The sequence below is a fragment of the Triticum aestivum genome, chromosome 6B, assembly GCF_018294505.1.
Source record: "Triticum aestivum cultivar Chinese Spring chromosome 6B, IWGSC CS RefSeq v2.1, whole genome shotgun sequence".
Taxonomy (NCBI): Eukaryota; Viridiplantae; Streptophyta; class Magnoliopsida; order Poales; family Poaceae; genus Triticum; species Triticum aestivum.
Window position 1 is genome coordinate 698,185,048 of NC_057810.1, and position 72,089 is coordinate 698,257,136.

The following is a 72,089-nucleotide window of genomic DNA, read 5'->3' on the forward strand; positions in this document are numbered from 1 at the left end:
GGTTCGACACTCCATACTTATCACTTCCACCTTTGGGAATTGCTACGATGATTCCTTGCACTTGGGGATGATCAGCCTCCTACGGATTGATACCTTAGGTCATCCACTTGAGGGAAATTTGCTACTGTCCTACAAACCTGTGCACTTGTAGGCCCAACAACGTCTACAAGAAGAAGGTTGTGTAGTAGACATCATGTCTCCTTTGTTGTTCAACATTGCTGCTGAATGCCTATGTAATGCCTCCGGGGGGGGGGGGTGGACTGGGATTTCCTTGAGGCTAAATATGTTAAGAGATGTGAGTCTGGTCTTGGGAGTAATGCCTCCGGGGGGGGGGGGTAGATTGACTCTGTTGAATGCTAACATTTCCAGCATAGCCTACTATTACATGTCCATGTTTCTTTTGTCTAAGACTATCGTAGAGAGGCTGGATAAACATAGGAGGAGATTCTTTTCGAAAGTTTCTAAAAAAGGAAACGATACTACTTGGTTAGGTGGTCCGGGATTTGTAGATCCAGAGAAAAAGGGGGACCAGGGGTGAAAGACCTTCATAGGCAGAATATATGCCTTCTTGTAAAATGGTGGTGGAAACTTGAGACGAAAAAGGGTCTCTGGCAAGATATTATCAAGGCTAAGTATTTCAGTAGGGATACTGTAGCTTCTATCAAAGGGAAAATAAATGATTCTCCCTGCTGGAAGACCATTATGAAAGTGAAAGATCTGTATATGGCTGGTAGGAGGGTGGTCGTCCAATCTGGTGACATAGCAAGGTTGTGGACAAACCCAGTTGGCGACCAAACACCATTTGCTGTTCAATTTCCCCGGTTGCTTGCCATTTGCAACTATCCTAATTGTGTTGCGAAGGAATGTTTGGAGGCTGATCCTATTTCCTTCTTTCGAAGGAGACTGAATTGTGAGCTTAATGAGCAATGGCAAAAAATGGTCTCGATTGTTAAAAAACTCCGTGTCTCTACAAAGAGTGATAGTACCAAATGGGGAATGGGCCCTAAACCATATTCTACAACCAAAGCAATGTATTCCTATCTTGAAAGGAACATCTCAGGATGTAATTATCGGTGGATATGGAAAGCTCGTATGCCTTTGAAAATTCAAATTTTCATGTGGCAGTTATCGCAGGATGCGGTGCTGACCAGGGATGTGATGATACATCGTGGGTGAAACGGGGAGCCCAAGTGCTTGTTTTGTGGGGAAAGGGAAACTTCTCAGCATCTCTTTTTCACATGTCCCGTTGCTAGGGTTACCAGGAGAGTTGTGGGGTGCATGTTTGGCACCGAGCTATGCCCTGACAATTTGTGGCACACATATGTGTGGTGTTATGTGTTTTTTCCCTGGTGGAGATATCTTTTATACAGTCGGCATTGCGGCTATCTGCTAGGCTATATGGGCTTGTCATAATAGAGCTACTTATGAGCATATTCCACTCAAAACTCCGTTTGAATGCATCTTCTCTGCATGTGCTCTTCTTTGTTACTGGGCAGGTATGATGAAGCAGGAGGATGCGGCGGCCCTAAGATCTGGAGGAGCTCTACTGAAGGACAATGCGTCTCGTCTGATGAGGATCTGCGCTACGGCATACCAGGACGAGGGAGCCTACTGAAGGGAGAGGGCTTGATGCGTAAAGCCTTCGATATTTTGGATAGATACCTCCTGCATGAGGATGATTGAGCCATGCTGCTCTGTTCTGAGCAGTGTTTCTTAGTGATCTGGCTTTAGACAATGATTTTTCTCTTTTGGGTCATGGATTTATGGTGTCGTCGGGTTTTCGTCCCATAGTGACTAATCTCGATGGCGAGTGCTCATGGTGGGTTTCCTGGCGATGCTTGAACCCGCTTTCCTCTTTCCCGTTTCATTCTCTGGACATGGTTGTATTTTCGTTATGTCACAGTAATGGAAAGGGGCAATGCCCGGTTCAAAAACAATCATGGAGCCGCTACAGAGAATGTTCCAATTGGCAGCTCAGAGAGGCATACTTTCACTGCTTGCACAGAGAGGGATGGCGTAAAGGGTATCAATGTTCACAGATGATGTTATGGTCTTCCTAAAATCGACGACAGTGGACCTACATGCATGTGTTTCCATCCTACAGCTCTTTAGGGATGCCTCTGGTTTGCGGGTCAATCTCGCCAAATGCGCAGCGCTACTGATTACATGCAACGCGCGATAGATGAAGCGGGTCACCCAAATCCTGGGATGCCCAATCGGTACTTTCCCGTGCAAATACATGGGCCTTCCCCTCACTGTGAGAAAACAAATGGCGACGCAATTATCAAGGCTGGTAGATCAATTGGCAACCTGTTTACCAAGTTGGAAGGCCGCCAATATGCCGAAAAGCGGAAGAATGTTCTTGTTAAGTCAGTGTTATGTGCAATACGAATTCACGTGATGATGGCACTGGACATCCCAAACAAGACAATTGCAGCAATGGTCAAGATATGTAGAGGCTTCTTATGGAGTGGAAAAGCTCAGGCGAGCGGTGGACAGTGTGCAGTGGCCTAGGTAGAGGTTTGCACGCCAAGATGGGCAGGTGGACTAGGCCTTCCAAATCTACAACGGCTAAATGTTGCCACGCAGGCGCGATGTCCGTGACTCAAGCGGTCGGACCCCTCGAGGCCCTAGAGTGAGTTTGACATACAAATACAGGTACCCAAAGAATCCATGGACCTATTCAGAACAGCCATCCACTCGACCGTGGGCAACGGAAACACAACTCTCTTCTGGGAGGACAGATGGGTTCAGGGCCACAGGATGGAGGAGTTAGCGCCTAGCCTCTATGGCCATGTGAGGCAAGCCACGCGAGCCACTAGAATGGTTTCCCAAAGAATGATGAATGGCGTTTGGGCCATGGAAATTGGACCAGAGCTCTTGTCGGGGATATACCCCGCAGTATGACCCGGCCGGAAGTATGACCCGACCGGACTTGGCGCTTCACCGATGACCCGCCGGAGGACTGGCGACTCACGGGTCTGGCGGCTCACTGGTCAGACGACTCACGGATGACCCCGACAGCGGGTCACATAGAAGACTAGGCCCAAGGCCCAGTAGGCCGGCTCATATTAGGGTGGGCCGGCTTAAGACAGAAGGCATGAGGAATATTTCCTTTACGGGGAAGCAAAACCCGTACTTGTATCCGACTTGGAATAGAGAATAAGTTAGTTCTAATCCTAATAGGACTCTACATGTAAGCCGCCCCTCTAACTTATATAAGGAGGGGCAGGGCTCCCCAAGAGGGGCAAGCAGCAAGAAACAATATCTAGGGCTAGACACAAAGGGGGAGCCGGCTTATGCGGCGACTCCCTCATGAGCATAATGAGACCTAGCCTCAAACAGCATGTAGGGCTATTACCGGATGATGTTTCCCGGGGCCCGAAGCTGTCTAAATCTTCGTCTTGTGTGTTGCGTCTCTCGATTCCGCCCAACCCCTCTCAAGCTACCACATAGATGCGTTGGCCTCACGACTAAGTCCTCACACTAGGACATCTGCCGTGACAATTCCACCACAGCTCTCATCACAAATGCTTTAGGAATACCTGCTACTGTGGGAGCGGATGGAGACAATACAACTCGACCAAGACAAAGATGACTCGGTGCACTGGGCATGTGAGGCAAATGGAACTTTCTCAACGCAATCAACATACAACACAAGGTTTTGGGGCCGTAAGATCGCACCGGCGGCAAAGTTCACTTGGAAGTCAAGGGCGCCGCTGAGATGCAGGTTCTTTGCATGGCTTGCCCTGCGAAACAGATGTTGGACCTCAGACAGACTAGCACGACGTGGACTAGACCACCAAGAAGCCTTCCTGCTCCGCGACCAAGTGGAGGAAAGCATTCACCACATCCTCGTCCAATGTGTCCTTGTGAGGGACGTATGGACCCGAGCCTGCATGTCATTGAACAAACAAGAATTGATCCCAACACGGGCTACAAGGCTTATAGAATGGTGTGCACAATTAAGGGTGGAACCGACGGAGAAGGGAAAGATGTCCGTGCCCTAATCCTACTAGTGATGTGGGAGCTATGGAAGCATCGCAACGCGGTCGTGTTCGATGGATCAACACCATCGATGGGAAGTGTACTCCGTAGAATTGAGGTCGGAGAGTAGATCATGGAAGTCAAAGGGCATTACCAAGGCGGACATGGAGAGCTTTCTTGAAGCTCTAAGAGTGGGTAGTGACGCGAGAAGTTAGCATCATGTAATTTGGAACGCGTGGAGTTGGTTGTATATATATATATGTAAACCCAACGTGGAGGGGTTCTTTCCCCCTCCCTCTCCTTTGATATAATGTATGCACACTCGTGCGTATTCGAGAAAATAAATTGGGTGAATGGTGCAGGCCGCAAATGCTAAACAGGCAAACACTTTTTTTTGAGTCATGAGCGTTTTTAATATGTTTTCTTTAATATCAGTACAGACACAAGCGCTCATATACACGCGCATACACTCACCCCTATGAACGCACACACGCACACCCTACCCTTATGAGCACATCCGACGAAAACGTCTCCTCCCACTGAATGCGCATCGCCGGAAATCCTGAAATAAATTCAGAAATAAATGCGAGCACCAGGATTTGAACCCTGGTGAAATGAGGATACCACAGTCCTTCTAACCACCGAGCGCACGCCGCAAATATTAAGCCCAACACGCCCTACCGTGAGCTAAAGGTTGCTAAAGAAAGCTGCGAGAGCTATATCCGGTTCAAAGCGAGATTGAAGGAATTCTCGCCTGAAGGTTCCCTCGAGGAGCTCCTACCTGTAGCTACTGTGCCGGCCTATATTTTCTGGATTTCTTTTCATTCGTTGGATTTCAATTGTGTTCGTTGTGGTTGTTTACTGAGTTGGTTTCCTGGTATTTTTTGTTTTTTCGTTTCTTTGTGTTTCTTTATACATTTTTTTCAACGTTTTCTTCATTTCTTTCACAGTTCTTATCGGTTTTCTTTGTTTTTTCATGGTTTTCATATTTTATTTGTTTTAGTTTACTTTTTGGCGGTTTTCTCTGTTTTTACTCAGTTTTCACTGGTTTTTTCTTCCTTTCATTAGTTCTTTTTGTTTCTTTATCGGTTTTATTGTTTCTTTCTTTCCTTTTCGTTAATTGGGTTTTCTCGGTTGTACAGATTCATGACTAAAATTTTCTATATACATGTTTCACATTTTGAAATACATGACTAACATTTTTTGAGTTACATGTACATTTTGTACATTGTATATTTTTTTTTGAAAATTTCCATGTGTATGTTTTTTAAATGTGTGAATAGTTTTAAATGGCACAAACATCTTTTGAAAGCTATCAACATTTTTCAACTTATGCTAACAAAACATTTACACTGTGTTCATATTCTCTGGATTCGGATTTTTTACCTAAATTAAGTTTTGGAATATATTAATTTAAAATATATTAGAAAAAGTAGACAAAAAAATAAAAGAATGAAGAAACGTAAAAAACAGGAACTAACCTGAAAGGTTTTTTTATAACATATACATAGTACAATTAGTACAAACACACGTGGAGACTGCTAGACAAATTGGACGAAGACATATGTCCCAAAAATTATGCAGCAAGGATCCCAAGAAAATAAAATTTACAAAAGGTTTCCAAGAGATCTCTGCACACATCGAAACCCACAGCGGCCTCCACATTCCAGTGTCACCAAATCGCTCACTAGAAGAGAAACATAGCCTCCAACATCTCAAGATCCAGAGCAGCATCATCGCCAAAATGGCTTTCAAAATCGATGAACAGACTCGCTGCATGCAGCAAGGCACTTGTCGATGTGGCATTGTCGGTTGGGGAATATCCCATGCTGGCCTAGACCGGGATCCATCGATTCCCACCGATGAAGTCGGGGAAGAACGTTGGAACCGCCGTCGTTGGACCACAAAACCCGTTTCTGGATCATCATGTTGTCCTGACCAATTGCACCACTGCGAGAGACGGAAGCGACTAACAAGACAATGAACAATAGATCTCACCGTCTGAAAATAACCGGCAAAGGCTACTGGCTTCTCGATGTCGTCATAAAGATCGTCGTCATGGAGAGGAATAAGGCGAAGCAGATTTATTCGACGCAGCCCCGTTGTCCTCGCTCCAGCGCCACCAAAAGAAACATAGAACCTATCTACAGAACACCATGGAAGAGGAACGGGATCCTCCCCCTCCATCTGCCGCCGGAGCAGCGGACAGAGGGGGCGGAGGCCGTGGCTTCACCGGCGTTCTGCAAGGAAACCGTCGTCGCGCAGAGCCCTTTTCTCTCTCGGGCGGTTGGGAGGAACCGTTAAGTACTCACCTGAAAGTTGGGCCTGCACATTACTTCGCGGCTGCGAGGGCGCTCCTTCAGCGAGACCCTTCTTCGGTCTCGGTACAAGCGAGGCGTAGGCGCTCCGGACCCCCTCTCAATCGTTGTTCGCTCCATCCCGTACCACCGCCGGAGTCGCCGAGATGACCGGCCTCCATGACGAGCGCGCCACCAGCGAACCCCGGAGATCCAAGCGGTCCAGGCCGGAGGCGAAGGCGGCGGAGCCTCCGGCACGCCGGGCCAGGCGCGCCGAGGGCCACGTTCCTCTGCGCAAGCGCGAGTCTCCGAGGTTTGCGCGACCACCCCGCCCCCTGGACTCGGACGCGGAGGGTGCGGTCGCGTCGCCTCCTCCTCCTCCTCCTCCAGCACGCCGCGCCGAGACCCCGGCTCCTCCGCCCAAGCGTCGAGCTGCGAGGGTTGCGCGACCATCTTCGCACCATAGGGATTCGGAGGATGTGACCATGGCTCCTCCTCCCGCGCGCCGCGTGAAGGCCCCGGCTCCTCCGCCCAAGACTGAGTGGCATCGCATCTCGTACAGACTCCGCAACCGCGTCGTCCAGGATACCAGCAACCTCAAGCCCGCCCCCAGTCGTTACGACAACCGGTATCTCATTCTCTCCACACCCTCTCCCTACTGTGCTGCATGCTTGGATTGATTGAATTTGTTTGATGGATGGATATACTCAACTGAATCCATTCCATTCTCCGTGATTTTGCTATCCTATTATACTGTATATGCTCACCACATGACCCAAGCTTCAGACCCTTCCCTTGAACTTTGTTGAATAGACCAACATTAGCATTTAGTAGTAGTAAACTAGTAATTGGTATTGATTGGATTGATATAGTTTCAACTATGTAATCAAGAACTAGAAATATGATCTGTATATATGCTGGTGATAGATTCTGTCTTTTATCTATCTATCTATCTATCTATCTGTATGTATGCATTCTTGAACAGTTGTTTTTGTTGTTTCTGCATACCCTGCAACAATTCCACATTTGTGGGAGTAAAATCTGCTTGGTGCCTAGGATATTTATTAAGCAACATTCAATCCTGTAATACCTTCCTTTATCTCTGATCTGTTATCTCGCCATCAAGTCCCTGCATTACCATACTTTTCTTATCATGTCTTCATCCTTGAGGGTCATTGGTTAATGGTTATGAGTATGACACAGTTTAATGTGCTCCTTGCCTGCTATTTATTTTTCCATCAACAAGGTATAGTATCTAGGTCCAAAACTGTCTGTCGTTGCAAGTTATCACCTGCCACTCAGTTCTCCATTGAGAAGTATGAGTTGTAACCTCTCACTAGTGATAGCATCGAGTTCCAAAATCGTTTGCCGATGTAAGTTATCGCCTTTTCACTTTCTGTTTGTTATAATAAAGGTTTAGTTCTTCTGTTTTATTTGATAATACCATTCAGTGTTAACTCGTAAGTACATACTCCCTCCATCCCAACATTCATGTCTTAGATTTGTCTAAATACGAATGTATCTATTTAGAGCATCTCCAACAGCCGCGCCAAACTAGCGCCGCGCCGCAAAAGTGGGCGTTTTAGCGCGCGCGCAACCGGTATAGCTGCTCCAGCGGGCGCGCAAAAACTGTGCGCGCGCCATATGCAGTTCAGCGTGCTGGCCGAAACGCAATCGCGCGCCGCTTATTTGCTGCGCCCGCTCCTGGGCGCTGGACTCTCGTGCGCTTGCTCTCCCACTTCCACCCCCATCCGGCCGCGCCGCCGCCGCCGCCCGCGCCCCCCGGCGACCGTTCCGGCGCTTCCCCCGCCTATCCCTGGGCCGCCGCGCTTCCGCCCTGTTGGGGAACGTAGCAGAAATTCAAAATTTTCCTACGTGTCACCAAGATCTATCTATGGAGAGACCAGCAACGAGTAGAAAGAGAGTGCATCTACATACCCTTGTAGATCGCTAAGCGGAAGCGTTCAAGTGAACAGGGTTGATGGAGTCGTACTCGTCGTGATTCAAATCACCGATGATCCTAGTGCCGAACGGACGGCACCTCCGCGTTCAACACACGTACAGCCCGGTGACGTCTCCCACGCCTTGATCCAGCAAGGAGAGAGGGAGAGGTTGAGGAAGACTCCATCCAACAGCAGCACAACGGCGTGGTGGTGGTGGAGGAGCGTGGCAATCCAGCAGGGCTTCGCCAAGCACCATGGGAGAGGAGGAGTAGGGAGAGAGGTAGGGCTGTGCCAGAACTTCGTGTATAGCTCCCATGCGCCTCCCCACTATATATAGGGGTGGAGGGGCTGGTTTCTTGCCCTCCAAGTCCATTGGGGCGTTGGCCAAGGTGGGAGGAAAGAAATCTCATTATTTCCTTCCCCACCGATTGTTATCCCCCCTTTTTAGGGATCTTGATCTTATCCCTTCGGGATATGATCTTATTCCTTCTAAGGGGGGATCTTGGTGCGCCTTGACCAGGGGTGTGGGGCCTTGCCCCCACTACCCACGTCCATGTGGGTCCCCCCATGCAGGTGGGCCCCACTCCGGAACCTTCTAGAACCTTCCCAGTACAATACCGAAAAATCCCGAACATTTTCCGGTGGCCAAAATAGGACTTCCCATATATAAATCTTTACCTCCGGACCATTCCGGAACTCCTCGTGACGTCCGGGATCTCATCCGGGACTCTGAACAACATTCGGTAACCACATACAAACTTCCTTTATAACCCTAGCGTCATCGAACCTTAAGTGTGTAGACCCTACGGGTTCGGGAGACATGTAGACATGACCGAGACGTTCTCCGGTCAATAACCAACAGCGGGATCTGGATACCCGTGATGGCTCCCACATGTTCCACGATGATCTCATCAGATGAACCACGATGTCAAGGACTTAATCAATCCCGTATTCAATTCCCTTTGTCTATCGGTATGTTACTTGCCCGAGATTCGATCGTCGGTATCCAATACCTTGTTCAATCTCGTTACCGGCAAGTCACTTTACTCGTTCCGTAACACATCATCCCGTGATCAACTCCTTGGTCACATTGCGCATATGATGATGTCCTACCGAGTGGGCCCAGAGATACCTCTCCGTTTACACGGAGTGACAAATCCCAGTCTCGATCCGCATAAAACAATAGATACTTTCGGAGATACCTGTAGTGCACCTTTATAGTCACCCAGTTACGTTGTGACGTTTGATACACCCAAAGCACTCCTACGGTATCCAGGAGTTACACGCTCTCATGGTCGAAGGAAGAGATACTTGACATTGGCAAAGCTCTAGCAAATGAACTACACGATCTTTTGTGCTAGTCTTAGGATTGGGTCTTGTCCATCACATCATTCTCCTAATGATGTGATCCCGTTATCAACGACATCCAATGTCCATAGCCAGGAAACCATGACTATCTGTTGATCACAACGAGCTAGTCAACTAGAGGCTCACTAGGGACATATTGTGGTCTATGTATTCACACGTGTATTACGATTTCCGGATAATACAGTTATAGCATGAATAAAAGACAATTATCATGAACAAGGAAATATAATAATAATACTTTTATTATTGCCTCTAGGGCATATTTCCAACACGCCCCCCTCCTAGTCCCGCTGGCCCTCACGCGCGCCCGTCGTTCGAGGAACAGCGCCCGAGCGCTCGCTGCCGCACCCGCGCCCGCAAGGTGTTCGGCAAAACGCCTACAAGGTATGTATTGCTCAAACTTCATGAATTTGGTGCATGTTTTTAATTGTAGTTTTTATAGTATAGTATTGAACATTGTAGATGAGTTCGTCGTATGATTCTTCCGAAGAAGAATTTGATATGGAAGAGGAGGAGGATCTTGCAATGATCCTAGCTATGCATATCAATAAAAAACCGAAGCACGGTGGTTCGGTTATGGGTTGGGAGAAAATTTGGAGAGATAGGATTAATGCTCATAACTGATTGATGATGAACTATTTCGTGGAGAATTCCACATACCCAGAGTCGTATTTTCGTCGCCGATTTAGGATGAGCACCGACTTGTTCAGGCGCATTGCAGAAAAACTAGCGAGCCATGACCGGTTTTTCAGCAAAGGAGGAATGCCGCCGGAGATCTCGGGCATAGCACCTTTCTGAAGGTGACAGCCGCTTTGCGTATGTTGGCATACGGTATCCCGGCTGATCTAGTTGATGATCACTTGGCTATGGGTGAGAGTCAAGCCATCATGTGTGTCAAGCGCTTTGCAGTGGGAATTGTGCAAGTGTTTGGCGAGGAGTATTTAAGATCTCCTAATGTTGAAGACGTCGCAAGGCTATTGGCGATGAACAAAGCTCGTGGCTTTCCTGGCATGATTGGCTCAATAGATTACATGCATTGGAGTTGGAAGAATTGTCCAAAGACATGGCATGGGCAATTCCACGGCCAAAAAAAGGGATCCACTATAATACTTAAAGCGGTGGCCGATCAGGAAACTTGGATTTGGCATGCATTCTTTGGAATGCCTAGATTTTTGAATGACATCAATGTTGTCAACCGGTTACCACTGATGAATAAGATTGCAAGTGGTGAGTTGCCACCGGTGCAGTTTGTAGCAAATGGCCGTACGTACAACTATGGCTATTATCTAGCGGATGGCATCTATCCAAAGTGGCAAACCTTCGTGAAGTCGTTGAAAAAGCCGGAAGGTAAGAAAAATCTTGATTTCCACAATGCTCAGGCGGTGGCTAGAAAAGATGTGGAGAGAGCATTTGGGATTTTGCAAGCCCAATTTGCTATTGTGATAGGACCAGCTAGATTTTGGGATCAAAAAATGCTTTGGTACATCATGCACGCTTGTGTGATCATGCACAACATGATCATTGAGAATGAACGTGGCCAAGATTTAGACTACTCACAGTATGAGCTCTTAGGACATCCCGTGCGAGTGCGACGGAGGGCTGAAAGGGTAGCCCGTTTTGTTGCCTCCTATCAGGACATTCAGCGTCCCGCAACACACAATGAACTTCAGAAGGATCTGATTGAAGAGTGGTGAGCAAGGAATGGACGACAAAGAGGATGATTTCTGCATTCGATATTGTATTGTTCATGAACTATTTGTTGTGTCTATTGCAGTATTTGTTGTACTGAACGATAAACTATTTGTTTGGGTTGTAATGATAACGAAATTGAACTATTTATTATTGATTTATTTTGTTTGTTTGAATATTTTTGCTTTTATTTGAAATGTATATGTGGTTTGTGCGTGCCGTGCGCGCTGTATTTTTGTGCACTGCTGGAGCGGCGCGCGCACACTGCATTATAGCGCGGCTGCTGGAGCCAGCGCTGGCGGCCGCGCTAAACCAGCCGAAGCGCGCGCGCCATACTAGTTTTTAGCGCGCGGCACGAAGCGCGGCTGTTGGAGATGCTCTTACATTTTAGTGTTAGATACGCAAGAATTTTGGGACGAAGGGAGTACTAGTTATACGGAAAACACACAAGCAAGGTATGTGTATGATGTTGACACTTCTGCTCTTTCAGGATAGAAATTAAACATGATCTAACATGGCAAACTCCGACGTGTGCACGCGTGGCTTTGGAACACTACAACAACATGAATCAGGTTTGCTCTATTGTACTCAAGTGTATAAATATTGCATGGTGCTACGTACTTAGGGGCAGAGTAGTCATTCGACATTTAGTTCATCAGATTGGGACAACTTTTCAGCTTTCTTTACTTTGTCAGTGTGCCGTATTCCGCCGGTGGAAATAAGTCAAACTGGAACAAATAATCTTGCAAGTGGTTTAGAATGTAACTAAGCTCGAGACATGGTGGTCTAGAATGCTTTTGCACTGTGTATGCTGTGCCTGCGACAAGTTGGCATATGCTGCCCCCTCCCCCTCCCGTGTCGCTCCGACGAGCGACGGGGGGGGGGGGGGGGGGGGGACCCTAGCCGCCTCCCCTCAGCCCCCCTCCTCCTCCTCTCCCCTCCTCGCCGCCACCAGGCAGCGCCGGCAGGCAAAGCCCGCGGGTGTCGGCCGCGGCGGGGCCCCTTCATCCTTTTGCCCTGCGGCGGCTGGCGCAGGCCGGCGGCGGCGGGTGTTACGTCGTGCTGGCGAGGGGCATGGCGGCGCAACGGCGAGCTTTGGCGGCAGGGTCGCGAGCACGTGGCGGCGGCGTGGTGGGCTTCGCGGGCGTGCGCGCGTCTTGGGCTGGGGCGGCGGCTGGGTCTGGCTCGGCCAGATCCGCGGCTCAGCGGCCTTTTTGACGGCGCGGGCCATCTCGTTGGCGGGTCGCGGTGCATCTGCTGCGGCTCGCGCGGCTGCCGGTGGCCGATGTGCAAGGCCCGGCGTGGCACCTCCTGTGGTCGTCTCTAGGACGGATCTGACCGTCTCACGTCCTTGTCGTCAGCCGAGTGTTCGACGTGCTCCTCGCTGATCTGATCTGGAGGCCGTGGTGGGGCGTTGTAGGGGGCAACGTGAGGAGGCTGGCTGGAGGGATGGGTGGTCTGCCCACCCGTCACCGGCGCGGGTGTGTGCCGGTCGAGGTCTCGCACCGCTTCGCCCCCTCCTCTTCTCCCTGGCCTGGTTGCCTCCGGCTCCATCTGTCGAGGCGTGGCAGCTCCAATGATGGTGGGGGTCTGCTGGTGGTGGTGATTCGTTCCTTTGGGCGGTCGTTGGGGGTGTCGGGTGGCAGGGCGACAGCTCTGCGGTGGGAGCTGCGGTGTTCGTGAGCAGAGCTCGCAGCTCGGGTGCGGACTGGTGACCTTGGTCGCGTGGGCGGCGGGGTGGCTCGCGCTCGGCGACCCGTGGTGATCGGAGATGAGAGGTATACCGGGGTGAAATCCTTGTCTGACCACGGTCAGACCGACGGTGGCGGCGTCCAAGGGCGTCGTCCCCTTCCTGTAGGCTCCGTCGCGGTCTCTCCTGATTCTCCGTGTTGCTCCGGATGAAAATCTTGATCTTTGGATCGGGTGGTGTCGGTGCTCCGGTGTCGTACCCTTCCTGAAGGCACTACCTTGGAGCTCGCAGTTCGTCGGCGGTCAACTATGTTCTTCACGGTGGCTTGTTCTCGGTGGAGGGCTCCGTCATCTTCGTAGTGATGCTTGTTGTACATCCGTTGTCCGCTTCGAGTTGGCTTAGCTGATCTCCGGCATCTTTGTATCTTGCTCTGTGTGTGTTTGGGTGATGTGTTGTATGGTTCGGTTGTATGAGGGTCATTGCTTTATATATAAAGCGGGGCGAAAGCCTTTTGTCAGTATGCTGTGCCTGCATCTTTTGCATGAGGCTCAATTGGTCTGGTTTGGCCCTATGTACATGAAAGTGTTGTTATAGAACAGCCTGCAAGTTCTCTAGACCCTGGTATCACAAGGTTATCTTGTAGTCTTCTTGTCTTGATGTTCTGTAAATGTTCCCCAGCAATGTCCCAGACCGTGATCATACTCTTGAATTGCTTCCAAAGTGCGGTGAAGATTATGGAACCAGTGTGCAATGTGTTTTGCCTCTTGACCTGCCCAAGTTCTCCTTTTTTTTATTATCCTTTCCCAGTTTGTTTTTCATGATAAGATTAACTTCTTTCTCAGTTAGATGGCACTTCATTATTGAACCCTTGGACTGCCCTCTTATGCTTGTGATTTTGTGAATTCCACGGGCTAAATCTTGCAGTTCATAATGCAGTACCAAGTGCCTAGCTAATCATTAATTCATATATGCACCCTTGGACTGCTCTCTTACGTTTGTGAATTTGTTAGGAGGACGAGCATGAGATGGTTAAAGCAGTGAGCAGTCATGTCTTTGTCTTCAATGGTATCTGGTTCCATGCAAATTTCCTTGCTAAGCGAAAAGGAGCCACCACCTGCGTTGATCTCGTCCCCAAGTACTTCTTTGCTGAGTTGGACATCGTGGGGACGAAAAAACTATCTTGTGTTTCATGTGTTAAGCTTGACCCAGGTATGTTCAATAACCCAAGTTTCACTCTATTTGTTCACACAAATTTATCTTGATGAATTCAGCGAGTATGTGGTGTTTTTTTAATAAATGATTTTACACCCGCAGGTGATCCCAAAAACATTGGTGGTTGTAGCCTGTGCTATGAGAATATCATACATCCTGCTGGCGGTGGATACCACGGTGCCCAACCTCGATCTGTTCGACATGCTCCTGGTGGCCTACAGATTTCATTCAAGTTCTGAATGTTGTAAGTGGTAGAATCGTCCATCACCATGCTAATATAATATAGGCGGAAGAAGAAGAAAACCATGTTTAAATATGAGCGTCAAACCGTTCCGGTAGAATCATGCATCATTTTGGTTGTAACAAAGGTTAAAACTCCACTTTGATGTATGTCTGATGTTATTAATCTGTTTCATGTAGTGTAAGAAGGTGTTTGTTACAGTTTGCTTGAATATATACACCTTGTCGCCGCCAGTGGCAACGATCTAGTGCTGTTGTTGCTGGCAGCAACTTTGGTTACGAGGTTTAGTTTATGCATGGCGAAAAGGCGCCTTGGAATGATCTTAACAGAACATTTAGAAAGAAAAAAAAGGGAAAAGATTCTATTGAGACAGTTACAAATTTGATTGAGTTTCCCCTACTTGAAAGTTTGAATTCTGTTATTTCTACTATAGCAAACGATAATTCGAATTGGTAGACTACCCTCGAATTATTTTCATAAACTGGAGAGTCTTGACCATAGTATGAACAACTGGAGACCCTCATTACGGACAAAATGGCCGAACTAAGGGTTGAATCTCCTCGGATATAACTTATTATTTAAAACCGATGATCCAATAGTCCTCGAGACTCAGGTCGGGCTGAAAGACCGGCCCAAGGATCGGCATCCTCCTCCTTGACTTAAATTAGATCTGAACTTCCATCGAAGCCAAACCCTATTCAGCGTCTTTAGCTCCAATTATAGTAGTTTTTGGCAAATTGGGGCACACACACCCCCTCCACCTAGGGCTCGGCCCATTTAACTTTTTTTCTCGTTCAAAACATTTGTCTCACGCGCCAGGTTCCTGTTTGACCGATCCAAGTAGGGTTTCTTTTCTTACCTTTTTTTCTGGAGTGGTTTTCCTTTGTTTTTTTCAAGGTTTGTATGGTTATGTTTTTCATTTTCTTTTTCATTGTTCTTCTAAATTCCTGAATTTTCTTAAATGTGGGAAAAATTATAAAAAAATAATAGAACATTTTCTCAAATCCATGATCTTTTTGCAAATTCGCGAACATTTTTTCAAATTTGTGAACTTTTTCAAATCCATGAGCGTTTTCAAATATACTAACTTTTTTCTAAACCCATGAACCTATTTTGAACTTGAGTTCATGAACTTTTTTCAAATTCACAAACTTTGTTTGAACTCGTGAACATTTTTGAGTTTGCAAACTTTTGTTCAAATTGTACGAACTTCTTTTGAACTCATGAATGTTCTTCTGTTAATAAACTTTTTTCAAATACATGAATAGTTTCGAATCCCCAGACATTTATTGAACTCATGAACTTTTTTGAGTGCGCGAACTTTTTCTAATCCCAGAAACTTGTTTTGGACTCGTGAAACTTTTCGAGTTCGCAAACTTTTCTCAAATCCCATGAAGTTTTATTTGAAGTCTTGAATGCTTTCGATTACACAAACTTTTTTTAAAGCCCACAAACTTTTTTCTAACTCATGAATCTTTTTGAGTTTGTGAACTTTTTTCAAATTCCCGCGAACCTTTTTGAAATCCAGAAAAAAAATGTGAACCTTTTTCTAATTCACGTACTCTTTTAAATCTGCGAACATTTTTTTAAATCAGTAAACTTGTTTTCAAAAGCATTCACTTTTTCTTTTTCTTTTTAAAATACAGCTGGAATGCAGCAGCAAAATCTAGGGAAAAGGTGTACGTATTTTTATAGGTACAAAAAAGTTTACGTACGTGAGAGTTAGAGCGGCAATTTCACGAAAAATGTATGTGAGAGTGAGAGCGGCAATTTCAGATAAAAAAAAGAAAAGACGTGTGAGAGCTGAGGGAATGAGTTGGGCGACCGAGCGCCTCAGAAAGCACTATTGGGCCACGGCCAGTCTAGCCCGTGTGAGCGCCGGCATGCGTTTTCGTCTCCTGAAGCACTGAGGAGGGGTCGGGTGTCTCTTCATAGAACCACGACGTTCAGCTAGCAGGACCTGCATGGGCCATCACCATCGTGCTTCATTTTGAGTTGTTGCACATTAAACGACACAGTGTATGGGTATGGCATGTCAATGCCTGCAGCCCATCATACTGAGAAATTTCTTCATTCATTTCCACACCATAGTACAACAGATTACAAATCAATTTTGGACGGGCAGTTACATGACAAACACATTCATAACAAAATCCAGAATAATGCTACAAGCAAACATATGTGAACCTCGCACTAGTAGAAAATGGGGCATTTGTCCCGGTTCGTAAGGGCCTTTAGTCCCGGTTCATGAACCGGGACTAATGGGTCGTTACTAATATCTCCTCCCTTTAGTCCCGGTTCAAACACGAACCGGAACAGATGGTCCTCCACGTGGCCGGTGCACCAAGCCCAGGCAGGGGGGCCTACCAACCGGGACCAAAAGGCATCCACGTGTCAGCATTCCAGTGGCTGGGGTTTTTGTTTTTTTTGAAGGGGGGGTTGGGGGTTTTGGGGGGTTAATTTAGGTGTTTCATATATTATGTTAGCTAGCTAATTAATAGAGAGAAGTGTCCTCTCTTATGTCCGTGCTTGGTCGACGCTACGTACTATATACATAGAGAGGCCCTCGACATGCTAGCTAGTAAGAAAATGAAGGGAACCATTGAGTACAGAAGTTCGTCATGCATACCGAGAGAAGTGATCGATCGACCTCTCCTTCTTCGAGAGATTGGTCGAACAACAAGTTTTCGTATCATGTATCCAACGCTACTGGCTACATACATGTACAATATGTAAGATCTCTTAATTACAATCCCCTAGCAATTGAAATCAACTTCCACATGGTATTCTCTGGCTTTATTGATGACGTGGTCAAGAAAGAATCCCGCCAATTCCTCTTGAATTGCTTTCATGCGATCTGGTTCTAGGAGTTCATTCCGCATCTGCCACGTCTAATTTGAAGAAGGGGGTTAATACATACATATATATGAATGAAACTCAACAGAAATGATGGTGTAATAAAATAAAATTGTGAATATTATTGTTTACGCACTTCAAATTGTCTTTCAGAGTAGCCCCGCTTGTTTTGCAAAGTCGCATTGTGAATGAACTCGCACACATAGTATCCACAGAAATCATTCCCTTGTTCCTGCCACAAGCACTTTACGAGAAATAGAGGTCAATCAAACTGATAATGAAGCATTATAAATGGCATTGATGAATATAGCTATAGAATCAACGGGAGATGCGCGCAACTAGCTAGCCAGTAGTACTTATTTTTGGGTACGTATATCGCAGCTCCTTCGGTAGTCCCGGAGCTTCTGCGGTGAACTATTCCAAACCCTGCAAGACAAAGAAAATAATCATTATTACTTGAGATATCAGGAAATGAACAAAAAGTTACCGATATGGTGCGATAATGATCGATTGAACTTACTTGCTGAGCAATTCAGTCATGTCCGCATAGGTTTCGGGATCTTTTCGTCTTGAGTCTAAGACGGTTACTAGTCCCCGCTCAAGCTTAATCTCCAGAAGAACATAGTGGTACCTGTGCACGCATGCATAACTCATCAATTACATTACTATAACCTCGCTCGAGTAATAAGGGAAACTGAATATGCACACGACAGTAACACTCACTTGCCGTTGTAAGGAAAGAGTATGGTATCTTTGTTTTGATTTTTGATCAACGATTGTAGCAAGTTGTCCTCGGCCTCTTTGGAGTGTTTTTTAACCAGAAATTCATCTATGATATTTGTGTTAATGAACCCAATATCATAAATTTCTTGTTTTTTGCACTCGACGATCTTCAATCTGCATAATATATTGAGGATAATTAATTATAAATACATGCAATGAAAGAGCCGAGCTATATATAGAGACTTAATGACAGAAATAGTACTTACATGCAGTAGCAAAAGACCGTTAATTTATCGAGGGCCTTTTGATTGAAGAACGCGAAGAACTCATCAAATGGAACACACAACAGATCACTTGAAACGAGGTCTTGCTCCTCTTTAATGTTCAGATACAAACTATTCGTCCCCTCAGACTCTCTGCAGGTTTTCCTGTACCAATTATGGAATCTTCGCATCATCGTTGTTAGAGATTTTTCATCTTTGACGAGAGGCTTCCCGTACTCGTATCTGTGTTCGTCCACCTCCACGAAACAGGAAGTTGATCGTCAGGCAGGTAATCTTGTAGATTGCCATAACCGGTCACCATCCCCGGAGCATTAGCGACGATGTTACCGCTAGACACATTGAGCGGGGGGCACGATTGGTTTGCTTGTTCGCCGAGCTGGTCCATTTTTTCGCAGCTGCTCGTTCTCTTGACCTTAGATGTCTGACAGTACTTCCCGACCGCTCCGCTTGGAGATATGTCTGTTCAGTAATGCGCTCATAGTTGGTTCTCGGCGGAGACTTTGCCGGTTTCCTCTGGGCATCGAGAGTGCGCTTTGCTTTCACTGGATCTACCTTCTCATCCGAAGGTGGTTGTCTCTTTGCTTTCACCCCTTCAAAGAACTCCTTCACGTGGGTCCGCACGATCGTATCGTTTTCCTCCTTGGTCCTCTCGTACGGTAACTTCTCTAGAGGCTTGAGAGGTGGACCGTATCTGTATTACCTCCCGCCTCTGGTGTGCTGCTAGACGCCGGAGCAGACGGAGCGGCTATGGCGTCTGTCTTCTTTTGTGCTTGCTTACGAGGCGGAGGAGAAGGACTACGACGCGCCGGAGCAGCCGGGGCGGCGGCAGGTCTCTTCCGCCCTTGCTGGCGAGGCGGAGAAGGAGGAGGCTGCTAGCTGATCGGGAGCGCTGGCGCAGGCGGAGAAGGAGGCGGAGTGCCGCCACGCGCCGGAGAAGGAGGCGGAGTGCCGCCACGCGTGCCCTGATCGTCACTCACCGGAGGAGGAGGCAGTGGAGGAGGCGGAGTGCCCTGACTCGCCGGAGGAGAAGGAGGAGGCGGAGGCGTCCAGTTCGGAAGGTTGATGAGCTCCTTCCACCATAGGCATGGAGTCTTCAGAGCAGAACCCAGCCTAGTCTCCCCTTCACCGGTAGGGTGGTCAAGCAGGAGTTCCTCAAATCCCTCCGTTATTTCATCCACCATCACCCTAGCATATCCTTCTGGAATCGGCCGGCAGTGATAAGTTGCGCCGGGTCCAGTAGGATAAACAGAGCCAACAGCCGCCTTGACCTTAAAATTCATCCATCGCGTCATAATGTGGCAATTTTGATACTCCGTGATAGCATCCACGGGATAGCTAGCAGGATCCGTCAAGACATGCTTCGGCTGAAGCAGCTCGGTGGAAGCCACGCTGCTTTTCCGCTGAGATGGCGGGGTAGCTTCGGCGGAAGCTTCGGCAGGTCGTTTGCTGCGATCTGCTGCTTCTCGTTCCTCTTCTCGTTCCTCTAGCCCCATTACCCTTTCGTGCAGCTCCTGCAGTTGGCCCTGCTCCAGTTTCTTCCTCCTCTCGTGGGTTTTGTAATCCCCTGCGTCCGGAAAACCAACCTTCCACGGAATGGAGCCTGGCGTGCCTCATGTCCGTCCAGGGTGCTCAGGATTCCCGAGGGCCATTGTGAGCTCGTCCTCCCCCTGTCTGGAACGAACGTCCCTTGCTGCGCTGCATTGATATATTGTCGAAGGTTCTTGACTAGTATTTGTAGTTGCTCGTCCGTCCAACGGCACTTCCCTGATACAGGGTCCAAGGTTCCGCCAGCCCCGAAGAACCAAGTCCGGCAACGGTCTGGCCAGTACATTGTCTCTGGTTCGATCCCTTTTTCAAGCAGATCATTCTCAGCCTTGGACCACTTAGGCCGGGCTTTGAGGTAGCCACCTGACCCCGTGCGATGGTGAAGCTTCTTCTTCGCAGCATTTTTCTTGTTTGTCGCCGACATCTTCTTACTCTTTTCCGATGTCTTGTGGGCCACAAATGCGGGCCAGTGATCTTTGATCTTCTCATATTTGCCGATGAATTCTGGTGTCTATTTTTTGTCGACAAACTTGTTCAGCTCTTTCCTCCACCTCCTGAATAGGGTTGCCATCTTCTTAAGAGCACAAGACTTGATTAATTACTCTTTAACTGGCTTCTCCGGATCCTCCTCTGGCGATAGGGTGAAATTTGCCTTCAGCTGAGTCCAAAGATCTTCTTTCTGCATATCATTGACATAAGACACCTTAGGGTCTTCCTCCTTAGGCTTATACCATTGCTGGATGCTGATCGGGATCTTGTCCCTAACAAGAACCCCGCACTAAGAAGAAAATGCGTTCTTTGTCCGGATGGGTTCAATCGGTTCGCCGTCGGGCGCGATTTCTCTGATCTCAAACCTTTCATCCGAGCTCAACTTTTTCTTTGGGCCTCGTCTCCTTACCGAAGTTGTGCTCGATCCGAAGGGCTAGAAATTAAAAGGAAGAAAGACGAGAGTAATTAATATGTGTACATATACCAAAACAATGGATGCATCAATTAACTAGTCAGCACGGGCTTAACTAATATATATATATACTTGGCCGGACTCGGTTCGGTCACCGGAGCAGTCAGCACGGTCTCCTTCTTGTACCTCCATTGTGTCACCGGAGCCATCATGAACATAGCCCTCTTCTTGTACCGGCATTAATGGGCCGAAGCCATCATGAACATAGCCCTCTTCTTCACCCAGTCCTTCCTGACCATCGGTGCCATTGAGAAATGACGCAACTTCATCACTTCCTTGTGCGATTATGTCCCCCAACATCGCTTATGTTGCTTCGCCTCAGGAGTGCTCCATAGTTTCTGCAAATATTTACAACATGTCAATTATTATTCAAACATGGTACAGATGGATATATATATATATTAGTGGCAAACATAGAACTAGCTAGCTAATCACAATAAATAATCATGTGAGTGGCCTCGACGCTGCTTCTCTAGGGTTTGGGGTCGCCTCGACACAACGCTTCAAGGGTTTGGGGTGGCCTCGACGACAACGCTCTTTTAACTTGGTAAATTTGGGTGGCCTCGAGAGAGTTAATTTGTCGGGTAGGGGCGCGGCGGGAGGGGGTAGGAGACCAACATCGTTTTCTCTCTAGGGTTTGGGTGTCCTCGAGAGTTTTGGTCGAGCGAGAGGGCCGAGGGGGGTGCTGCCGTTGTATAAGTTATCACGGTCGAGAGGGGGTATATATATCGATCGCCCCTCATGTCGAAGTTATCTCGAGGGGGTTATATCGACAACGACGCGACATACATATACATGGAAAAATAATGTTATCGGGGAGGGGGTATCGGTATTTATTTCTTCTCTTTTTCTTCTTTTTTCCTCTTCTTATTTATTTCTTCTCTTCTTCCTCTCCTCTTCTTCTCCTTTCTTCCTCTTCTTATTTTCCCTTTTCCTCTCATTCTTTTTCTTCTTCTTCTTCCTTCTTCCTTCTTCCTTTTTTCTTCCTTTTCCTTATTTTACTTTCTCCTCTACACTAACCTAAAATGCACTAACCTAAAATCGATATCTACTAACAACCTAAATAAAAAATTAATACATATATGAAAAAACATACATAAACAAAAAAAATGCTATGAACATTATATTCAAACATACATATATAGCCACATCCATTCATCATATATATAGCTAGCACATACATATATACATTATATATATGAACAGAATGCAATGAACAAAAAAAATACACTTATGAAAAAATGCTATGGAAATTGCTATGGAGGAAAATGCAGGGCAGGGGCGGCGGGGCGGCGCGCGGCGGCCGCGCAGGACAGGGGCGGCGCGCGGCGGCCGCGCAGGGCAGGGTCGACGGCGTGCCGACCGCGCAGGACAGGGGCGGCGCGCGGCGGCCGGGCAGGGCAGGGGCGGCGGCACGCCAGCCGCGCGGGACAGGGGCGGCGCGCGGCGGCCGCGCGGGACAGGGGCGGCGCGCGGCGGCCGCGCAAGACAGGGGCGGCGCGCGCCGGCCGCACAGGGGCAGCAACACGGTGGCCGCGCAGGGGCGCGGGACGGGAGGAGCGCGGGAGCAGGCTATGCTCACAGGGGGCAGCAGTGACGGCGAAGGCGAGCAGCCTGATGACATCGGTGGCGGCAGCGACGACAAGGTGGAGCAGGGGCGTCGGGCGGCGACGGCGACGAGGAGGAGCAGGGGCGTCGGGGGAGAAGTGGGCGATTTGGCCGGAAACTGCTAAGTGCTGCTTATATAGCAAAGCCTTTGGTCCCGGTTGGTTCCACCAACCGGGACCAATGCCCCCTTTAGTCCCGGTTGATGCCACCAACCGGGACCAAAAGCCTCTTTTTCAGCAGCCCAAAGGGCAGGAAGTGGCGGCCTTTGGTCCCGGTTGGTGGCACCAGCCGGGACTAAAGGGTGGGCATTGGTCCCGGTTGGTGCCACCAACCGGGACCAAAGGCCCCTGTGCTGCCCACATCGGGGCCAAAGTTTAGTCCCACCTCGCTAGTTGAGAGGGGCGTGCAGTGGTTTATAAGCCCCACTGTCGCACCCCTCTCGATCTCCTCTCCATCGTAGGCTTGCGGGCCTATTTGCTACTGCTTTGCCTGATGGGCCTTCTGGACCTACTGCGGGCCTGAATCCTGGTCCATGGTAGGGTTTCTAGTCGTATTTAGGCCGTGGCCCAGTAGGAGGCATTTTTTTTTGTTTTCTTTACTTATTGTTGCTATTTTTATTTTTTTTCCAGTTTTTTTGTTTTATTTTCTGCATTATTTATTTTCTTTTGTTTTTTGCTTTATTTTTTAATTCTTTTTTGCTTTTAGTTTTAGGAAAATTATAAACTTTCTGTTAGTGCCATTAGTTTTCAAATTTGAAAACACTTTTTCTGTTTTTTTGTTTTCTTTCTTGCTTTATTTATTTTATTTTGTTTCTACTTACAACAAAATACTTATTGTTGCTATTTTTAATTATTACGAGGGCCAAACCATAAGACATTAAAGCATTTCAAATGAACTCTGGAAAAGTTGAAAGTTGGCATGGTATCATAAATTCACCCACATAGCATGTGCATGTACAAAACGGACAATGGTATCATACTCGTCTGTTACAAAGTTGGCATGGTATCATCATAATAGTTCCGAGAGAAAGTCTTCACTTTTTCTTCGCTTGTGTCATTTGCTTATTGCGCCGTAACCATGGATAATCTTCATCGTTTATCAGGATGCTGGGGTCAGCCTTGACTTTGAAGGGAGGAATTTCATGAAACTTTTCATAATCTTCAGACATGTCTGTCTTGTCCTCCACTCCCACGATGTCCCTTTTTCCTGAAAGAACTATGTGGCGCTTTGGCTCATCGTATGATGTATTCGCTTCCTTATCTTTTCTCTTTCTCGGTCTGGTAGACATGTCCTTCACATAGATAACCTGTGCCACATCTTTGGCTAGGATGAACTGTTCGTCAGTGTACCCAAGATTTTCCAGATCCACTGTTGTCATTCCATACTGTGGGTCTACCTGTACCCCGCCTCCTGACAGATTGACCCATTTGCACTTAAACAAAGGGACCTTAAAATCATGTCCGTAGTCAAGTTCCCATATATCCACTATGTAACCATAATATGTGTCCTTTCCCCTCTCGGTTGTTGCATCAAAGCGGGCACCGCTGTTTTGGTTGGTGCTCTTTTGATCTTGGTCAATTGTGTAAAATGTATTCCCATTTATCTCGTATCTTTTCCAAATCGTAACAGTCGAAGATGGTCCCCTGGACAACAAGTACAGCTCATCACAAACAGTGTTGTCACCTCTGAGACGTGCTTCCAACCAACTGCTGAAAGTCCTGATGTGTTCACATGTAATCCAGTCGTCGCACTGCTCCGGGTGTTTGGAGCGCAGACTGTTCTTGTGTTCATCGACATATGGGGTCACCAAGGTAGAGTTCTGTAGAACTGTGTGGTGTGCTTGAGACCAAGAATATCCGTCCCTGCATATTATTGAGTCCCTTTCAAGCGTGCCTTTTCCAGTCAGTCTCCCCTCATACCGCGATTTAGGGAGACCTATCTTCTTAAGGCCAGGAATGAAGTCAACACAAAACCCGATAACATCCTCTGTTTGATGGCCCATGGAGATGCTTCCTTCTGGCCTAGCGTGGTTACGGACATATTTCTTTAGGACTCCCAGGAACCTCTCAAAGGGGTACATATTGTGTAGAAACACGGGGCCCAGAATAACAATCTCGTCGACTAGATGAACTAGGACGTGCGTCATGATATTGAAGAAAGATGGTGGGAACACCAGCTCGAAACTGACAAGACATTGCACCACATCACTCCTTAGCCTTGGTATGATTTCTGGATCGGTCACCTTCTCAGAGATTGCATTGAGGAATGCACATAGCTTCACAATGGTTAATCAGACTTTTTCCGGTAGAAGCCCCCTCAATGCAACCGGAAACAGTTGCGTCATAATCAAGTGGCAGTCATGAGACTTTAGGTTCTGGAACTTTTTCTCTGCCATATTTATTATTCCCTTTATATTCGACGAGAAGCCAGTCGTGACCTTCATACTAAGCAAGCATTCAAAGAAGATTTCCTTCTCTTCTTTGGTAAGAGAATAGCTAGCAGGACCTTCATACTGCTTTGGAGGCATGCCGTCTTTTTCGTGCAAACGTTGCAGGTCCTCCCGTGCCTCAGCTATATCTTTTGTCTTCCCATACACGCCCAAGAAGCCTAGCAGGTTCATGCAAAGGTTCTTCGTCACGTGCATCACGTCGATCGAAGAGCGGACCTCTAGGTCTTTCCAGTAGGGTAGGTCCCAAAATATAGATTTTTTCTTCCACATGGGTGCGTGTCCCCCAGCGTCACTCGGAACAGCTAGTCCACCGGGACCCTTTCCAAAGATTACGTGTAAATCATTGACCATAGCAAGTACGTGATCACCGGTACGCATGGCGGGCTTCTTCCGGTGATCTGCCTCGCCTTTGAAATGCTTGCCTTTCTTTCGACATTGATGGTTGGTCGGAAGAAACCGACGATGGCCTAGGTACTCATTCTTCCTGCAGCTTCCCAGGCATATACTATCGATGTCAAGTAAACAGTGCATGCATGCGTGGTATCCCTTGTTTGTCTGTCCTGAAAGGTTACTGAGAGCGGGCCAATCGTTGATGGTCACGAACAACAACTCCTTTAGGTCAAATTCCTCCTGTTTGCGCTCATCCCACGTACGTACACCGTTTCCATTCCACAGCTGTAAAAATTCTTCAACTAATGGCCTTAGGTACACATCAATGTCGTTGCCGGGTTGCTTAGGGCCTTGGATGAGAACTGGCATCATAATGAACTTCCGCTTCATGCACATCCAAGGAGGAAGGTTATACATACATAGAGTCACAGGCCAGGTGCTGTGATTGCTGCTCTGCTCCCAGAAAGGATTAACGCCATTCGCGCTTAAAGCAAACCATACGTTCCTTGGGTCACTTGCAAACTCATCCCAGTACTTTCTCTCGATTTTTCTCCACTGCGACCTGTCAGCGGGTGCTCTCAACTTCCCGTCTTTCTTACGGTCCTCACTGTGCCATCGCATCAACTTGGCATGCTCTCCATTTCTGAACAGATGTTTCAACCGTGGTATTATAGGAGCATACCACATCACCTTCGCAGGAACCCTCTTCCTGGGGGGCTCACCGTCAACATCTCCAGGGTCATCTTGTCTGATCTTATACCGTAATGCACCGCATATCGGGCATACGTTCAGATCCTTGTACGCACCGCGGTAGAGGATGCAGTCATTAGGGCATGCATGTATCTTCTGCACCTCCAATCCTAGAGGGCATATGACCTTCTTTGTTGCGTATGTACTGTCGGGCAATTCGTTATCCTTTGGAAGCTTCTTCTTCAATATTTTCAGTAGCTTCTCAAATCCTTTGTCAGGCACAACATTCTCTGCCTTCCACTACAGCAATTCCAGTACGGTACCGAGCTTTGTGTTGCCATCTTTGCAATTGGGGTACAACCCTTTTTTGTGGTCCTCTAACATGCGATCGAACTTCAGCTTCTCCTTTTGACTTTCGCATTGCGTCCTTGCATTGACAATGACCCGGCGGAGATCATCATCATCGGGAACATCGTCTGGTTCCTCTTGATCTTCAGCAGCTTCGCCCGTTGCAGCATCATCGTGCACATTGTCTGGTTCCTCTTGATGTTCAGTAGCATCACCGTATTCAGGGGGCACATAGTTGTCATCGTACTCTTCTTCTTCACCGTCTTCCATCATAACCCCTATTTCTCCGTGCCTCGTCCAAACATTATAGTGTGGCATGAAACCCTTGTAAAGCAGGTGGGTGTGAAGGATTTTCCGGTCAGAGTAAGACTTCGTATTCCCACATATAGGGCATGGACAACACATAAAACCATTCTGCTTGTTTGCCTCAGCCACTTCGAGAAAATCATGCACGCCCTTAATGTACTCGGAGGTGTGTCTTGAACCGTACATCCATTGCCGGTTCATCTGCGTGCATTACAGAACATCATGAATAGATAATTAAGTGACCAAATTAATAGAAGTTCATCATCACGTTAAAACCAAAGTACATACATAGTTCTCATCTAACAACATAAAGCTCTGCAGAGCATCTAAATTAATTGAACCATACATTGAAACTATGTAAAACATTTCAATGCGAAAACAAATGCGATAATCGCAACCAATGTAACAACTGATCTAACGGCATAATGATACCAAGTCTCGGTATGAATGGCATATTTTCTAATCTTTCTAATCTTCAAGCGCATTGCATCCATCTTGATCTTGTGATCATCGACGACATCCGCAACATGCAACTCCAATATCATCTTCTCCTGCTCAATTTTTCTTATTTTTTCCTTCAACAAATTGTTTTCTGCTTCAACTAAATTTAACCTCTTGACAATAGGGTCGTTGGAATTTTCGGTTCAACAACCTCCTAGATAAATAAAATCTATGTCACGTTGGTCGGCATAATTGTCATAAACAATAAATGAACCAATAGTTATGAAAAGATAATATATACCACATCCGAATCATAGACAGGACGAGGGCCGACGGGGGCTGGTACCAAAACCATCGCACTATATAAGATGCAATAATAAAAGTAAGAAAATTATACAAGTATCTATATAAACATACAAGTAAGAATTTTTTCTTTCTTTCAGAAAGAAGATAAGAACAAGAGGCTCACCACGGTGGTGCCGACGACGAGATCGGCGCGGGCGATCGACGGCGGTGAAGACGGGGACGGGACGTGACGGACCGCTAAACCTAGACAAATATTGAGGAAAATGGAGCTTGGAGGTCGAGCTTGGAGAGGAGAAAGCTTAAGTAGTGTGGCTCGGGCATTCCATCGAATACCTCGTGTGCATAGGAGGTGAGCTAGAGCACCACAAAGCTCTCTCCTCGCCGGCCACGAAAAACAGAGCAGTGGGAGTGCTCTGCTCGCGGGCAAGGGGTATATATAGGCAATTAATTGGTCTCGCTTCGTGGCTTGAACCGGGACTAAAGGGAAGCCTTTGGTCCCGGTTCAGGCCACCAACCGAGACCAATGGTGGTGGGCCAGGAGCGAGTCACATTGGTCCCGATTCGTCCCACCAACCGGGACCAAAAGGTCCAGGCGAACCAGGATCAATGGCCCACGTGGCCCGGCCGGCCCCCAGGGCTCACGAACCGGGTCAAATGCTCCCATTGGTCCCGGTTCTGGATTGAACCGGGACTAATGGGCTGACCTGGCCTGAACCATTGCCCCCTTTTCTACTAGTGTCAAGCTGCCTTCACAAAAACCGACAATGCTTCTGCTTACTACAGGAACAGAGAAACATACTCTTTGTCTAAACTCAGAAACTGAAAGATATCTCGAGACCATTGGGGGCAGGTCAATCACTGTGAGGCTGACCAACATTATACGCACCAACAGCAGGATGAAGGATTTTCTCTGGGCACACTCCGCAGCCACCAAACTTTTTTGACTCAACTACACATGTAAATAAAGACATAAACGTAAGCACCACAAATCCCCAAACAATTATTAAAAAAAAATTGCAAGCTATGAGTGAAAAACTTCTATCAAGGAGCACACATGAATCGATCTTCATGTATGAAGCATAGGACAAGTCGTTTCGATCAATCTTTAGCTTAGTAAAGAAGTACTTGGGCAACACAGTTGTTGGCACCTTTGCGCCTAGTAAGGAAGTGCGCGTGCAGCCACATACCACAGAACACAAACGGATAGACGTCCACTCCCTTAACTAGCTCTAACCGGCAATGGTTTTTCTTTATTTGTACTAAACTTTTGTATTTCAACATAACTTTTTATGTGAAATATATATTATTTTTTAACAATAAGTTTCTTATTCACGTGTGGTTCACTGTATTGTCTAATATTTTTTTTCTGTTATAACCATGTAAGTGTGTTCTACATATTAAGATACCTTATATTAGTATATGATTCTTTTGTTCGCGGTTATAAGTACAATTTTTATGATAAACTCTAAGTGCACCCGGTCATACCAATACTTAAGTTTTCTAATTTAGTTTGAAATAAAAATTGCGCTGAGTTTCACCATAAATACAAGCAAAGCAAGAAAAATCACAATCCCCCACACATGAATATATGCCACTTAATGAATTGTGACATGTTTATATATGGTTGTATTTGTAGTGTCCTTAACTACATCGGGTGTGTTTGAAAACAAAAGAGTAACAAATACGTTGAGAGTGGTCTCTAGAGTGTTAGGCTGTCAACCGAGATACTATTAAACAAGGGTGTGGAAGGTTCAAAAAGAGGTATGTCGAATGTGGAAGTGTTTGCTTCTTGGTTCTTCCATGGACACCTATGTCGTTCCTCTTCACAGGCATATAACAACCGGCCAATGGCCCATCAATACACATTTATTGTTGTATTCCTATTTTATTTTTTTCTTATCAAGTTCACAAGATTAGTTAAAGCTCTTTACAGGAAAAGCTCCCAGAATTAACAATAATAGTAATAATTGAACCTAGCGACCTTGAAAATGTATGTGGTCTTACTTCTTTTAGAATCTTCAAATAATATGCATGTTAGAGCATCTCCAATCATCCCAGTCGTTTAGCCTGCATGAGATTTATTCCCAATCCAAAGGTTGGCATCCTATATACCTAAATAGTTGATCCCAACTAACTTCACTTCTCTCAGCATGCAACTATGTCACCTCATCATGCCATCATGCATGACCTAAATGATTGATCCTCCAGTATCTTTAATTCTTTTAACATGCAAATATGCCACATCACGCCATCATGCATGCATGAGAAAAGACCCAAATGAAAATGCACCATGCATACTACTCATATTTAATAGATATTCTACAACTATAGAATAAGGAAATATAATACTAGATATTAGTTTCAATTCACATATTGTTAGTTCAAATATGAATGCTTCATACAAATTTTCTTGAGAGAAAACACCCAAGGGCATCTTAGAGCCGAGAATTATCAAGGAAAACATAGTCAGCACGATGGGAAGACAAATGGACGCAGAATGACCAGTAAACAATAAAATTACATTAAAAACCATACTAGCATTCTTCTTCCTCTGATTGTATGCCGCCCGCCGGAGATTGAAAATTGCACTGAACTAATAGTAAAGGAAAGGGACACATGCAAGCACTCTTGCCATACCAGGCTTTAAAGGCCGCAATAGCCAATTGTTCCTTGAAACCATATTTAGAAATTGCTGAAGAAACATCGGCTAGAGGAAATATGTAGTTCGAGGGGGGGAATTCCCACGGTTGGGAGGTTTAATCGTAGCTAGGGGAATATGTAACAACGGTCTTCACCTAGTCTTCTCTCCTCTACATTAGTTGGTAAAGATAGGATCTAAACCTCTCTTGCATCTTGATAGTGATCCTGTGCATGTACGTAGGTACGAGTAAAAGAATATTCTTTGTACTATGTTCCCTAACAATAGCCAGCCAATTAATCTCCTTGATAAGACACACCAACTGCCAAAATCCGAAGAATGGCAACAGATCTGGCAACACAAACTTTTGTATGCTCTTTGTCAATGCCGGATCAGACATCGCCGAGGTAGGTAGATGTTAAAGAGACCTTATTCCAACACGTCATTGTTGCCGTCACAACCTCGTCGATGCCGCTATGAAAACAAAACATAAAGAAAAGAAAAATGAGACAGAAGGGTCCCACTCCTCTTGTCACCATCGAGGTCGCTGGATGGAGGAGAGGAGGGGGACCGAGGCGGCGACATGGAGAAGACCTTTGGTGCTGGCGGCTAGGGTTGGCAATAGGAGGTGGGCAAAAAAGCTTCGTCCTTCTTACCTCTCGAGAAGTAAGAGTTTTAAATTTAAGTGAATTCTCAATGCTTATTATTTGCCCAAGTGTCCTTAAAATGGTACCACCTCCGTCCAGAATTACTTGTCGCTCATGTATCTAGCACTAAAATACGACTAGATACATCCATTTGAGCAACAAGTGCATTGGACGTGGCTTAAAGTTTTTTTTTGCGGTATTGATTGCCGACAAAGATAGTTTGACAGTACTATTTCGAAGACGAAATTAACAACCACAAGATACTATTTTCTTAGACTTAGCTCCACCTGGTATAGTTGCTAGTACTACTTTGAGAATTGCTTTATTCTTATGGTTATTTGCATATTATTCTACATCGACACATTCATGGAGAAACAAGCAGTGATTTCAAATCCAGAGGTGCCGATGCAACATCGTCTGGAAAAAACGAGTCCAACAAAGGAACCCCGTATGCCACTTGGGTCAGATAAAGAAAGAACAATGCTATTCTTATAAAAAATAAAACCGTACGCAGTAGTTCAATGTGCTGTCAGTTATTCTTCAGACGCCAATGCGACCCTACCAATGGGTTATCCCCCAATTCTCTAGTGCTACATCATTACATCAGGCATTGCAAAAGCAGAATAGCTAATGACTTACACTGCAGAATGCATTATAGACATGAAATGCATCGTCGTCACGGCATAGGTGTTCGGCGACAACCAACCAAACCAAAGACAAAACAAATAATCTACTGCGGGGAACAAGCTCTGAACTCCCAGTTTTAACAAGGGTTTGGGGCTCATCTCCTCGGGACACATCTCTGATAGTCATCTTACTGTACAGGCTGACGAGCGTCCACCTTCTCACGCTCAACCTCCTGCAGCCGTTCGTACGCATTATCTCTTCAATCATCTGGAGCTCAGTCTTCATGATATGGGCTTTCTCCATGACCTTCAATCATTAAAGTGCTATCTCAGCCTTCACTAGTAGCTGACTCATCAAAGTCCAGTTTCAGACTTCACTATCTGATTTAACAACTAACCTGCATAAACTAGAAAATCCTTCTGCTACCATATAGTAACAGACGCAGATTTTAACACTCAAACACTCAGAAACCAAATGATATCTGTAGACCAGTGGGAGCAGGCTGAAGACGTCGTTCAGGCCGGGCACCAATGTAGCCACCACCAGCGGGATGGACAAATGTTGCCGGGCACACTCCACATCCGCCAAAGTTCTTCCAGTCAACTACAGGTGTGTATAATTAAGGAAATAAATACAATTAGCACCACAACAAAGCCTTAAAGAATTTATCAAAATAAATTTTCAAGCTACACAAGTTAGCACACCTGAGTCAAACTTGGAGCATGAAACGCACGAGAGACCATCTGCATCGATTGTCAGCTCAGCAAAGAAGTACTTGGGAACAAGATCATCACAGCTGCTACTGGCACCTTTACGCCTAGCAAGAAAATTTGCATGCAGCCACGGACCACAGTAGCAAAAGCTTTTGACGCCCACTGCGTCAACCAGCTCATGCCCATCCCCCTAAAATATTATAACAAACAAACATAAGAGGGTGCTCACAAGATGGATATATTTGTAAATGCTGAATGACCACACGGTCACAAAGTGGTACACTATGCACTGTTTATAAACTCCAGTAAGATCAGAACCTGATTCATGTCGTTGTAGCGTTCCAAACCCTTGCGCGCACATGCTGGGGCGTTCCAAAGTTCAGCTCGCTTAAGTTGCTTCTTGGATAAGCGTGGCTGATCCAGCTTAATTTCCCTGAAGAGCACAAGCGTCAACATCACGCATATTTCGTGATTTCAAATGTCCATCAATTAACAACTAGTATGATTCAATAAATACTGAACGCTATTGTCACACTGAAGAAAATCTGACAGAAAGGAATACAAGCGCCAGGTGAAAAAAAAAATCAAAACTCAAAAGGTGATAAGTTGCATCAAACAAACAATTTTGGACCGAACTGGAGGACAACAAACTGTGTCAAACTGTGTCATATATAGACAAAAGACACAGCGAGCACATGGTTAAAGCATGCCATGGTCAGTCATATCTAATATGGAGAAAAGAGATTTGTATCATATTCGAAAGCAGATCAAGGATTGCATGTGCCTTGAATGCTCTAGGGATCAACCAGATTTTGTTCACTCAATAAGTTGCCACTTGTAGCTCAGGGTGTGCATTCGGTTTTTTCTGTTTGATTCGGTTCGGTTTATATGTTTTTTATACTTCAGTTTATATGGTTTTATACATAGATACGGTTTGGTCTCGGTAATAACCATTTATTTTCAGTTCGGTTTCGGTAACAACCAAAGTTTACGCGAACTTTTGAATGACACATGATTTGTTGGTCACATGATTCGGTTTGTGTATGTAGGTTAGATGTTTCTTGTGATGTATGAGAACTGTGTATGTAAGGTTAGATCATTAGAATTTAGTTGGTCACAAGTTGTAGCAATTTAAAGAAGAATCTCCTAGCAATGTGAATGCATGCAGAAACAACTAAACCAGCTGTTCAGAAGTATATATAGACAGACAAAAGACACTGCCTATCACCACGTGCACCATACTGAAGTAGCAAGGAGAGACGACCTGGCTGATTTCTGTCAAGCGACGTTAAGGAAACTAAATCATTCCCCCATTGTTTAGATGTTTAGTCAGCAGGGGATCAAGCTAGTTTCTCTCCTGGTTATCACAGTTGATACAGTACTATATCAACTCCCATTTACACCACTCTGTCTCTGCAGGAGTAATTGTTACTGACTGCTAACAATGGGCATGTTCAACAAAGCTAGTTTTGCAATTGGGAGGGGTCTAAAAGCTTCATCGTTTGGTCAGCATATATAATGCTCCATCTAGCATGTCAAAAAAGGTCCTACATTTTGACACAGATTAGTAGTAAAATCAATCTGGCCAAAATTCGCACAAGGAAGACACAGGTAGCTACTGGAGTGGCGCAGCCGTTAACAGCGCAGCAGAATCGGCGGGTGGAATCAATCCAGCACATTGCGAAGATTAGGTAAGAAATTGTTTGGGCTGCAGAGAGAGATCGATAGATGCTAGATTGGCATACCTTCTCTCGTAGCACGGAGGCGGGGTGGGCTTGTGGATGCCGGTATCCGGGACTCGGCGGTTGCGGAGCACGTAGGCGGTGCGAGGCGAGTCCCCGCGCTCGGGCGGAGGAACCGGGGCCGCCTCCGCGCGGGGTGCGGGACGAGGAGGCAACGCAGCCACATCCACCAATTCCCGATCGTTGTAACGGGGCGAAGATGATCGCGCAGCCCTCGCGTCGGGAACGGAGGGCTCGGCCTCGCGCGGAGGAGCCGGGCGCTTGGTGCGCCTGGTCCGGCGTGCCGGAGGAGGGGCCGCCGCCTCGGGCATGGACCGCTGGAGACGCTTGGATCTCCGGGGTTCCCTGGCCGCGGGCTCGTCACGGAGGCCAGTCATGTCGACGACGGCTTCCGGGCTCCTGTGGAACGGTATTGGCCGGTGAAGGTGGGGAGGAAGACGGAGGCGAGGCACGAGCACGACGACGGGGCCAACTCAATAGCGGACTCCTTTTTTAGGGAACACAACGGAACGGACTCTTTTACTTTTTTTTTTGGGAAACGGACTCTTTTGCTTACATCCAACACGAAGGTAAAAGGTCGGCACGAGGCTGCTGGCCAGATATGATATCCAACAACAAAGAACTGTATTCTTTTAACCGTTTGTCTAACTCACATCTAGATGTTTTCTAAGTATGTCACATCTAAACTCCCACAAATAAGATAGCAACAAGAAAAAAAAAGTTGAGACAAAAAAAATATACTAATTATGATGTGACATAATTATGTCACATCTAGATGTGTCCTAGACAGAATTCTTAAAAAAAGGACCCGACAAATTCTGAATATTTGATTTTTAAGGATGTCATCCTAAAAGTTTTTTGGTGACAACTTTAGTTGACAGGAGGTGGCAAGTTTAGTTGTTAAAACATGGCAATTTTGTCCCAGTTTAACTTTTTCAAAAAATTGCGATGTTTGCCAAGAGTAATGCTATACGTACGTACTAATAGTTACGGAATTAATGTAATCAACATCGTGGTGATTTGTGATTGGACCTTAGGGGACGAAGGGGCCCATCCCCCGAAATTCGGGGGGGGGGGGGGGGGGGGTCTATGTAAAACTTTTTGCTAGTGCACGTAGATGTAGGATTTTCGGTTTACCAATCTCGCGTCAACTAAAATTGCCTCGGGTTGACATGCTTAAAATCCAAATGTTCGGAATTTATCATTTCCGTGAAAATATATACACATATGTTCTTCTCAAAAATAAATAAAATCTATAAACATCTGTTTAGAAAATGTACACGCATCTCAACCAAAGTAAAAACTGAACATTTTTCTCAAACCGTACGCACTATGCGCTCAACTTTCACTACGGTGAAAAGTTTGTATGTCCATGTATTTCATGTGACACTCGGCAAATAAGGCAAACAAGGCCTTTACTCTTTCCAGAGACTACTTTTGTGCATTTTTGTGATCCGCCTAGGTAGGCTAGATAGACACATTGGCTTTATGAGATTATTCACATTATTTTATAACAATTCTTCGAACAACGTTTACCTAGGGGGTGATGATCCACAGTGTCTTGACGCTCATTTTTTAGCAAGGCAAGCCACCACCGTCGTGGTTGTATGACATGATAAGGCTATGGTTGCAATATGCATTTTTGGTTATTTTTGCATTATTGCAATGTTGTTATTTTTGCACATATTTGCTAGGCTCATGTCCATATGATTTTGTCATGGCACTGCATACATTACATGAACAATAGAATGAGAACCTAAGCATGTTAAGTAGACAATGAAAATGCTCATGCATGGTTACATATAAAGGATGACATGAATAATGTTGTTGTTATGATCATGTGATATGTTCTTCAAATGGTAATATATAATACCTAAATAGTTCATCCCCACTATCCCATTTCTCTTAACATGCAGGCTATCCACATCAATGGCACTGCCATGTCAACGTTTAGTTAGAGACTTACAAGCGGGACCCCGCACAGTAGAAAACATACACATTAGCTTTAGTTACTGCTACGTTGGCTTCAGTTATTGTTATTTCGATCCACGACAGAGCCTTCCTAGGGATGTAATCCAGCCCAACCCATCGTCCCTGAGGGAGTCCTGGATTAGGGGGTATCCGGACAACCGGACTATATACTTTGGCCGAACTGTTGGACTGTGAAGATACAAGACTCAAGACTTTGTCCCGTGTCCGGATGGGACTCTCCTTTGCGTGGAAGACAAGCTTGGCGATTCGGATATTAGATCTCCTTCTTTGTAACCGACTCTGTGTAACCCTAGCCTCCTCCGGTGTCTATATAAACCGGAGGGCTTAGTCCGTAGGACAAGAACAATCATAATCATCATAGGCTAGCTTCTAGGGTTTAGCCTCTACGATCTCGTGGTAGATCAACTCTTGTAATACTCATATCATCAAGATCAATCAAGCAGGAAGTGGGGTTTTACCTCCATCGAGAGGGCCCGAACCTGGGTAAAGCATCGTGTCCCTTGCCTCCTGTTACCATTAGCCTTAGACGCACAGATCGGAACCCCCTACCCGAGATCCGCCGGTTTTGACACCGACATTGATGCTTTCATTGAGAATTCCTCTGTGTCGTCGCTGCAAGGCTCGATGGCTCCTTCAATCATCAACAACAACGTGGTCCAGGGTGAGACTTTTCTCTTCGGACAGATCTTCGTGTTCGGCGGCTTCGCACTGCGGGCCAATTCACTTGGTCGACAGCTACGCCCCTGGCCATGAGGTCAGGTTCGGAAACTTGAACTACACGGCCGATATCCGCGAAGACTTGATTTTCGACGAATTCGGGCCTACGCCAGGAGCGTCGAACAGTCACGACGAGCACGGCTTATACCTGCCGTCGGACAATATTCGGGATATGGCACGTGCAGGAGCTCCGGACCTAAATCCGGGGCAGATCGCGTCGTCCGAGGGCGGGTGGATGGACCCTGCCCCGGAGGCCGCACACTCATCGGCGATAGAGCCGAACACAGACTCCACCCCCAAGGAAGCCTGTGTCACCGGGCCCCCGGACTCGTGTCCGGCTGTAGGTGCCGGACCGCGCGCCCCCGAGCCCGTCGAATCTGGTTGGGCTCCGGTAATGGAGTTCACCGCTGCGGATATCTTCCAGCACTCGCCCTTTGGCGATATGCTGTACTCATTAATGTCTCTCTCTCTCTCTGTCAGGAGACTCTTGGCCGAACTATGTCCGGCTCGAGTGGGAAGCAGGCGACGAGAAAATTCGTTGCCCACCCACCACCCACTTCATTGCCACTATCGATGATTTGACCGACGTGCTTGACTTCGACTCCGAAGACATCGACGGTGTGGATGATGATGTAGGAGAAGAACAGGAACCACCGCCCACGGGGCGCTGGACAACCACCTCCTCGGATGATATATATATGGTGGACACTCCAAAAGAAACCAATGGCGATGAGGCAATGGAGCATAACCCCTCAAGTAAGAAAGCAAAGCATGGGCGTCATCGGCGCCGCACCAAGCCCCGCCACAGCAATACCGGCACAAGAGACGAAAACAATCCAGATGGTGCCGAAGATGAATACAACCCCGATCAGCCTGCCTTCGAGTAGGCCGAACATGAAGACGGGCAGGTCAGCCCAGACGAACAGGCAACGGACGGATACCCGGAGGAGGACAACAACATGCCCCCCTCCGAAGATGAGGTGAGCCTCGGCGACGATGAATTCGGCGTGCTTGAGGATCCCGTAGAGCAGGAGCACTTTTCAAGCGCCAGCTTATGGCCACTGCGAGGAGCCTGAAAAAGAAGCAGCAACAGCTCCAAGATGATCAAGATCTGCTCACAGACAGATGGACTGAAGTCCTGGCAGCCGAGGAATATGGACTCGAGCGCCACACCAAAGGTTACCCAAAGCACAAGTTGCTACCTCAACTCGAGGAGGAGCCTATACTACCAGCACAGGACGAGGCTGACCGGCCACCTCATGGCCGGGATAAAACGACGTATCAGCCCGAATACCAGCTCGCACCCCCACGCCAATACACTACGGCCCAGGGCAATAGGCATGACCTGCGAGACATACTCAAAAACAAGGCGGGACAACCAAGATCGATCTATGGATCGCGGGGGCACGCCCCAACACGTGACGAGGATCGTCATGCCGGATACACTATCAGCAAGTTCGGCCGGGCCGAACATAGCCGACCAGACTTATTCGAACTGCGTAGTAACATAGTCCGGCATAGAGGCGCCGCACACCCCCTCTGCTTCACAGACGAAGTAATGGATCACGAATTCCCAGAAGGGTTTAAACCTATAAACATCGAATCATACGATGGCACAACAGACCCCGCAGTATGGATCGAAGATTTCCTTCTCCACATTCACATGGCCCGCGGTGACGATCTACATGCCATCAAGTATCTTCCCCTTAAACTCAAAGGACCGGCCCGACACTGGCTGAATAACCTGCCGGCAAATTCCGTCGGCAGTTGGGAAAACCTGGAGGACGCGTTCCTAGACAACTTCCGAGGCACCTACGTGTGACCACCAGATGCTGACGACTTGAGTCACATTACCCAACAGCCCAGAGAGTCAGCCAGGAAATTCTGGACTTGGTTCCTAACTAAAAAGAACCAAATTGTTGACTGTCCGGACGCCGAAGCCTTGGCGGCCTTTAAGCATAATATCCACGATGACTGGCTCGCCCGACACCTCGGCCAAGAAAAACCGAAGTCCATGGTGGCTCTAACGACACTCATGACCCACTTCTGCGCGGGCGAGGACAACTGGTTGGCTCGCGGTAGCACCACGCCTAGATCCTCCGGCACTTCAGACATCCACTATAGTAACGACAAGCAACGGCGCAACAGACACAAGCGTCGGAACAATGGCGACAACACCGAAGATACGACCGTCAACACCGGATTCAGTGGCTCAAAATCCGATCAGCGGAAAAATCCGTTCAAAAGAAATAACCAGGGATCGTCTAGTCTAGACCGCATACTTGATCGCTCGTGCCAAATTCACGGCACCCCTGATAAGCCAGCAAACCATACTAACAGAGATTGCTGGGTGTTCAAACAGGCCGGCAAAATAAATGCCGAGAACAAGGACAATGGCAGTAGCCTGAACCTGCTTTATCAGGACACAGTGCGCAAAATGGGCATCGATCCTTCAAGGATCAAGCCCACCAAAACCACCTTCAAAGGTGTAATTCCAGGAGTAGAGGCCCATTGTACGGGCTCCATAACACTGGAAGTGGTCTTCGGATCCCCGGATAACTTCTGAAGCGAGGAGTTAATCTTCGACATCGTCCCTTTCCGTAGTGGCTATCATGCACTGCTTGGGCGAACCGCATTCGCTCGATTCAATGTGGTACCACACTACACATACCTCAAGCTCAAGATGCCAGGACCTCACGGGGTTATAACAGGCAATGGAAACACATACCCGCTCTCTCCATACAGAAGAGCACACTGCGGCCCTCGCGGCAGAAGTACAAAGCAGCCTTCTCCGGCAAACCACCAATCCAGCGACAACAACCCCGAACACCATCAAGCGAGTCCGGAGTACCCTGCAACAGGATCGCCAGGCACGCCAAGAGCGCAACTAGCAGTCCGACCTCCACCCTAGCCCCATTCAGGCAGCATTTGTGCCGCGCGTACACAATTACACACTCAAAATACCATGGGCATAGGCGGAGGCGCAACGGTGACGTGGTTCACAGTGCGGTTCGACCGCCACATACTTTAAATAACCTTCTTTCTCTTTCAGGACCCTACTTTCGGGCAGCCCCCTCAGCAGACCAGATCATCGGGCTTATAACAGGAGAGAAAAACAAGGAGGCAAAAGGCTTTGCGCACATAGGGAATACCCAGGTGGTATTGTCAATAATCGTTATACCTGTTTTACATACCCGCATGCGGCCCGCCCTTGGATAGGACATGTCAAATAGTCCTATTTGCTTCTGCTTAATGCATTAATTGTACACATACGCTTGGACGTATTATTTATCAATGGAAAATAATATATAGCGTCAGCCTATTATTCCTATCTTCACATTTTCCCTAAAAATGTTTATTTAATATTGAATCCGTACATTTTTGGTACGTTCAGTTTGCCAGGGGCTTTTTATGGTGCCCTATAATACGGCAAGATAAGTCCGAACACTTTCAACAGTGCGGCACCCCGAACTGATAGCATTATATGCATCAGCTCCGAATCATGTCTTGAGTCAATAGTTGGGTTTGCCCGGCTCCCTTGTTTTGGTACCTTATGTTTCGTTATATCGGCTAAGGTAGCACAGGGAGAACTACTGCGATTGTGTCCCGGTTCTTTCGGACGAGCACCTCAGTAGAGAAAGCCAAAAATTGACTGTCATGATGTGGCGAGAGCTGGTCGCTGTTTGAGAGGTCTTAAATCCTTAAAGATTTTTTCTGCTTCAGGCGAGGAATCGGCCTTGTCCGATTTAGGCGTGTATAGCGTCCCAATTCAGCTTTCTGAATTCTAGGGGCTTCGCCGAAATTCAAAATTGTAGACTTCTATGGCTAAGTGAGAGTTATAAAGCCGCATAGTCCGATTGCCTTGTTCGCTGCGCCAAACACCTCCTTCAAGGACCAAAATTTGGATAAAGAGTGTTTGGGTTTTCCACGAACACCCCGGTACTAGTTACGTGGGGGCGGAAGCCGACGACTGACCTACTTTCAGAATTTTATAAATAGCCGCACAGAAGGTAATATTTTAAATCAACAAAGCACCATATAGCGCAAACAAATTCGTTTTAATATTACAAAGACGACATGAGTACATTCACTCAAAGATTGTGTCCTTGGTCCATTCATCGGCCACGAGGCGAGCGCCTTTCATAACGCCATCATAATATTTCTCGGGGTAGCGATGTGCCTTGCCCTCCGGCGGTCCATCCTTCACCAGCTTCTCTGCATCCAGCTTGGCCCAATGCATCTTCGCACGGGCAAAGGCCCGGCGGGCACCCTCAATGCAAATTGATCGCTTGATAACTTCAAGCCGCGGACATACATTTACCATCCGCTTTATAAGGCCGAAGTAACTGGCGGGCAGGGGCTCACCAGGCCACATCCGGACTATGAAATCCTTCATGGCCACTTCGGCCGCCCTGTGGAGTTCAACCAATTGCTTCAGTTGGTCACTCAAAAGCATTGGGTGTTTGGCTCCAGCATACTGGGACCAGAACAGCTTCTCCGTTGAGCTCCCCTCTTCGGCACGGTAGAACTCCGTGGCATCCGATATGCTGCATGGCAGATCTGCGAATGCCCCTGGAGAGCTCCGAATTCGGGTAAGTAAAAGAAATGTCTCCTCCACATGCTTGCTTTGCATAATGAATGCCTTACCCGCCGCTATCTTCTTGGCCGCCTGGATTTCCTGCTAGGCCTTTTGGGCTTCGGCCTTGGCGTCTTTCGTGCTCAAAAGGGCCTTCACAAGCTCAGACTCTTTCGTCTTGAAGTCACGCTCCAAGGACTCGAACTTCTTGCCGAGCTCCTGGAGCTCTTGCTGTACCTCGCCCACCCTAGCATCTTGATTTTCACGCTCAATGCGCTCCGTGGCCGCCTTGTCTTCGGCCTCGGATACCGCTTTCTTCAGGGCCGCCACTTCGGTCATGGCCCCTATTACAAAATCATGACGCTTTTTGTTAGCGTCACCAATTTTTCTCCTCTATATGATATGTGAACAGGGTATCACTCACCTTTGTTCTCTTCGAGCTGCCTCTTCGTGAGGCTGAGCTCCTCTTCGGCTTGCTCCAGGTCCCATTTGAGTCCGGTGACCTCTGATGTGCGGGCAGCAGCGGCAAGCAGCACTGCCTGCTTATTCACATAGACACATACTGTTAGACTCCTGCGATTTAGAGTTGACCCTCCGTTTGGCTTTTCTTTCCGAACACCAAACAGAGTATCAGGGGCTACTGTCTATTGGATGATAATTTCTCACACTTTTGATTACTTACCTCAAAGCCTGTCAGGAGGCTGGTGCAGGCTTCAGTCAATCCGCTTTTGGCGGACCGAACCTTCTGAATCACCGCACTCATAAGAGTACGATGCTCTTCATCCATGGAAGCGCCGTGAAGCACTTCCAGCAGACTATCCGACGCCTCTGGCGCAACGGAAGTCACCGGCACGGCCGGCTCGCCCTCCTTAGCGAGGGGCTGCCTTCCCGAATCTGGAACCTTCGGAGGTTCCAGTACAGTGTCCGTCCAGGAGCCCAACTTGCTGCGGCTCTCATCAGCATAATCTGTGGGGATCTTACTCCCCATGTGCCCGGCGTCTGGAATTTCGCCTTGGGGCGTCTCCAGAGCCGCCTCCCCCTGCTCTGGTACCCTTTGGGACCACACCTCCGTGTCATCCGCGGGCCGAGGGGAGGTGGCCGTTGGGAGCGAATTCATCGTCGAATCGCTTAGAGACCCATCCGAAGAGGATACCTCGGGATGAGCCCTGGTCGGACTGCATATACGTGTTCGGCGTTATAACAAACTATGAAGCTAAGTCGCACTAAAGTATTACAGAGTGTGGATACTTACGATCTCACCAGGGGCTTGCCCCTGGGCAGCCACTCCTCCTCGTTGTAAGCGGTCGTGGTGGAGTGATCCGGAAGGGACGCCTTTCCCTTCTTTGGCGTCCTAGCCTCCCCCTGCGGGGCAGCTTTCCTTTTCTTCTCCTCCCCAACGTGGGGAGGCGGAATCCCTTCGTGTTTCCCCCCGCCTCCGTGGGAGGAATCTGCCTCGTCGTCCTCGGATGATGATTCTATGACAGCCTTGCGCTGAGGACCCTTCCTTGTCCCCAGGGCCGCCCTCTTAGACCCTTCGGCCTCCCCGGATGGGGCGGCCCTTTTCTTATCCTCCTACCCTTCGTGGGAGGAGCGTGCCTCATAGTCTTCGGATGAGGCGTCTGGTGTGACCTTACGCTGGAGACCCTTCCTGGTCCCCGTGGCCTTCTTTTCGGCCCTCTTTTCCGGCACCTTGTAAGGGCCGGGACTAGCATCTCCATCAGGAGAGCGGTTGCTGGATCTTTCGGCAGTGGAGCTGGACAGTCAATCCGCTCTGCCGTCACCACATAATCCTGATTAAATACACACGATGACTTAAAACCCTCCCATGAGTATGCTGGGAAGGGTACATCTGGTGATGGTCAGAAAACTCACCGGATGGGGGAGCCGCGTGACGTGGAGTCCGCGGTCCTCGGATGTGGGAGGAGGTATTTCGGAGGCCTTGAACAGCACCTTCCATGCGTCCTTGTGCGTCGTGCCGTAAAGCTCTTGAAGTGTCTGGTGTTCGGCTGGATCAAACTCCCACAGATTTAATGCCCGTCTTTGGCACGGAAGGATTCGGCGGAAGAGCATGACCTAGACCATGTTGACAAGTTTGATCTTCTTGTCCATCATATTTTTAATGCAGTTCTGAAGTCATGTCAGTTCCGGAGGTTCACCCCAGGCCAGACCCTTCTTTTCCCAGGAAGTGAGCTGCATGGGAATTCCGGATCGGAATTCAGGGGCTGCCGCCCAGTTGGCGTCGCACGGCTCGTGATGTAGAACCACCCTGATTGCCACCCTTTCACGGTCTCCGTGAAGGAGCCGTCAAGCCAGGTAACATTGGGCATCCTGCCCACCATGGCGCCTCCGCACTCTGCTTGCTGGCCGCTCACGATCTTCGTCTTCACGCAGAAGATTTGTAGCCACAGGCCGAAGTGGGGCTTGATGCGGAGGAAGGCCTCGCACACGACGATAAACGCCGAGATATTGAGGACAAAATTTGGGGCTAGATCATGGAAGTCCAGCCCATAGTGAAACATGAGCCCGCGGACAAAGGGATGAAGTGGAAATCCCAGTCTGTGGATGAAATGGGCGAGGATCACGACCCTCTCGTGGGGTCCTGGAGTCGGAATGATCTGCCCTGCGTCCGGGAGCCGGTGCGCAATGTTTGCGGCCAAGTATCCGGCTGCCCGAAGCTTCTCAATGTTCTCCTCCTTGACGGTGGAGGCCACCCACTTGCCTCCAACTCCGGACATGTTTGGCTGTGCGGAGGAGGCATGAACTAGGGCGCTGGTGCTCGAGGGTGCGAGAATGGATAAGCAAAGGAGGAAGAAGGCGTGGGTAAAAATGGGTGATCCTTATCCCTTTATAGAGGCGACGAAAACGGTGCGCCTCCCCACTTGTCCATTGAAAATCGCTTATTTCCCAAGCGCCACGATTGATGGCGTGGTGGGGTTACCCGTACCCGTATTGATGAGAATCTCGTGATAAGGGGACATGATCTCTGCTTCGACAAGACGTGCCGAGGAAGCCGCCTCACAATATGTGCAGTGGCTGGTTGTGGGAAAACGGTTCGAATAATGACTCGACCATGGTGTGATGGCACGTTATCTAAAGTTGTCAGCAGATTATATTTGTGGAATAATCGTTCTCTCTACGATGGCATGTGAAAATTGTCTTGCCGATCCAGACACGATTTAAGTGTTCGAGACTTACTTTGGAGTATCCGGAGAAGGAACCCGCCTTGCAATGCCGAAGACAAACTGCGCGCCGGACTCATCATCATTGAAGCCTGGTTCAAGGGCTACTGAGGGAGTCCTGGATTAGGGGGTATCCGGACAGCCGGACTATATACTTTGGCCGGACTGTTGGACTGTGAAGATACAAGACTCAAGACTTTGTCCCGTGTCCAGATGGGACTCTCCTTTGCATGAAAGACAAGCTTGGCGATTCGGATATTAGATCTTCTTCTTTGTAACCAACTCTGTGTAACCCTAGCCTCCTCCGTGTCTATATAAACCGGAGGGCTTAGTCCGTCGGACAAGAACAATCATAATCATCATAGGCTAGCTTCTAGGGTTTATGAAAGGACCACGATGTCGCCTAGAGGGGGGGGGGGGTGAATAGGCGTTTTAAAATCTCTTACGGATTTGGCTATATCCTAATGCGTAAATAAACTAAGCAGATACTTTTCAAGCACAAATCCTAAATATACTAGGCTCACTAAGTTCACCAACAACTTAGCATAAACAAGATGAGAACAATGAGGATATGAGTAAGCACAAGTAAGTTACACAAACTTACTCAATGTATATCACGAGATATGGAAATGAATAATACACACACCCACAAGTAGGCAATACAAGCTTACACAAATTGTATCACAATATAGGGAATTGAGTGATACAAGCAAACTCAAGTAAGCACTACAAGCTTACACAAGATATGTTACAAGCTAGCAATTCACACTAAACACAAGATGGAACAATAGTAGGAAGTATGAATTGCGGACTATAAAGTGTTGGCCTAAATAATCTCTACGATATGGTAACCAACACAATATAACGAGGACAACAAGAATAGTGAATGAGCGGTCAAGTGACCAAGGTAAACCACAAGTAAGGAGTTAGGGTTAGGGATAACCGAAGTCACGGAGACAATGATGTATCCCGATGTTCACGTCCTTGGAGGGAAGCTAGTCACCGTTAGAGAGGTGGATGTTACCATGAAGGCACACCAACGCCACGAAGGCTCACCCTATTCTCCTTGAGATATCACCACGAAGGCGATTCTCAACCACTAGTGGAAGACCTTGAGGTGGTCTCCAAACCTTCACAAACTTTCCGGGGGACAAATCACAAGTTGATTCCTCACCGGAGCACTCCTACCGCCTAGGAGTCTCCAACCTCCAAGAGTAACAAGATCAAGGGGGAAATGCTCAAGACTTGCTCAATCACGAATTCCTTTGGTCAAGAGAAGGAGAGGGAGTGGATCTATCACTTGATTGGAAAAACTCTCACGAATCTCTCCGGGATCTAAGATTTGGTGTAGGAGAAGTGAGAGGGAGCCACTTGTGTTCTTGGGGCGATTTGGGATGAAGTGGTCAACCCTCTACCGGATGGGTAGAGGGGTATATATAGTGTGCCAAGAAAACTAGCCGTTTTAGTGTAAGTGGCAGCGCCGGGCCGGACATCCGGGCAATGGCCGGACATCCGGCGGCTGAGAATCCCACACACTTATGTGGAAAACAGATTACATGGCCCGGACATCTGGCCAAAGCCCGGACATCTGGCCCAAGTTGGGGCCCCGGACATCTGGCCCAACTTGCCGGACATCCGAAGGACACAACCAGCATTTCAACACGGTTCTGGACATCTACGGCCGGATTTCCGGGACTTGCTCGGAAATCCGGCCAACACAAAAACTGCAGGCGCCCCAAAAGTAAAACATCCACAACTTTCTCATCCGGACTCCGATTTTGATGATCTTGGGCTCATTTTGAAGCTATGGAAAAGCTACAGGTCCTCACATAGAGAACCACCCAAGATAAACTAAAATGTAGGATGCAAAGTATGCAAAGGTTAGATCATATATTTTGGGGAACCTAGTTGGCTATGGATTTATTTGGTATATAGGATATGACTGGAATTGTGTTGGATAGGAGTGAAATATGCCTATGTTGGAATATGATGTGATGAAGTAGAAATAGAAGATGTTGACTTGATCAAATCTATCACTAACCCCTTTGATCCCCTCTTAATAGTGCGGGATCCCTATAACTCAAGAATCATACAAGACTATACTAGATAGCTTCCGGAAACTCGTTCTTGAGCATATATCCTTTTCGATGGTCATATATCCTCACAACTAAAGCCAAAGGAACTAATACCTTTGACTAAGGCATTCCAAGTGAGCTTGATGTTGACGTTTATGCTTGGCTCAAGTCAGAACGATGATCTTGATCATGACACTTGGTGAAGGCTTCAAATAGCTCCCCCATAAGCCATGCGGGGAGCATTGCATTATATTCATCTTCATACGTTCGTCATGTGACCATCCACAAGCTTCAAGCATGTAATCCTTCAGGATGGCTATCTTGAACTTGCCCTTGTCAACCATGATCATCAACACTTGATGTCATCCTCTCATGGACACTTGAGATCTCTCTCTCTCTCTCTCTCTCTATCTATCTATCTCTCTCTCTCTCTTGCTCTCTCTCTCTCTCTATCTCGATGCGAGCCCATGAGAATCACCTAACCCTCAAAAACATAGACAACACATAGTATGGATTAGTACACAGAGTGCAATTGATAATTTCTTATCATACCACAAGATCCTATGTGGTGCATCGTTTGCGCTCGTGTGTTGACCATCTAGAGTTGGATCTCCGAGCTTCATCTTGGTCAACCGATATCTCTACTCCATGTTTAATCTTGATGTCATGAAGGGTATATTGAATTCTGCACTTGAATAGCTTGTTCAATCATGACTCAACACATGAGTCCATTATGATCATATCTTTGAGCCACTCCTAGAATTCATCATTCAAATCATCCTTTTAAGATCTTGATCCATTATGGCTCAAACCATAGCTCTAAGCATGGCAACCCTTAAGATACTCCAATGAACTCCATTTTGATCATCTCGATGTAATTGTTGCTTCAAAGGAGTTGTCTTCCATTATTCTTCAATCATTTTCCAATGGGACTAACCTTCAAATGTATATCTCAATGCAAACATTAGTCCATAAGGATTGTCATTTAATTACCAAAACCACACATGGGGACTACATGTACTTTCAATCTCCCCCATTTTGGTAATTGATGACAATCTCAACAAGAGGGTTTATATAATGAATTTTTAAACAAGCATGCTATCTATCCGAGGATAAACTGTATACTTGGGATGGTTGTACTATCATCAAGACAGTACAGAAGCATTTAATGATAGTACACCCATAGTATATAGAGAAAACTCCCCCACAATACATGCATGTGTGAATTAACTTTGGATGTCATTGCATATATTGATTGACATAAACTAGGAGAAGATTTCTCTATATACAATACTCACCCATGCAACAAGAATATATAACAAGGGTAGATATGCATGAGTGACACCAAGCACTACAAAAATACTTATCTTAAACCCTCTAAACTTCTCCCCCATTGGCAACAAATGCCAAAATGGATTAGAATACCTAGAAGACTAACATAGTATGAGATGAAAATAAGATTAAACATGGGAGGAAAACATTCAAAAAAGATCCAAAGAACATATTTTGGACAAGATAAAATAGGAATATCCAATGTGATCATCATGTCAAGTATGGGTCCAAAATACATCAAAAACACATGAGTGCACAAGTATATATGCAATGCATACAAGCACTCACGACAAAACCTCTTACCGAAGCCACTATACGAATAAAGGGAACACACAAAGTGGCCGACAAGGAATAAATGATATCAAGGAAAGATATGAACTTTCTTATGAATAAAAATTTCTAAGTGGCCAATAATAATCATGATATGTATCCATAAAGAAACTCGTATACTCATACATGCAAAGGTTGCAATTGATAAGAACATGATATCCACAAGTGAATCCACTATTATACAACTTGAGCCTAGCATAAGAGCAAGGAACATGGCACAAAGCACATGGCACAAATTGATCTCATTTGCATAACACAAAGTGAAGCAAGCAATCAAAAGATCCGACGAGCCAAAAGGATAAGAGAATATTACGATTTGGGTAAAGGAGTGTTCTAAGGAAAATAGAGAAGCTCCCCATGATTTGTGCACAATTTAGATTTTTTTTATTTGGATACAAGTGCACAAAATAGGATCATCACTCCCCCAAAATCAATAGGAACACACAACAATTGCAAGCAAACATAGATAAGAAAAGAAGCCTAGAATTTGCAACAAACAAATGGTTGAGCAACATGTACATGAGGCAACCTAAGAATAGGCACAACCAAAATGATGTTTGTGAGTCATGTCAAAGCACTTGAGAAGACTAGTATAAGGATGAGAATTAAGCATCAACATAGCCTTGAGTAAATGAGATACAAGGTGCAAGACATGTCCTTCCGACACACACGAAGTTAAGAAGGTCACACACACATCAAGCAAATGGGTTCACAAGCTCACTAATAGCAAACTAAAAATCAAAGCTTGTGACAACCCATGATGAAGATAGGAAATAATAGGCTTGTCAAGATAAGCATGAGGACAACAATCTTCACCAAGCATGAGTGCACTAAGATGCAAAGAGGTAAGACATGCACTCATTCAACAAATGCTTCCATGGAGCCACCAAAAATATATATAAAAAGAATGAAATGGCGGACATGAAAGAATAGGGATATCAACTAGAGATGTAACTTCTCTCACGTGTATAAGATACTAGGTAGATGATATCCACAAAGAAGGATGTACACATAAAATAGTTACAAAAGGAAGGAATAAGATATCCAAACGGGAGTCATAAAATATACCAATGAGATCTTTGCTTGAAAGCATAGCACATGGCTTAATATAATCTTATTGTATATTAATGAACTCCAAACACACAACCATCAAAGACATCACAACTAGCAACAAGAGATCATTGTTGGGATGCTTTGAGAAAGGAAACAAGTATCACAGGAACGAGTCAAGAAATTCATGCCATGATGCAACCTACACAAGGTTGACCTCATTTCTATATATATGCATGAAGTAAATACTTGTTACCGAGATAGCATTGGTATGAAGTTGTAGATCAATAAAATGTCCAAGCTTGGCTCTAATTTCCTCATAGTGCCACCACCTTCATGAATAAGCCAAGCACCCAATGCTTCTCAAATGTACCTAAAACATTTTAAGTACAATATGGTCCCCAAACTTATTGGGTCCGAAGTAGTTAGCATAACTACAACACATAGGGTAAAACCACTTAAATATGTGCCTATTGATATGAATTTGAATTTCATGCACATCATAGCTATTAAGAATTTGATGGATTTACCATATATATATATTGGATCAAATAAGGCAAACAAGGCATGTGAATTTACACATAGTAAATATGCATGCACAAGCCTACCAAAATCCAGGGAGATACAAATTGGACAAATGACCACATAACCGTTAATACTTCCAATAACATCACTAGTCATTCATGTTGTCCAAAATGAATCAAAGTGACAAATCAACATATGATAGCACACAAAGTTCAACATATGAACCAAGGAAAAAAACATGAGCATATAAGATATGCATTGCACACATACTCATAGGAATATCTCACTCAAGTAGATATAGGACACTATAAACAATGAGATAACAAACTCTCATATAGAGCAATAAGATGAATTCGAACAAAATGGTATTTCGGGTTATCATTCGGTGTAGAAACCAAATAAGTACATGATCATCTATACTAACATAAGCATAACATGAGAGTTTAGAAATAACCACAATGCTTGGATAGCATAATATTAACATTCCAACTAGATAGATAATCATGTAAAGCAATAATTGGAATAGCTTTAATCAAATGATTTCCAAATATGATTTTAAAGATAACTATGGTAAAAACCGCACAAGAATGACATACATAAACAAGACATTGCATGCCACGGAGATATAAGATAATCTCAAATATAAATTCTAAGTGGCATCCCTCAATTGTTCATATTAACAAGGATTGTGATATGCACAAAGCATATCACTCCCCCATAATATGATGATCCATGTATTATCCACAAGAAGCAAATGAAACCCAACTAAGGATAATTAATGGATGAGAATTTGAGTTTCAAATGAGCTTTACATACCACATAGTAACTAGATAATATTGCACTAACAATACTAGGTGGTATCCCACATACATACACATATAAGGTTTGTGATATCCGTAAAACATGGCACTCCCCCATAATGTGATGATCCAGCCAAGGAATATTCAACTAATGAAGCAATAAAGGCTTGAAACCGCACACACACAAATATATGAAGTGCATTGTGGCCTACACATGCTAGATAACACAAATCAAGCATACTAGGAAGCACAGCTATAAAAGCACATGCTAGGTACAAAACCTAAACATGCAAGGGACATAGTAACTTTCAATGTAAACAATGCACGTACAAGTTACCGCAAAGAGGAGCATTGGATTGATAGATAAGATGATAATCCACTTGACTTGGAATTAACCATAACATATGGTGTAAATAGTTTTTCTTCATGAAGTAGCCAAGTCTCCAATGCCCTCCACACACCTATTGATCAAGTTTGAGCTTGATGGTCCCCAACCAAGTTGGGTCCTAAGAAGTTAGTAACAATAGGCTCGGCAACCCAAATGGTCTTGTCCACTTTCAAACTTCTTTGGGAACCCACAAACTTGGAAAACACATTGCCAACAATATCCTTCCTTAGCGAATAATGATTATTGACTATAGGAGGCTTAGATATGTTACCGTTGGGACAAGATGAAGCTATGTGTCCCTTCTTACGGCAAATATAGCAACATGTGCTCCCCTTTATCTTCTTCTTTACCTTTTCAACTTGGAGAGCATTATCTTGGTTAGGCATGGGAAGAGGCCTTTCATTATCTTGATATTGAACTTGAGGCCACTTCCCTTGATGCTTCACATTTGAAGCCTTCTTCTTCAATGGACAAGATCTCACATGGTGTCCAACATTCTTGCACTTGAAGCAAGTAATGTTGGCCGAATTCTTGACTTGATCTTGTCCCTTCTTCTTGTTCTTGGACTTCTTCTTGTTGGAGATGAAATCAAGTCCTATTTTGTCTTGAGGGTCCTTTTGCACACTCAAGATATTATCACAACATTTTTCCAAGTCTTTCTTCAAACTAGTGACTTGGGCCTTGAGCTCTTTATTTTCCTCTACAAGGTTAGTATTAACAAAAGAACTAGAGGAAGTAGAAGCTTCATTGTTAGAGCAACAAGGCATGGTGAGCAATTCATTACAAGATGTACCAATATCATGTAGAGAGGAATTGCAAGGACTAGCACATGACAATAAGGCATTTCGAGTAGAAGATGTGCTAATATCCACATGAGACTCACATGATTTTACCTTGGTGACCATAGCCTCATGAGCTAACTTTAACTCATCATGAGAGATTAGAAGATCCTCATGAGTGCCTGAGAGCTTTTTATGACTTTCTCCCAATTTCCCATAATTGCTAGTTAGCAAATCAAGTTGAGTCCTTAGCTCAACATTTTCTTTTAATATCGATGCTTCACACAAGATAGAGTTAGTAGCACAAGCATCATTATCAATATGAGAGTAGCATGTAGAAGCTAGAGACTCCGCATGAGTAGCTTGAAGTTCCTCATGAGACTTAGAGAGTTTGGTGAGCTCTCCTTTGACCTTCTTGTAGTCAAGGTCAAGGTGCTCAAAATCCTCTTTAAGTTTACAATGAGTAACTTCAATCTCTTCTTTTAAAGACCTCAAGTCACTAAGACATTGATGAGCCATAGCAAGTTCATGTTCAAGTTGTTCACTTTTTGCTTGCTCGTAAAGAAATAAGTCGTTATGTTTCTTAAAGCAAGCAAGAACATCTTGGAGCCTTTTATAAGTGTTATTTTTAGCTCTACGAAGAGTTTTCCCAATCTCATAGAGATTTTGAGTCAAGACTTCATCATCTTCCTCATTACAACTATCATCATTATCACTAAGAGAAGATGATACCTCGTCATTACCTCTTGCCATGAGGCACATGTGAACAAAAGGGGTTGATGATGATTCTTTTCGATAAGAGAGTTCTTCATCAATCAAGCATGCCTTATCTTTCTTGATTTTCCTCTACATGGTTAGTCATAGGAAAACTAGAGGAAACCAAAACATTTCTATCATGGCAACATGGGAGATCAAGTATATCATCACAAATGAGCTTAACACCATCATTACAGGATATTTCTTCACTCACCATGTCATTACCTTGTGGTATGCCACATGTTGGTGAAGTGAAAGATGTTGAGGTATGCAAGTAATCGGAGGTGGAAGCAATAGAGAGCTTTTCATGATTTAAAAATGTGGAGAACTCCTCCATTATGTACCCAAAAAGAATATTGTCTTCATGAAGATTGGACCCACCATATATATCTTCAATTTTGGTCCAAGCATCATGAGCCAACGAACAAGACGAGATTGACTTGAACACCTCGAAGGTTATAGCTTGGTGAATGATACTTAAAGCTTCACTATCAAGATGCATATCACCAAGTGACGGAGATTGTCCATCCTTTAGATTTGAATTCCCTACAACCACAATCTGCAAAGCATTTGGACCCATGGCCCGAAAATGACAAAGCATGTGTAATCTCCACATAATGTAATTTGTGCCATTAAAACAAAATGTGTCATCATGCACTAGCTCACTAGTCAACATCGTTACTCTCTAGGCGGTTAAGCCTAATAAGGAGAGACCTTGCTCTGATACCAATTGAAAGGACCATGATGTCGCCTAGAGGGGGGGGGGTGAATAGGTGTTTTAAAATCTCTTATGGATTTGGCTATATCCTAATGCGGAAATAAACTAAGCAGATACTTTTCAAGCACAAATACTAAATATACTAGGCTCACTAAGTTCACCAACAACTTAGTATAAACAAGATGAGAACAATGAGGATATGAGTAAGCACAAGTAAGTTACACAAACTTACTCAATGTATATCACGAGATATGGAAATGAATAATACACACACCCACAAGTAGGCAATACAAGCTTACACAAATTGTATCACAATATATGGAATTGAATGATACAAGCAAACTCAAGTAAGCACTACAAGCTTACACAAGATATGTTACAAGCTAGCAATTCACACTAAACACAAGATGGAACAATAGTAGGAAGTATGAATTGCGGACTATAAAGTGTTGGCCTAAATAATCTCTACGATATGGTAACCAACACAATATAATGAGGACAACAAGAATAGTGAATGTGCGGCCAAGTGACCAAGGTAAACCACAAGTAAGGAGTTAGGGTTAGGGATAACCGAAGTCACGGAGACGATGATGTATCCCGATGTTCACTTCCTTGGAGGGAAGCTAGTCACCGTTAGAGAGGTGGATGTTAGCATGAAGGCACACCAATGCCATGAAGGCTCACCCTATTCTCCTTGAGATATCACCACGAAGGCGATTCCCAACCACTAGTGGAAGACCTTGAGGTGGTCTCCAAACCTTCACAAACTTTCCAGGGGACAAATCACAAGTTGATTCCTCACCAGAGCACTCCTACCGCCTAGGAGTCTCCAACCTCCAAGAGTAACAAGATCAAGGGGGAAATGCTCAAGACTTGCTCAAATCACGAATTCCTTTGGTCAAGGGAAGGAGAGGGAGTGGATCTATCACTTGATTGGAAAAACTCTCACGAATCTCTCCGGGATCTAAGATTTGGTGTAGGAGAAGTGAGAGGGAGCCACTTGTGTTCTTGGGGCGATTTGGGATGAAGTGGTCAACCCTCTACGGGATGGGTAGAGGGGTATATGTAGTCTACCAAGAAAACTAGCCGTTTTAGTGTAAGTGGCAGCGCCGGGCCGGACACCCGGGCAATGGTCGGACATCCGGTGGCTGAGAATCACAAACACTTATGTGGAAAACAGATTATAGGGCCCGGACATCTGGCCAAAGCCCGGACATCTGGCCCAAGTTGGGGCCCAGGACATCTGGCCCAACTTGCCGGACATCCGGAGGACACGACCAGGATTTCAACACGGTTCTGGACATCTACGGCCGGATTTCCGGGCCAAGTCCCGGATATCCGGCCAACACAAAAACTGCAGGCGCCCCAAAAGTAAAACATCCATAACTTTCTCATCCGGACTCCGATTTTGATGATCTTGGGCTCGTTTTGAAGCTACGGAAAAGCTACAGGTCATCACATAGAGAACCACCCAAGATAAACTAAAATGTAGGATGCAAAGTATGCAAAGGTTAGATCATATATTTTGGGGAACCTAGTTGGCTATGGATTTATTTGGTATATAGGATATGACTGGAATTGTGTTGGATAGGAGTGAAATATGCCTATGTTGGAATATTATGTGAGGAAGTAGAAATAGAAGATGTTGAGTTGAGAAAATCTATCACTAACCCCTTTGATCCCCTCTTAATAGTGCGGGATCCCTATAACTCAAGAATCATAAAAGACTATACTAGATAGCTTCCGGAAACTCATTCTTGAGCATATATCCTTTTCGATGGTCATCTATCCTCACAACTAAAGCCAAAGGAACTAATACCTTTGACTAAAGCATTCCAATTGAGCTTGATGTTGACGTTTATGCTTGGCTCAAGTCAGAACGATGATCTTGATCATGACACTTGGTGAAGGCTTCAAATAGCTCCCCCATAAGCCATGCGGGGAGCATTGCATTATATTAATCTTCATACGTTCGTCATGTGACCATCCACAAGCTTCAAGCATGTAATCCTTCAGGATGGCTATCTTGAACTTTCCCTTGTCAACCATGATCATCAACACTTGATGTCATCCTCTCATGGACACTTGAGATCTCTCTCTCTCTCTCTATATATATATATATATATATATATATATATATATCTCGCTCGCTCTCTCTCTATCTTGATGCGAGCCCATGAGAATCACCTAACCCTCAAAAACATAGACAACACATAGTATGGATTAGTACACAGAGTGCAATTGATAATTTCTTATCATACCACAAGATCCTATGTGGTGCATCGTTTGCGCTCGTGTGTTGACCATTTAGAGTTAGATCTCCGAGCTTCATCTTGGTCAACCGATATCTCTACTCCATGTTTAATCTTGATGTCATGAAGGGTATATTGAATTCTGCACTTGAATAGCTTGCTCAATCATGACTCAACACATGAGTCCATTATGATCATATCTTTGAGCCACTCCTAAAATTAAATCATTCAAATCATCCTTTTAAGATCTTGATCCATTATGGCTCAAACCATAGCTCTAAGCATGGCAACCCTTAAGATATTCCAATGAACTCCATTTTGATCATCTCGATGTCATCATTGCTTCAAAGGAGTTGTCTTCCATTATTCTTCACTCATTTTATAATGGAACTAACCTTCAATTGTATATCTTAATGCAAACATTAGTCCATAAGGATTGTCATTAATTACCAAAACCACACATGGGGACTACATGTACTTTTAGTTTAGCCTCTACGATCTCGTGGTAGATCAACTCTTGTAATACTCATATCATCAAGATCAATCAAGCAGGAAGTAGGGTTTTATCTCCATCAAGAGGGCCCGAACCTGGGTAAAACATTGTGTCCCTTGCCTCCTGTTACCATTAGCCTTAGACACGCAGATCGGGACACCCTACCCGAGATCCGCCGGTTTTGACACCGACAGTCCCCGCTTTCCCGTGTCTAAAGTCTGGTGGGCCGGCTTCCCCCGCGCGTACGTAGGTCAGCCACTTCAGCAAATTAAAATTCGCAACAGATATTTTATTTTATTTCCACCGAGGCGTTATCAACTCAATGACACGCACGCCAGGTCTGCTCATCTGCTCTATTATTTCCCCCTCGTCGTCTCCTAGGTTCACTCATCCAAACAAATCCAAATGCATTGATGATTTTTCTTCTAGCTAGAAGCATCGTGTCTTCTTTCAATGATTCGGTTTGTCTCCCCTCAATCAGTTAAATGTTCGCCTCAACTATAACAAGCCACCCACAAAGATGATGGAACTGCCATTCCATACGGCGCCACTGCCAGTCAAGCCTTCGCAGGCCATCCACCGAAGACCCGCGTGCTGCTGATTGGGAGCCCAGTTATTGCCACCGTTGCAAAACCCAATAGATAACTGCGCTGCAACATCCACTCCCTATGCATATCATGCCATGGATCCAGAGGCCGGAAACGCGAAGTGACGTCGGGGTGCTCGCCGATCTGGCAGGTGGCTGCATCACGGTGGATCGGCGGACCTTGCTAGCATTAAGGTGTAGGCTCCACTGGCCCAAGACTAGCGCCCCGACATCGAATCTGGTACCCAGCGAGGCACATTTGCCACCGCTGACATCCTCCTCCAACGTCACCTCAACCAGAGGGGGGGGGGTTCTCCTTCCTTTCTTCATCTCCTTAGATCTGAACCAGTTTTTGAGTTAGCTTGGTTGGAATCTCTAATTTATGTGTTATAGGAAGCTTTGTTCATCTCCAGCCGTCTCCTCTATTGCAGCAAATTCGGTAGGCCTCTCTACCTCTCATATCAGTTTAGTACAAATAACACAATCATGTTCCATACTACCAACTATGCTCAACTACCATTCTGCATATTCGTCTCTCTCTCTCATGTTAGTTTAGTACAGATTGTATTGGTATTTTAATCCTTTTCCCTTGTTATTTTGTATGATCAGAGCATATTCAAGTTCATTTTCAGGTATGTTGTTCCCTAGTAGTACTCCCTCCATTTTTATTTACTTCGCATATTAGATTTGGTCACAGTCAAACTTTATAAACTTTGACAAAGTTTATAGATAGAAATATTAACATATACAATAATAAATCAATACCTTTAGATTCATTATTGAATACACTTTCACATCATATAGATTTGTTATTGTAAATGTTTATATTTTTTCTATAGATTTGGTCAAATTTTATGAAGTTTGACTTCAGTCAAGCCTAATATGCAGAGTAAATAAAAATAGACGAAGTAGTATTCTACTGTGAACATCATGGGATCCATTTAACACCCGAATGATAAAAAAAATTGATTGACATTTGTGTTCTTCCCCTACTACCGAGTTTTATTCATCTACTTGCATATAAATGAAAAAAAATATGAAGGGACTCTCGTAAGCATACTTGAATTCTCTCTGGGATTGAAGATAATTGTACATGCTCGCCTTGAGTTACATTGATGTTATATTGAAGTGGAGGAATGCAGCTTCTCTAGCATACTTCTCCCCTAGATGTGTTTGTTCAGCTAAATGCTCTTCGTGATGACAACTTGAGTTACCGGTGTCCTATTGTAGTGAAGAAGGAAGTTTCAATCTCGAGCATACTTCTCCCTTGGATATAGTAATGTGATGACAAATCAGGGTGATGATGTGTTTCTGGTTTGTAGGTAGATGCTATCATTTTTTTATCTATACTAGAATAGGAACTGTTTAGTAAGCATGCATGTGTAGTTACAATAAAATAATCTTCTCTAAGCTAAGCACTTGGATATTATCTGTTTTAACCTAAAGCTTCACTTGATAAATGTAAGCATCTGATTAAATAGCGACTTGCCAAATATTCAATCAAAATGTTTAATTTAGATCTTAGTAACGAATAGCCCTTTTTTGTAGTTTGAATATCACTATTTGATTGTTCTGATGTAATTAATTACAACCTGAGCATAAATGTATGTCCTTCCTAAGAGGATCAAACATGACCCATTCTGATTGTCCTTCTGTGTTATTGTTCTATGTCTGCCTGGCAACCTCTTAAACAAGAGGCAATAAAAATGGAGTTTGTGTATTGTCATAGTCAGAATCAATGCCATTTCTCATACCTTTGTTTATTCTTCATGTCAAAAATGGATCAAACTGCGCAATGCAAGCTAATTACTATTTCGATGCATTAGCACCACAAAAGGATCTCAAATTAGCCTGAAGTTCTTTGTTTTTTGCTCAACTTATACTATCCAGACTTATTATGAGAAAAATTGATCAAACTATGGCGGTACACTTTTTTAAACTTTTAATATCATTCCACCAAAAGATCAAATAAATATATTTTTAATGATTTCATTATCTTTTGCTCTAGAAATCCTATCCATACACAATGCTATATATTACCGCAGCAAAACGCGGGGTATTATCCAGTTATACATATGATGGCTATGATTTAGATCAGAAAGCATTTGATAAAATTAAAGCATGTTTATAACAGAAATAAACTTTGCTAATAAGCGACACCGGAGATCAAATAAAATTGTAACCAACCATGGTCACCTGGCCTCATCTCCTCGCACAATATTTTTGACTGGATTAATGGAGAAGGTCATGGTTTCCGGTAGCTGGTTGCTTTACATACTTTGATCCCCAACTTGCCAACTAAATGTAAATGAACTTGTTTAATAAACTCCTTCATTGGCTTGGTCAAGTCATAGTGCCACCAAACCAAACTCAATAAGTGTGACCGCCTTTGCTTTCTATGGGAAGGCCCTAGCTTATTCTATTCATGTACCCCTTATTGGTGTCAACATATTGGAACGGCTAGGCGCGCGCGTGTGCTACTACAATCTAATCCCGAGAGTCTGGGTCGATAAGTTTGAGCTCAGAATTTATTGTTGAATCCCGGGTGGGATAGCTGTGCAATGGGTTGGTCGTGCCATAGGGTGCCACGGACCCAGTTTATCTCCACCATGACATGACCCTAGGGGGATGTCGATGATACAGTAAAAGTGTCATATGGTAGATACTTTTTTAGTTATGTCCATAGTGTGAGTAATCGATTTGTATAACCGTGTCTATGGTATTGGACACAGTTCGTGCTAAGTCACACTATGTGGTCTATGTCAATGATGATGCAAACTCACATCTTAATAAGTTAACTAACATGCCACAAGAACTTGTGTTGAGCATGGGGTGATCAAGAAATGAAAATATGATGATCACATGGTGATAATGCCATGAAAGTATATTAATTGATCACGGCTTGATCCAATGGTAAGTTGAGACGATCACAGAGTGATCGGCTAGTAAGTTGAAATAGCTGGATATACATAATAGCAATGATTCATGAGAAATTAACTAAACATTCATACCATCGCAATGAACTTTTGTTCGAATTTTTTTTCATGCCCCATGACTGTGGTGTCTGCGACAACGCCCGACTAGTCAGCTTCTTATTTTGGCACTTCTCCCATGGTCCGAGCTGTTTTTCGGCCGTTTGGGCAACAACTATCTTTATTTTATCTCAAAGCTGCTCCCATGCCATGTGATGTGAATTTTCGGCCGTAAGTTGCTACGTTCTTATTTCTGCACTGCCCTCAGTTCTTGTGTTGAGTATTTCTGGTCATTTTAGGCAGCAATTAAGTTTATACGGTGTTGTCCCAGATCTGAGCTGCGTTGACCTTTCTACATATTTGTTGACCTTACTTTGTTGCCTTGCCTCATTGCAATGGTTTGGATACAAGTACAGTACGATCAAGATGCATTAGCCTGTCATGATCATGTGCATGTGCATGTTGTATATTTGTATTGTCGTCTTCTTTGGTTGTTGTGAGCATGTGCATGTTGTATATTTGTATTGTCGTCTTCTTTGGTTGTTGTGAGCTTGCCATGCCAGATGTAGGTGATACCGTGTATGCATATTTCAAATATCCCGAGTTCGCACTCTAGAATGTGTCCCGGTAGTGGCCCTTTGGATTGCAACTTCACAACTCTCATATTGCTCCTCTACTTATTTAGTTGTTTATTTCGCAGCTAGTATCTAATTCCATGTTACATAAATAACATGCATATTATTGGCGCGCGAGTCATGCTTCCTTCACCTTGATAATTGTTGTAATATTTAGAACCACCGAACCCTTTGTACCTGTAAGTGCATCTAGTGCCCCTTAGTGATTTTGGTGTATTGAAGACTTATAGGTTAAGGGACTGATGCGTTTGTGAGTGTACACAGGTCTATAAGTCTATGAGGAGTTTGATATTTACAGAGAAAGTCGACCCCTAAAAATGAAGTTCTTCGACTGAAGACTTTGGATTTCTGAAGACTTTCTGAAGACTTTGAAAGTGAAGAAATTGGTGTGACCTTGAAGACTTGGAATTCATTCGAGGAACATGCAGCGTGAAGACTTTTGTTTTCGTAGTTTCATTTTCTCTTTCTCGAGCCATAGGAAACACCGTACTGTTAAAGGGGGTCGAGGAAATACTAAGGAAAAATTTCCATGTGATGCTCAACTCAAAATCCTACACCTGCCAATCCCTTTGAGTGAAGCCATTGGAAATCTCATGCAGTTCTGTCAATTTCTTCATGACAGAGAAGAGTTCTTCTGGTCGCTGAGAATTTTGTTCTAACTAAGGAGTTAGGAATTTGCCAGTGCGGATTGCCTACATAGTGAGGAACATGATAGCCCTAAGGAATTTGATAGTCAAAATTCCGACCGTTGCTGTGCTACGCGCCAGCTGTCCCAAAATATCCTACCACCTAACAGTCATATCAGACAAGGGCATTTATGTCTTATCATGTCGGGCTACTCCCTAGGCTATAAATAGCCGCCCCCTACAACCACTAACTGGTTGGCTGCTCCGAGAGAAACTGACACTTGTCATTTGAGAGCATCCCATCCTCCGAGGACTTTGAGCGAAAATCATCAAGTGAGGAAAACCCAAAACCCAAACCCAAACACCTTCAAACCCAAAGTGATTGAGCATCACTGAAGAGATTGATCCTGCATGGATCCGGCGCTTGTTACCTTTGAAGATTGTGCTTCTTCCAGATGGTTAGGCGTCATGGTCTAGAGCATCCAAGAGGAATTGTGGATCGCTGAGTGACCTAGTCTGTGAAGGTTTGGAAGTCACCTGAAGACTTACCATGAGTGATTGGGCGAGGTCTGTGTGACCTTAGCTGAAGGAGAATATGGTGAGGACTGTGTGTCCGGGACTGTTTGTCCTCAGGTTTAAATACGTAGCCGCTCCAACCTGACGTACAACTAAGACAACAGTTGGAACTGGTCTACCAAATCATTGTCTTCACCAAGCTTACTGGTTCTATTTCCTCAACTCTTTCATTTCCTCATAACTGTGTTGTTTGCTTGTTCGTATCTGTTTGAAGACTTTGACTGAAGACTTTCTCAATTTCCTCAGTTCAATTTCTTTAGTCTGTCTGTCTTCATCCCCGTGTTATCAAGTGGTATCCTGTGTTTACGCTTTCTATACTCTGTGCTTGTCTTCAATTCATCATGATGACTATGCTTGTGTTCTGTTATGTTTACTTCTGAGTACTTATTCCGCTGCAAGTAGTTCTTCACAAAGGAATTTCCTCACCAGCAAATTCCTCAGTAAAGAATTCATAAAAATCGCCTATTCACCCCCCCTCTAGTCGATATAACGCACTTTCAATTGGTATTAGAGTAAGGTACTCCCTTGTTCTGTGTGATTTTGGTTTAATCGCCTGGAGTTTTAGTTATGTCGACCACAGGTATGAAGAAAGTGTCATGCCCCATCTTTGATGGTCATGATTATCCCAAGTGGAAGGCCATGATGAGGAATCGCCTCATGGCAATGAACATCAAGCTGTGGACTGTCACCAAGATTGGTCTTACTGATCTGTGCAAGATGGAGGAAGCTGATGACATTCACAAGTACACTCTTCTCAACCTTACGGCGAAGGACGTCATCTGCTCCTCACTGTCTCGAAATCAGTTCAGGAACATCATACATCTCAACCATGAAAAGCTTATCTGGGACCGACTCTCTGTGGTCTATGAAGGTCATCGAACCCGTCATGATTCTTGGTTTGAGGATTACAAGGAATCTCTAAATGCGATGACATTCGAACCAAAATCATCATCTTCTACACCATGCCTTATGGCAAAAAGTGCTAAGGTAACTGAATGCTACCTATTCGAGTCCAGTGATGATGAATCTGGAGATGAATTTGGACCCAGCTATGTCAAACTTGCTTGCCTTGCCACTAAACAACAAAGAGCTTTGGAAAAAGTTCACTACATGCTAAATAAGAGCGATGATATGTTGGGTGAAGAAATGGATCGCACTAAAGCCCTGACTGAAAATCTTCAGAGACTTCAGTCTCGGTTTGACAACCTTCAAGGTCATCATAACACTCTCTTATCTGATCACGAGAAGCTTTCTTATGAATTTCTTCAAAGAAAGCAAGATCTTGAGAAGCTAAGAATGAGTTGTGAAGATATTCAGAAGGAGTGCGATTCATTACTTGCTCAACAAATCAGCTCTACTCAGGAAGAATTGGTTACTCCATGCTTGAAGTGCATTGAATGTGAAACTGCTAATTCTTCACCTGAATGTTCAAATGTTTCTAATGATAAAAATTCCTCATCTGTCTCTGCTGTCACTGATTCCTCATATGAGGACATTGCTAGTATCACTGATGATGCAGTGCTAAAGGAATTGTACATGACAGGCATGTACAAAAGTCTCAAAGGGCATCAGACTCTTTGTGATGTGCTTAAAAAGCAGATCCTCAACAGGAACCCTAGGAAAGAGGGTGTTGCCTTTGAGAGGAAACTCAATGCTGATGGGACATATTGGAAGCCTGAGCAGTACCCCAAAACCTCATGGGTTGCTGCAAAGGGACCTCTAGTTGATCCATCCAATTTATCTGGCCTTACATGTGAATCTCCTCATTCTTCTGATGAGTCATTTGACTCCAACTATAAACTGTTCAAAAATCAGAATGGTGAAGTATTTGCTAGATATGTTTGCACTAACTGCAGGAATGGTTCCCCTATGAAGAAAATCTGGGGTTTCCAAAAAGTTCCTTGAAAGTCTTTAGGTGAATGTCTTCATGACACCACATGTGAAGAATAGGAAACTCCAGATCAAATTCTTCATATGGACCAAATTCTTCATATGGATCCAAGTCCTCATACGGACCAAATTCCTCACATGGATCAAATTCCTCAGAAGGATCAAAGTCCTCATATGATTATCATCGTGCTAACCCCTCTATTTCGCAGGGAAGAGCTAAGGGCTATGAATATGAGCATTATTCTTCTAACTATTATGTTCATAAGTCCTCGAAGAATTTCTCTGCTTATTCATATGCTTATCTAACTCCTCTTATGTGAAATGAAGTGGACTGGCTTCTATGCCACCTTTTTCATATGGAGCTCGCAGAGTGATGAATTCTTTGCCACCCCTTCAGATGTGGGTGGTGAAGAAAAAGAACTAATCTCTTATGCAGGGTCAGGTCTCCAGACGTGCTTAAAACGTCTGAAGAATTTGCTGGAGACCTGACAATTGCCTGAAAGGACGCAGGCTAATCATGAAGAAATGAATTGCATTTCACACGTCCTCATACTATTTTATCTGTTCTATTGCTTGATGAAATTGATCTGCTGATATTGATGTCATATTCTTCACTGATGAAGTATATGAGTTCGTAAGTTGCACTAATTCATCTGTAGGATGATCAACCCAAAGCCAATGAGTGGGTCCTCGATAGTGGATGTACAAATCACATGACTGGTGACAAGACTCTATTAATGGATGCTCCTTTATCACCATCACATCTGAAGCATATCATCTTCGCTGACAAAGGCAAAAGACAGGTATTGGGTCTAGGTAAGGTTGCGATCTCAAAGGATCGACACATGGACAAAGTCATGCTTGTCTAGTCCTTAGGATACAACCTCATGTCTGTCTCGATGCTTTGTGATCTCGATATGGTTATTGTCTTTGGCAAATATCATTGTGTTGTGATCATGGAAGCTGACAATTCCAAAGCCCTCGAAGGCTTTAGGAGAGGAGACTTGTACATTGTTGATTTCTCTACAGGACCACAACCAGTCGTATGCCTACTTGCAAAAGCTTCAAAAGGCTGTCTATGGCATCGACGACTTGGTCATGCTGGAATGAGGAATTTTCACACGCTCGCAAAGAAGAAGCATGTCATTGGCATTGAGAATGTCAAATTCCTCAAGGATCACCTATGCGGAGCCTGTGAAGCTGGAAAGATGACAAAGGCCAAGCATCCAGCGAAGACTATCATGACTACCACTCGACCATTTGAATTGCTTCACATGGATCTCTTTGGTCCAAATCATTATTCTGCAGTTACTAATGATGCATCTCTATATGGCTTTGTTATTGTTGATGATTATTCTCGTTACACATGGGTGCACATTATCACTTACAAACATGAGGTGCAGGAAGTCTTCAAACGATTTTCCTCGAGGGCTTCAACCAACTTTGGTGTGAAGATCAAGCACATCAGAAGTGACAATGGGACCGAGTTCAAGAATTCCGGTCTTGCTGACTATCTTAATGAACTTGCTATTACTCATGAGTTATCTGCTCCTTATACTCCTGAGCAGACTGGCGTCGTGGAGCGCAAGAACAAAACTCTTGTTGAGATGGCTCGCACTATGCTTGATGTATACAAGACGCCTCGTCGCTTCTAGATTGAGGTAATTGATACTGCGTGCCACATCATCAATAGAGTATATCTTCACAAATTCTTCAAGAAGACTGCTTATGAACTCCTCACTGAACAAAAGCCCAATGTGAGTTATTTCAAAGTCTTCGGTGCTAAATGTTAGATTAGAGATCCTCATCACAATTGTAAATTCGCACCGAAAGCACATGAGGGTTTTATGCTTGGTTATGGAAAGGACTCTCACACCTACAAAGTCTTCAACAACGTTCTTCACAAAGTTGTTGAAACTATAGATGTGCGGTTCGATGAAACTAATGGCTCGCAAAGAGAGCACCTACCTTCTATGTTAGATGAACCAGCACCTGAGGAATCTATCAAGTTCAAAGCTACTGAGGATGTCATTCCCACCGAAGAATCTGCAGAAGAATTCATTCCAGAACATGAAGAACGCCGAGCTGGAGCACCTGAAGAAAATGGTGATGAGGAAAATGGTCCTGAAGATAATGAGGATCAAATTCCTCGACGACAACCCGCTCATCCTCGAGTTGCAAACGAAATGCAAATTGACAAATCATCGATGACATTGAAGCACGAGGTCCTCTCACACGCTCAAATTCTTCACATTTGTCTAACATTTGTGGGCACTTTGCTTTTGTCTCTATCATAGAGCCCACTAAGGTAGATGAAGCATTTCTGGAGCCTGAGTGGATTCAAGCTATGCAAGAAGAATTACATCAGTTCGAGCTCAACAACATTTGGGAACTGGTCAACCGGCCAGATCCTCGCAAGCACAATATCATTGGCACAAAGTGGATCTACCGCAACAAGCAAGATGAAAATGGCCTTGTGGTGAGGAATAAGGTACGGCTTGTAGCTCAAGGCTACACACAGGTTGAAGAAATTGATTTCGATGAAACTTTTGCACCTGTTGCTAGACTTGAGGCTATTCGCATATTACTTGCTTATGCTAACCATAATGATATCACTTTATATCAAATGGATGTGAAAAGTGCATTCCTTAATGGTAAGCTTGAGGAAGAAGTATATGTTGCTCAACCCCCAGGTTTTGAAGATCCAAAGCATCCTGACAAAGTCTTCAGACTCAATAAGGCCCTGTATGGCCTCAAGCAGGCCCCTCGGGCGTGGTATGATACTTTGAAGGAATTCCTCATGAAGAAAGGTTTCAAATCCGGTTCACCCGATCCAACTCTTTTCACTAAATCTTATGATAGTGAATTGTTTGAGTGCCAAATTTATGTTGATGATATCATTTTTGGCTATACTGACCAACGATATAGTGATGAATTTTCCTATATGATGAAGAATATCAAATGTCTATGATGGGAGAGTTGAAATTCTTTTTAGGTCTTCAAATTCGTCAACAACGCAATGGCATATTCATATCTCAGGAGAAATACCTCAAAGATGTATTGAGGAAATTCGGCATGCAAGATTGCAAAGGGGTCAAAATTCCTATGCCCACAAATGGCCATCTATGCATTGATGAAAATGGTAAAGACTTCGATCAAAAGGTATACCGTTCTATGATTGGATCCTTATTGTACCTATGTGCATCTAGGCCGGATATTATGCTTAGTGTTTGCATGTGTGCCCGATTTCAAGCTACACCGAAGGAATCACACCATAAGGCTGTGAAGCATATTCTTCGATATCTAGCTCACACACCAACACTTGGATTATGGAATCCCAAGGGCTCTTCCTTTGATCTCATTGGATATTCAGACTCTGACTATGCTGGTGATCGTGTGGACCGCAAGTCAACATCTAGCACATGCCATTTCCTCGGACGATCTTTGGTGTGTTGGCCCTCGAAGAAGCAGAACTGCGTCTCACTCTCCACTGCAGAAGTTGAGTACACTGCTGCTGGATCATGCTGTGCTCAATTACTATGGATGAAGCAAACACTCAAGGACTATGGCATCAACGTGAACAATGTGCCTCTCTACTGCGACAATGAGAGCGCCATCAAGATTTCCCATAACCCAGTTCAGCACTCGAAGACAAAGCATATCCAGATTCTTCATCATTTTCTTTGTGATCATGTGTTGAAGGGTGACATCTCCATCGACCACGCAAGCACTGAAGACCAGTTGGCCGATATCTTCACTAAGCCCTTGGATGAGAAGAGATTTAGCAAGTTGCGGTGTGAGATAAATATCCTAGAATCTTCGAATGTTCCCTGAAAAGGACACACATCCTAACACTTATGATGACTTGATGACTTAGATGTGCAACACACAAAGGAACGTTTTTCTTCAATTAATGAAGACTAACCCTCTAAGTGTGAAGAAATTAATGAAGAAATTGATTCTCAGAACCCTACAAGAATTGTACGCGGTGTCTGAAATCAGCTTTTTTATACGGTGGGTTACACCACCAACCAAAGTTGAAAATATTCAATTTGAGTTTTTCTTCATTTTTGAATTTCCTTAGTTATTCAAATTCTTCAACTTTGCATTGTCTTCACTCTTTCTGCCGTTGTTCTTCATTTGACTATATATATATGAGTTTATGTCCTCTACAACATTCACTTATTGCTAATTCTTCAAGTTGTTTTTTTGCTAAGTCAATGTGATCGGACCCTTCCCCCTCTATGCTAAACTCAACCCAGTCTGTTCACAAATTCTTCATGTGCGTTCTATTTGAAACTCGTTCAAAATCTTCACTGTGTCCTTGACAGCTGAAGAAATTGCGAACATAACTTTCTTTAACTTTCTTATCTAAATTTTCGGTTTTGGCGCTCAAACTGTTCCGCATCCCACGATAATACTTATCCATTCACCCACGATCCTACATGTAAGTGCATCTAGTGCCCCTTAGTGATTTTGGTGTATTGAAGACTTATAGGTTAAGGGACTAATGCGTTTGTGAGTGTACACAGGGCTATAAGTCTATGAGGAGTTTGATATTTACAGGGAAAGTCGACCCCTAAAATGAATATCTTCGACTGAAGATTTTGGTATTTCTGAAGACTTTCATGAAGACTTTGAAAGTGAAGAAATTGGTGTTACCGTGAAGACTTGATATTCATGCGAGAAATATGAAGCTTGAAGACTTTCATTTTCATAGTTTTGTTTTTCTCTTTCTTGAGTCATAGGAAACACCGTACTGTTAAAGGGGGTCGAGGAAATACTAAGGAAAAGTTTCCAAGTGATGCTCAACTCAAAATCCTACACCTACCAAACCCTTTGAGTGAAGCCTTTGGAAATCTCATACAGTTCAGTCATTTCTTCAGTGAAAGAGACAAAGTTCTTCTGGTCGCTGAGGAATTTGTTCTGACTGAGGAGTTAGGAATTCACCAGTGCAGATTGCCTACACAGTGAGGAACATGATAGCCCTGAGGAATTTGATAGTCAAATTTCCTACCGTTGCTGTGCTACGCGCCAGTTGTCCCAAAATATCTTATCCACCTAACGGTCATATCAGACAAGGGCATTTATGTCTTATCATGTCGGGCTGCTCCCTAGGCTATAAATAGTCGCCCCCTACAACCACTAGCTGGTTGGCTGCTCCGAGAGAAACTAACACTTGTCATTTGAGAGCAACCCATCCTCCGAGGACTTTGAGTGAAAATCATCGAGTGAGGAAAAACCCCAAACCCAAACACCTACAAACCCAAAGTGATTGAGCATCACTAAAGAGATTGATCCTGCGTGGATCCGACGCTTGTTACCTTTGAAGACTGTGCTTCTTCCAGACGGTTAGGCGTCATGGTCTAGAGCATCCAAGAGGAATTGTGCATCGCCGAGTGACCGAGTCTGTGAAGGTTTGGAAGTCGCCTCAAGACTTACCACGAGTGATTGGACGAGATCTGTGTGATCTTAGTTCAAGGAGAATACGGTGAGGACTTGGTGTCCTGAGCTGCGTGCTCAGCGACTGGGTGTCCGGGACTGCGTGTCCTCGAGTTTAAATACTCAGCCGCTCCAACCAGACGTACAACTGAGACAGCAGTTGGAACTGGTCTAACAAATCATTGTCTTCACCAACCTTACTGGTTCTATTTCCTCAACTCTTTCATTTACTCATTACTATGTTGAGTGATTGTTCATATCTATGTTTGAAGACTTTGACTGAAGACTTTCTCAATTTCCTCAGTTCAATTTCTTCAGTCTGTTTGTCTTCATCTTGTGTTATCCTGTGTTTACGCTTTCTGTACTCCGTGCTTGTCTTCATTTCATCATGATGACTAAGTCTGTATCCTGTTTGCTTACTTCTGAGTACTTATTCCGCTGCTAGTAGTTCTTCGCTAAGGAATTTCCTCACCGGAAAATTCCTTAGTGAAGAATTCATAAAAATCGCCTATTCACCCCCCTCTAGTCGATATAACGCACTTTCAATTGGTATCAGAGCAAGGTACTCCCTTGTTCTGTGTGATTTTGGTTTAACCACCTAGAGTTCTAGTTATGTCGACCGCAGGTATGATCAAGGTCTCCGCTGGGTATCCTACCTTCGATGGCACAGACTACCCCTACTGGAAGAATAAGATGCGAATGCATCTTGAAGCAATTGATAACGATCTCTAGTATGTTGTGGAAAATGGTGTTCCCTCAGTCACACCTTCTCTGAATGCTGCTGATGTTAAGAGATTCAAGCAACTCGATTCTCAAGCGAAGAATATCATATGTGGTCATTTGAGTAAAGGACAGTATGGTAGAGTGAGTGCTTTGGAAACTGCTAAGCTTATCTGGGATAGGCTCTCCAAAGTAAACGAAGGAGCCTCAACTCAACGTGACTCTCGTGTTGACGTTCTTCGCAATCTCTTCAACCGCTTCAAAAGACTCGAAAATGAAAATGTTCAACAAACCTTTGACCGTCTCACTGACATCTCAAATGAACTTCAAGCGCTTGGCGCCACTGACATCACCGACCATGAGGTGGTGAAGAAATTGCTGAGATTGCTAGATTCCTCATTTGATACTCTGGCACTGATGACTCAAGAGCGAGCTGATTACAAGTCACTAGATCCAGCTGATATCCTCGAGAGGCTAAATACTCATGAGTTCCAGCTTGCTGAAAAGAGAGGTCTCTATGGTTCAAGCTATGGCAAAACACGTGCCCTGAAGGCCAAGGCTGTGTCTGAATCTGAATGTGAAGACTCTGGTAGTAGCCTCGGTGATCCTGAATAATTGAGCCAGGAGCTAGCGCTACTTGTGAAGAAGTTCCAAAAGTTCTCAAGACGTGGTCGCTTTGGAAAATCCTCAAGAAGCAGTGATTCCTCATCAAGTGACTATAAGAGAAGACTTTGCCACAAATGCAAGAAACTTGGTCACTATATTCAGGATTGTCCTCAATGGGAAAAGGAATTAAAGAAGAATAAATACAAGGATTACAGTTCTGATGACGCTAAGAAGAATAAGAAATCTTCAAAATCTTCATCATCAAAATCCTTGAAGTCTTCATCTCACAAGAAGAGCAGCTCCAAGAAGGCTCGGGCATTCATTGGAAAGGAAATGGACTTTGAAGCTGAATCTGAGGAACATGAGGAAGAGGAGGCTTCTGAGGAGTCCGAGTCTGGTGTGGCGAGTCTGGCTCTCGCTACTGCTTTCGTCAGCAAGTCTATCTTCAACTCTGAAGAAATTGACCACACCAACAAGGCTGACGAAGACAATGATGACTATGCTCCCACCTAGTGCTTCATGGCAAAAGGTGCCAAGGTAACAAAATACCCCTCCTCTGAATCTAGTGAGGATGAATCTGATGAAAATCTTAAGCCCAGTTACTCTAAACTTGCTAAGTTTGCTATGAAACAACAAAAGGCTATTGAAAAACTTCAAAACATGCTAGAAAAAAGTGATGATATGTTGGGTGATGAAATGGACCGCACTAAAGACTTAACTGAAAATCTTCAGAGACTTTAGTCTAAGTTTGACAACCTTCAAAGTCATCATAACACTCTCTTATCTGATCACGAGAAGCTTTCTTATGAATTTCTTCAAAGAAAGCAAGATCTTGAGAAGCTATGAGTAAGTTATGAAGATCTTCTGAAGGATCGAGATTCATTACTTGCTCAACAAATCAGCGCTACTCAAGAAGAATTTGTTCCTCCATTCTTAAAGTGCATTGAACGTGAATCTGCTAATTCTTCACCTGAATGTTCAAATGCTTCAACTGCTACAAATTCTTCACCTGCCTCTGCTATCACTAATTCCTCATCTGAGGACATTGCTAGTATCACTAACGATGCAGGGCTGAAGGAATTGTACATGACAGGCATGTACAAAAGCCTCAAAGGGCATCAGATTATTTGTGATGTGCTCAAAAAGCAGATCCTCAACAGAAACCCTAGGAAAGAGGGTATTGCCTTTGAGAGGAAACTCAATGATGATGGAACTGAAGGAAATATTCCCTAGAGGCAATAATAAAGTTATTATTTATTTCCTTATAATCATGATAGATGTTTATTATTCATGCTAGAATTGTATTTTCCGGAAACATAATACATGTGTGAATACATAGACAAACAGAGTGTCACTAGTATGCCTCTACTTGACTAGCTCGTTAATCAAAGATGGTTATGTTTCCTAACCATGAACAAATGAGTTGTTATTTGATTAACGAGGTCACATCATTAGTAGAATGATCTGATTGACATGACCCATTCCATTAGCTTAGCACCTGACCGTTTAGTATGTTGCTATTGCTTTCTTCATGACTTATACATGTTCCTATGACTATGAGATTATGCAACTCCCGTTTACCGGAGGAACACTTTGGGTACTACCAAACGTCACAACGTAAATGGGTGATTATAAAGGAGTACTACAGGTGTCTCCAATGGTCGATGTTGGGTTGGCGTATTTCGAGATTAGGATTTGTCACTCCGATTGTCGGAGAGGTATCTCTGGGCCCTCTCGGTAATACACATCACATAAGCCTTGCAAGCATTACAACTAATATGTTAGTTGTGAGATGATGTATTACGGAACGAGTAAAGAGACTTGCCGGTAACGAGATTGAACTAGGTATTGGATACCGACGGTCGAATCTCGGGCAAGTAACATACCGATGACAAAGGGAACAACGTATGTTGTTATGCGGTCTGACCGATAAAGATCTTCGTAGAATATGTAGGAGCCAATATGGGCATCCAGGTCCCGCTATTGGTTATTGACCAGAGACGTGTCTCGGTCATGTCTACATTGTTCTCGAACCCGTAGGGTCCGCACGCTTAAGGTTACGATGACAGTTATATTATGAGTTTATGCATTTTGATGTACCGAAGGTTGTTCGGAGTCCCGGATGTGATCACGGACATGACGAGGAGTCTCGAAATGGTCGAGACGTAAAGATTGATATATTGGAAGCCTATGTTTGGACATCGGAAGTGTTCCGGGTGAAATCGGGATTTTACCGGGTTACCGGGAGGTTACCGGAACCCCCCGGGAGCCATATGGGCCTTCATGGGCCTTAGTGGAAAGGAGAAAGGGGCAGCCCAAAGTGGCTGCGCCTCTTCCCCCTCCCCTAGTCCTATTAGGACTAGGAGAAGGTGG

General features: G+C 44.9%; 2 protein-coding genes across 3 annotated transcripts; one reads left to right on the forward strand and one right to left on the reverse strand.

Moving 5' to 3' along the window:
• Window positions 1–5,612: 5,612 nt before the first annotated feature.
• On the forward strand, window positions 5,613–14,602 carry LOC123134952 (helicase swr-1-like). The gene is made up of 4 exons (XM_044554098.1): window positions 5,613–6,912; window positions 11,775–11,856; window positions 13,985–14,183; window positions 14,289–14,602. The coding sequence occupies exons 1-4, from the start codon at window positions 6,452–6,454 to the stop codon at window positions 14,423–14,425; spliced, it is 879 nt and encodes a 292-aa protein (XP_044410033.1). The 5' UTR covers window positions 5,613–6,451; the 3' UTR covers window positions 14,426–14,602.
• A 16,484-nt stretch (window positions 14,603–31,086) lies between these two features.
• On the reverse strand, window positions 31,087–34,196 carry LOC123134953 (CASP-like protein 4A2). Of its 2 annotated transcripts, XR_006465772.1 has the most exons (5): window positions 33,705–34,196; window positions 32,278–32,392; window positions 31,951–32,149; window positions 31,644–31,849; window positions 31,087–31,552 (listed from the first exon to the last, which is right to left on the reverse strand). XR_006465772.1 is itself a non-coding variant. In XM_044554099.1 (4 exons), exons 1-4 carry the CDS (start codon window positions 34,076–34,078, stop codon window positions 31,710–31,712), a joined length of 828 nt encoding a protein of 275 aa, XP_044410034.1. In that variant the 5' UTR covers window positions 34,079–34,196; the 3' UTR covers window positions 31,087–31,709. The 2 variants fall into 2 exon arrangements, 1 of the variants encoding a protein (XP_044410034.1); XM_044554099.1 differs by having other exon boundaries at window positions 31,087–31,849.
• Window positions 34,197–72,089: the final 37,893 nt, after the last annotated feature.

Excerpts from the sequence above, each read along its gene's own strand:
- LOC123134952 (XM_044554098.1), top strand. The coding sequence starts at position 6,452 with ATGACCGGCCTCCATGACGAGCGCGCCACCAGCGAACCCCGGAGATCC. Across the intron at positions 6,913-11,774 it reads CCCAGTCGTTACGACAACCG|GATAGAAATTAAACATGATC; the intron begins GTATCTCATTCT and ends CTGCTCTTTCAG. Across the intron at positions 14,184-14,288 it reads ATGTGTTAAGCTTGACCCAG|GTGATCCCAAAAACATTGGT; the intron begins GTATGTTCAATA and ends TTACACCCGCAG.
- LOC123134953 (XM_044554099.1), bottom strand. The coding sequence starts at position 34,078 with ATGACTGGCCTCCGTGACGAGCCCGCGGCCAGGGAACCCCGGAGATCC. Across the intron at positions 32,393-33,704 it reads CCTCCGTGCTACGAGAGAAG|GGAAATTAAGCTGGATCAGC; the intron begins GTATGCCAATCT and ends TGTGCTCTTCAG. Across the intron at positions 31,850-31,950 it reads ATGCTCCAAGTTTGACTCAG|TTGACTGGAAGAACTTTGGC; the intron begins GTGTGCTAACTT and ends ACACACCTGTAG.